The sequence below is a fragment of the Eurytemora carolleeae genome, unplaced genomic scaffold, assembly GCF_000591075.1.
Source record: "Eurytemora carolleeae unplaced genomic scaffold, Eaff_2.0 scaffold150, whole genome shotgun sequence".
Classification (NCBI taxonomy): domain Eukaryota; kingdom Metazoa; phylum Arthropoda; class Copepoda; order Calanoida; family Temoridae; genus Eurytemora; species Eurytemora carolleeae.
In genome coordinates, this window is record NW_019396434.1 from 221,495 (window position 1) to 293,583 (window position 72,089).

A 72,089-nucleotide genomic window follows, 5' to 3' on the forward strand; every position below is an offset into this window, starting at 1 on the left:
AGAATTGATTTGATCAGGTCCACTCAAAACTTGTTTACTGACGAAATATTTAATAAATTTGTTCACGTTTATATCTCCTGTCAGTCATTTTGACGTTTACTGGACACAGACATCCTAACAGACCAACAAGCAAAATATATCAAAAACTTGAAGACATAAAAATAGCAATCCAAAAAAGAAAGATCATTATCAGATTTTTGGATACATTTTAGGGTCTTCGACAAAATGACAAAAGAGATACCATAGAAACCATCTTTGGTCAGCTCTTACAATTAGTTTATGACAAGATCAAAAAAGTAGCATGATCTACAAGCAGTTTAGGAAAAACAATGCAGTCGGCCGGGAAAGCTTATAAGCCGTTTATATACATGTTTGTAAATCAATCAAAATAATATGAACTCGAAATGGGCGGCGGAAATGGAGCTAAGGAAAATGCAACTCGAGATAGCGGAAACTTCGGTCGGAGCCGGGTTAGGTTAGGTGGTTTACAATGGTATGTACATTTCTCATAAGATACCCTTGACAGATTCTTTCTTTAGATTATCATTGTGTTGTGGGAAACCCATTTTCCGTATCTTATCCGCACAAGCAAATATGCTAATATTTGCAAATATATGCAAATATTTTACTGTAAGCGTAATGTAGTTCAAATTACTTTCAGGCAATTGCAACTTGCAAATATTTGCAAACGACTAATTGACAACGACTAATATTAGTTCTATCTGATGTCCATGTCTCCAGAAAATGATTTAATACTGTGTCGAAAACTCATAAATATGTAATTAATATAATCACTTAATTTTGTTAACATTTTCATTTAATTTTGTTAACATTGACATTTAATTTTGTTAACATTTTCATTTAATTTTGTTAACATTGTCATTTAATTTTATTAACATTGTCATTTAATTTTGTTAACATTGTCAATTAATTTAACATTTTCATTTAATTTTGTTAACATTGTCATTTAATTTATTATATCTACATTCTATTGTAGGTCTGAAATGTACGAATTTTCATGTATGTTTGCATCTATCTTTGTCCTGATTTGAGGAGTTTAGTCAACAAGGCAACAAGCCTACCTATCAGTTAATCAACCAGGCTATCAGTCTATTATTACTGACGCATGACTATTTTTTTTACGATATTACGGTTTAACTTTATCTGTACCCTAACTACATTCATTAATTTCTTAACAGACCCATTGGTCCAAATTGTTAACATGTAATATTAAACCCAAAATATAGTTCAATTGAATATGAACTGCTGCTTCATGACAGTCAGAGTTATATTGCTTGGTACAGACTAGAGTTCTATAGCTTTGTGTGTCGATAAATACTTACTTAAGATTTTGAGAGCGAGTTGTATCTGTTTGGATACATACTCAAGAATACAAAGAAAGTTGTATCTAGATTGATACAGACTAAAGTATTATTGGAGAGTAAAGAGTTCGAGAGCGAGCTAGTTGTATCAGGATTGATACCAACTTGAGAATGCAGAGAGTGTTGCATCTGGATTGATACTTACTTGAGCATAAAGAGAGTTGTATCAGGATTGATGCCAACTTGAGAATACAGAGAGTGCTGTATCTGGATTGATACTTACTTGAGCATAAAGAGAGTTGTATCAGGATTGATACCAACTTGAGAATACAGAGAGTGCTGTATCTGGATTGATACTTACTTGAGCATAAAGAGAGTTGTATCAGGATTGATATCAACTTGAGAATACAGAAAGTGCTGTATCTAGATTGTTTCTTACTTGAGCATAAAGAGGGTTGTATCAGGATTAATACATACTTGAGAATACAGAAGGTTATACCAGGATTCTTATACTACAAGCTTAAAAGAACTATTAGAGTACATAACATGTCTGACCGAGCTGCGTGGCCAGATACTGAACGGCCATTGGTGGAAATTCTGGTCATGTGATACAGATGGAGCCACCTGGCCAGATACATTCAAATTATTAAAGGAGCTTCACAAGAAAAAAAATTTAAGGCACCTCAGGTTATCATTTTTAGATTTGTTCCATATTTGCTGAATACTATCTGTTTAAAACTTTGCTTCAAATACCATATCACATATTTTTAAGTTATTAATTTCTTGATACAGGGACATCAAATAGAACTAATATTGGTCGCGATCAGCTCCAAAAAATTAAGACTTTAGCCTATACCCCTTTCACTTTACTCTAACAGTTCCTTTAACTAACAATTTTCTTATACAAATTTATTGTGTAATATATCAGGCCAATTTTAGTCCATCATTTGAGAGAGTTTGTCAACATCCATTTCTTTCAGAATAGTTTTTCCCTTAAACCAGGGTTCAATCGAGAACTTTCTTCCATCCTGTAGAGTTATGCTTGCACTGACACCGGTACCAACGGTCAATAGAGCCTCGGCCTCATCTCCTTCATATATGTAACTCTTGTCATTGCCAGGAGTGTTTCCTTTAAAGGGCGGGGTCACGATTCTTGAGTCGATCCAATTTGTTTATTTATAGATCAGTGAAAACCAGAAAAGAATGAAATATGAAGACGACAGTATACAGGATGACCCACAAAGGATGAGAATGTAAAGACGACCCAAAACTCTAAAAATATGACGATTTGAAGTTTGATTTTTGGTTTCTTATTCAATTGATTGTTAATTATATGATTACAGAAATAAGACAGTTTTGGTCTACAAAAAACATTTGACATGAGGCCCAGACGAAAATGATTGACGGGTCAGCTTCGTGAACCTTTCCTTTAAAGTGTAGCTGTATTCCTCCAGGTAAAAGAATCATATCATTTCCAATAATATTTCTGTTTACAGTAATCATGTGACACAATTTGATTAAAGGATCTTCACACGCCTCTTTAGCTTCGTCAGCTTCTGCTACAAACAAAATATGGATTGTTCATAATATTTAATAACGATTTAGATGAATCAGACAAGATGTTATAAATGCATAAATACGTATTTTTAACTGTTCTTTTGATATCCTTTTCTTTGTTACTGCCATGAATTTTTACAAAAGTGAAAAAAATATTTTGACATTTCGCTATATTTGGTTTTTATTCAAGGTTGTATAATAATCTGGGTTACTCTCAATGAGCTCCAATCTACGGAAATTATCGTATCCTAAGATAGACAGATAAAAACATAATATGACGTCACTGATTTTAGATGCAAGAGTGACGTCATATTTATATTTATCTATCTTAGGAGACGACATTTTCCTTACATTGGAGCGCATCGATCAGTAACCCATTGGTTTGATTACAACATGCATGTAGATAATACCTCCTGGATCAATTGTATACAAGAGATTAGCATCTTGTGAAGGATCCTGAACATCTTCTAGTGCTGAGGGATCCTTAGTCTTCACAAGATAGGAGGCAGGTTCACCATCTGAAAGGGACTGTTCAGAAATTGTGAAAAAGATGTTTTGTTTTTAACTATAAAAATAACGTACTATTTATAATAATCACACTTTTCAGAAAAAGATTGAACAGGTGCTGTTATTAATCAGACATGCAGCTCTATAAATGCATTTTTCACTCAAGCTTACGTCTATAATCCCTTTAACAATGCTCTGTGGTAAAAATGAAAGAATAAAACTACCTGTCACTAACAAGTTAATTTCCAAAATGGCCGTCACTAGGATCCACGTTCTCATGCTGAACCTTCAATAACAATTCCATTAAATTCAGAGAAACTTTGAAACATGACACATCATTCATTTAACATTTGTTTTCTACTTTTATTAATTGTTTTAAATAAATTGCATTAGGATTATTTGCAATTCTTGAAGGGAGTGCTTTGGAACAAATATTAATGGGATATGTATTGAATTTGTCGTATACCTAATTCATTAGAAATATATGGGTGCACCATAATTTCACATTTTTGATCATTTTGTGGTGGATTGTTGGAATACTTTGAAGATGAGCTCAAAGCTTCCAGGTCTAAGAAATGTAGATTTATACTGATATTGAAAAAATGGGGTTTATGGTTGTTTTTAGACCAAATTTTTCATTTTTAACACTTTTTAATTTGCGCTGATTTTCTGACAAACTTTTTGTTTGATTATATATTTTATTCTTTTTAATCTTGTTAATCTTGTTAGTCTTTTCTTTACAATATCGTCTTTGCTTTCTTCGATTATTTTGTAAACATAACATGTTTTTAAGTTTAAACATTGGTTATACTTGTATTACTTTTCAATTAAATTCTGATAGAAATAATTGCAATATATTAATCACGGATGTTTAGAAAAATTTAGTTTAGTTTCATATCTATTATAGACTTGAAAAGAATTCAGTATTAAAATGCCAAGATTGAGTGGAATAACAAAGCATAGTTACACACACACTTGTTGACTTTAAAAGTCACTATAGTAAAATAAAGAGATCTAAAAATGGATATTTCTAACATTTATTTAAAAACGAAAGTTTTGAAATATTTGCATTTAAGGCGGAGTTAAAATTGGTTGATTTAGAAATTAACAAAGGAATTAATGATGAACATTTGTGGGTACTTCATGGGAGTGATGTAGAGCTTCATGTACCCCAAAAAAAATTTTTGCGCCCCCCTAAACAAAAGCCCTCGTACGCCCCTGTATATGTGAAATGATCATTGGTCAAATATGAAACCAGCCTATTTCATAATTTGGATTTCTTTTCATATTAATTTTAGATTTTCTATAAAATGATGTTCCAGGGCCCAAAAGGTAGCGCAAATATATGAAATACACCTGCAAAAAGTACAACAAAATAGCGTTTTACACTTTTTTCTAGTAAATTCCATTCTAATATATATTCTATTCTCTTTGTATATACCATTCACGAACTATTTTTAAGATAGGAAAGCCAAATTCAACCTTCAGATCTTCATCCTAGCTGAGCTATATCCTTCTAAAATAGGCTGGGGGTGGAATGTTTCCCCCTCCCCTATGATTTTGCACTTACAAGGGGATAGGGGAGTGTGATACATGTCCTTAGTCCAACTTTTCAAGGCCTACTCGTAAAAAAACAAAACCTCTAACCTTAATGGTTATGGGTGCAAGGGAGGATTTAAATAAGTTCAAGAAGTATGTCATAAAATGTTTTAAAATAATTATTTTTGATTTTTTTTTAAAATATTGAAATATATATTATTACATTTTTCAAGGGTTTTTCAAATATATAAATTTTTGCCCTGCAGCTTAATTAATAAAAAAGTTTATGATTTTTTTGAAACACCGACCCCCCGTTTGACTGTCCTCCCACATGATCTGAGAGTTACTTTTGAAAACATTTATTCCTGTTTCGAGGATTTTTGATTATGAAGGCGACATTTTAATATTCTCCAGGAATGTTCGAAAATCCAACGCAAGCGAAAATTATTTAAAAAAAAACAAAATCAAAAAATTTTATGAAATATTAACTATATACGAATGCGTCGAAAAATAATCGATGAGTACTTTTTGTAATATCTGAATGATTTGTTTGGAATTAAATTGATTTGTGGGGTTTGACATGTGGGTGCTACATGGAGGAAATGGATAAACACGTCTTGAGAAAAGGCTACGGCATTTGAGTCGGTAAAATCGTCTTCCTTATATTTCGAATTTGTGTTAACAACACTTTATTTACATTATAACGATACAAACGATTATTTCTGAGCCAACTAAAGTTGATCGTAACATACACAACATTCGCTTGGGGCAAATATATTTCCATTTGACTCCCCACCTCAGAGGGGGCACGCGTAGGGGGGGGGGACCAGGGGGAGGGTTCTTTTAATATTCCATCTCCCTCAGGCAATCTACATTCTACATTGCATTGCATTGCATTCTTCCAAACTAAAAGATGAAGAAAATAATTCAAATATATTCTGATTCACAACAATACCCTTCAAAGCTTTGTCTGATCAAGTATTACATTAAAAATCCATGTTTCCCATATTGAAAACTGAATTTATTTGTAGTTTCTCTACAAAAGAGACTCGCGCATTTCTTGCTTCAGAAACGATGGAGAAATGAAGGTTTCAAAGGTACATCGGAAAAAAGCTTCAATCAGTAACTGCCTTCAGTGTAAACTGTAAAAATATATTTGATATCATAATTTATTATATAATATGTATCAATCATATGAAAATATAGATATATTTTCAGAAACGTTTCCATCTATATTTTTCATCCCTTGAAGCTTACACCACAGTATTAAGAAGGATTGACTGATTTTGTGCCCCCCCCCCCCCCNATTACATAAATTTAAACTTACAAAGTTAAAAAAGGTAACAATATTTTTTTTTAAAAAGGGGGTTTTTAAGGGGGGCACAATGTTGCCTGGGGGGGGGGCAACCTTTGAAAACATTTTTTACAAGGTTGGAAACTCTAAAAAATCTCTTAACTATCAACTTGATATTCTCATTACAGTGCTCATTACAGTATTTACCATCACGTTCTCTTCTTAAGATGTGGAATAACCTGCCTCTTGACTTAAAAAGAAGCAACTCTCTAAGTATATTTAAAACTAGACTACTAAATTCTCTTTTTGAAAATTACATTACAATGTGTTATAAACCGAATTGCTATTCATGTAAAACTAATTAGATATGATCTAATATGCTTTGATATTTGTTGTGTACATGTCAGAAAATTACTTTAAACTCTAGTTATTCTAATAAATGTATAAACTATTTTGCATAAGATAAAATCGCACCCTGATCTCTAATAGTTCTCCTTAAATCAATTCAATTGAAATGTTTTGTTATCATTATTAAAATTAGATGGAAAAAATAATCAAAACAGCCAAGCGCTATTTTCCACCTAATTGCTTTATACTTGTACTGTTAATATAATCATCAATTTGTAATCGTAAACTCGTTCTGTTCATAGAATACAGATACATGTATTTTAGCAATAAACTTTATCTTATCTTATCTTATCTTATCTATCTATCTATCTATCTATCTATCTATCTATCTATCTATCTATTTATCTGTCTATCTTTCTATCTATCTATCTACCTATCTGGATGGGTCTAAACGTGACGTACACAGTGCACAGTTATATAAGCTAAGAATGTTAAGGCGTTAGCTAGGGATGTCCAAATGTTTATTTAAAAATATGTCTGAGCAAACATTAGACTCAGTGTTTGGTAAAGTTGTACTTTATTACTAGACAGAAGGAGAAGGTCAGATGCATTACTGAAACAACTTTGTGACCTCGTAGCTCCTCTAGTTGTTAAGTGTAAGAAGAGCAAATTTGTTTGGTAACAAATTTTTTTATTCTTTTCAATAGCTCTTCAATAAGTAAATTAAACATATAAGAAATCAATCTTAAGTGAAATATTCTTAAGTTTGACAGAATTTTTTTTATATGGTTGAAGTCTCCTTGGCAATTCATATTTGTTATGATTTATTGTCTACAAAGTTAAAAGGAGGGTTCCGCATAAATAATAATAAAAATAATTTATAATGTAAATATTTTATTTAGTTTCTAAACCGCCTTAGACCCAGGTTAAAGATAGCAGATAGATAGATAGATAGACATCTAAACATTGACTTACGTAAATACCCATACCTGCTACGTGAACATTCATAATTCCTCTGTTGGGGGAAACTTTGAAATTGGAAAATTTTGATTATTGGACTCTTCCATTTTTGCTTTTAGTCTTAGGACGATAATACCTTTCAATTCTCATCCTCACATTAATCTCCCAAAAAGGGAATGATTCGTTTGGTGTACTGTCTCTAATTTATTAAACCGAGTCGAGTTTCGACCCTGTATTTAAATTAAGCATTCATTTTGTAAGTTTCTGACATGAACAAGTCACTTCTGTCATTGTTATATTGAAATAGAATTTTGAGGTTTGTACTTTAAACACTATGAAGCGTTTCTTTTACTGAAGTAATTTCTATGTTTCCATAAAATGATGAGAAAAAAAATGCCATTTTCAACAAGTGACCAAGTCGAAATGCAAAAAAATTTAAAAGGCTAAAAAATATAATAGATAATTGACAAAGGATAATTGTAAATATGAAAATAGGCATCACAATGTGAACCAAAATATGCATATTTTTACACAAAAATTAGTTTGGATTTTGCCGATTGCTCCTTTAAATCAAATCCTATGCAGATTTGAAATGTATGTAATGAAATGTAAAGGGGAAGGTTAAAGGGGATGGTGGATGGCTTATACCTGTGGAGGGGATGGGGGGGAGTTAGATTGTTCACGTAAAAGCAATTGTTTGAATTGTATTGTAGTAAAGAAGTATTTAAGAATGATTTATGTTTCTTAAATAGACTAAAAACACTACAATGTAATAAAAACTCGATGAACACGTTTAAAAATGGTAACACGGTTCCTAAGAATACGTTTTACCAAAACATTTGTTAGTAGTATTTCTTTTTATTTCAAACTATTTAACTCAACCTTTATTGAAAGATCTAAATCTTAATCTACCAAGTCCATTTCTTAAAATAAAACTTGGCTATTTCTAAAATTTAAACTCTAGAAGATCTAAGTAAAAATGAAAAAGGTATATTTCTCCTAATTGGTTTGATGTGAAATTTGCTTCTGTTTGGTCTACGCCATATTGAAACTCACAAATCTTAAAAAAAACTATGAAAGATTCTTGTAATATTTAAATAAAATCTAAAACAACCTTAATATTTGCCAAGAAAAGACTAAAACAAAAAATATTTGAAATAGCTAAATGTACTTTATCATGGAGATTATGGGCAAAATCTAATTTGCTAAAAAATACTCTTTTTTCACTATGAATCTTCTTTGTTCAACAGTTTTAAACTTAAAGTTCTTAATTGATAAATCATAAAAATAACAAAGTTGAAATAGAAATTAAAACTTTAAGAGCTCAAAAATTAATTTTCCGAGAGCTAATGAAATCTGCTCATATTTGAAGGAAGTTCAAACATAAAGATGTACACATGTAAATTTTAAAGTATTTTTAAGATTTGTATTATAAAGTTATTTTTTTACGGAGATTGTTTCTATTTTAAACATATTTGTCAAAATTATCAGAAGCAAAGAATACATATTTTCTTATCTTGAATTAATATCAAACACCATGGGTGATACTGATAGTGCAAATAAGCGCAATAAGAATGCATTTTATTGAGAAAAATGTACCTTTCATCGAATTGATTTTTCTCTATGGGATTACAAGGCGTTCTATAAAACCTACCAAATAATTATATTAAATTATTTTTTTTTCAATTTTTGTACTTTCTATAAAATTATGAAACCGGTTCACTGACCTCAAGCCCCGCCCCCCCCCCTCCGAGCCTGGATGATTGCACTTTATGTGCAGTTCGGCCGCGCCAAGTTAAACACTTTGGGAATGCATTTTACCTCACGTCTAGGAATTTTTCAGGCCGTCTGTTGCCTAGCTGCAATATACTGCCTCTAATCAGAGCGCTGGGCGGTGTCACGTGGAATAACGTCTCCTGTTATGTTTGAATTTTTTATTCTGAAACGTTAAACTGAGGGGGGGGGGGGCTCCAGACATAATTTCAAAACGTTTTCCAACTTCGGAATTGAAAGTCTCAATTTTGTTCAACGGTACATACACCTTAAACTCTCTTAAAGGGAATGATTCAGGGTTTGAAACAATAATGTGGAAGATATCATCATTTTTCTAGCTTCAATTGAAGTTAATCAATTTTTAGCGCTAAAAACAAGGTTTCTGACAATGTTTAATGCAGTTAATTTCCTTCATCAGCTACGAAAAAATGCGTCATTTACTTTTTTGGGGAAAGTTCGTTTGAAAGTAATCAGTTTTCAAAGAGAAGATGTGGAGTTCTCATTAGGGTTTCCAAATTTTTGTTTTTTCTCTTTCGCGAAAATTTCATTCAGGCAACGAAAAAGTAAACGAAAAAGAAAATTTTCGTTCATTTTCGCAAAAATTTTCAACAACCCATTTTCCCGAAATGTTTACCTTATTTTACTAACATTTTTGATAAAATATTAAGAGGATTTAAATTTTCGTTGAAACGTAAAAATAATAATTGTTTAATTGAAAAGTCAAAGTTGACAACTAAATTTGCTGATTTAACATTCCATACATATAGCAGTAGTTGCAGAAATATCGAAATAAGATTTAACTCTCAGAGATTATTTACCAAAGATACACATCAATCATGATATTCAGTCATTTTCAAATCCACATGTTCAGTTGAACACCAGGCTATAATAGATGAATAGTACATGCATTAGATATTTTGTCTGTATATTTAATTAAATTTTATGTTTTAACCATGAACCAGTCAAACTATACTACAGCATTAACCTCAAAGAATTAGACTTAGAATTTGCTGGGTCTTCGTTTATTTTTTAATGTTCCCCGCAGCTTTTAAACTTATTTTTCCTTTGCCAAATCATTATATAGATTAGAGTGAAATTTAGACAATCCCACGGTATGAATTTTGTCAGTCCCTTTCAGCCTTTCAAAGTGTACAAATCATGTAAATGTTCACAAATTATATGCAGTAGAGTACATTAATACAGTATGTTCTCTAGACTATCCAATTCAATTATGAATTTTTTAAACTGTTAAATAAACTTTAGAAAATGAATTAGGTGAATAAAAAACATCATTTGATTTATTGTTATAGCGGAAAATCATCGTTCGTAAAGTGAAAGGCATAGAGTCTATGTGAACAGGGGCGTACGAGGGGGGGCCGCGCCACCCCTGNCTGTCCTCCCACATGATCTGAGAGTTACTTTTGAAAACATTTATTCCTGTTTCGAGGATTTTTGATTATGAAGGCGACATTTTAATATTCTCCAGGAATGTTCGAAAATCCAACGCAAGCGAAAATTATTTAAAAAAAAACAAAATCAAAAAATTTTATGAAATATTAACTATATACGAATGCGTCGAAAAATAATCGATGAGTACTTTTTGTAATATCTGAATGATTTGTTTGGAATTAAATTGATTTGTTTACGATCCGAGTTGAATGTTGCATCTTTCCGAATTTGTATGAACGCTGCGTTCCACGGTGTGAGTCGTGTTTAACAATTTTCTCCTTATAGACGCAACAGATAGAAGTAAGATTAGTAGCATTAAGCCTATACCCCCCTTTCATTTTTCGCGAACACTCCCTTTAACAAAACGACGCTTTGTTCTTACCCTCTAATTAACTCATGGCTACCAGAGATCTTATTTTAGAAACGGTTGGAACAAACCTTCAATGAAACGGCTTGAAAAAGTTGGAACCTGCCTAGCCCTATTCTTGAACAGACAAAGCTTTTATCGGTACAGACACTCCACTCAATAAATTTCGTTTACAGTCTCTTACAATTTCACAAGCTCAATTTCTTGCTACTGGCTACATCATTTATTTGCATTAGAAAAATACGAAATAAATCTAAATTGTGAATTTTAAGAGTGTGTCATAGCTTAAGTAAATTTTATAAATTCAATGGGAACTTATAGTTTGAAAATCCATAAAAAAGACCCCTCCCTGAAATTACTGAAATCCATGCAACATTTCTAATCGATTGACACCATGATATGAGGTATGTGGCACAAAGAACACAAAATAATGACAATTTGAAGTTTGACATGCATTTTCTTGATTGATTTCATAAATTAATTTTGCAAATCTTCTAAGCAAATCTAAAAAATGCGCAGAGTTATTCTAGAAAAATATAAAAACCTCAGTTTACAAAGCAGGAAGGGAATATTCTTGCTTTTGAGTACCGCAAAAGAAAGGACCATAATAACGTTATGCCTGAGGCGTCTTTTTATAGAGTTTGGGCGCAAATTTCAACATGCAAGACAGTCTGCTATAAGTCAATTATAATTATAATTATCATTACAGAATAATCTTATTCATTACTTTGTAATTACTTTGTAATTTGTAATTGTAACCCTTTTTATAACATGTTGAAATAAAATGTGAATCCAATGAGTGAGTGAGTGCTACAATGTCTTAAAGATCCTTTTTTTGTCCTTTTTTGGGATACTCTGCAAAATTGAAGATCTGAAGATGAAATATTTATACCGTGGAATTTGTTTAACTTATTACCAAACCAATGGAACTGTACAGAATGCATAAATGCAGTTTTATGTCTGTGCAAATACAAAAATAGGTCAGAAAACTGCATTATGTTGTATATGTACTTCAATGATGTTTGAATGATTAACACTTGTATTTGATCCTTCCCGGCACAACACCTGTCAAATATATTTAATGTCTGGGTCAATATTAAAAGGACTGTAGATGATATTTCAATAAACCATACATTTAAGGAATTGAATTTAAAACAGTTGCCTTAACGGCCTTGTCAAGCCATGGCTCATCTACCTGCAGAGTATTGGTTGAGTTATTTGGATGACATTCTGGTGTATTTGAGGGATCCATAGGGACACTTGGAGCATCTAAGGAAGGTAGTACAAGCTCATACTAAAGCAGGGATCAAGATACAGACAAAGAAGGCCATGGTTTTTCAGTCGGAAGTAGAGTACTTAGGACATAAAGTGAGATAAGATGGAGTACAAACGTTGAAGGATTACATCAAAAATGTGCAGAACTGGCCAAGCCCAACAAATCGTTAGGAGATGTCCTCATTCTTTGGATTTATGGATATTATCGGAGTTTCAATCCCAGGTACTCAGTTTTGACAAACTGCATAAATTTGAGTGGCCAAGAAGGCCTTGAAATTTGAGTGGTCAGATGACATGGAGAAAGATTTTAAGGATTTAAAGACTGAGTACGGGCCAGGAAAGATTCAGGCATATCCAGACTTTGACTCCAAGTAGCCCTTTATTTTCACTACGGATTGGTATGCTTTGAATATTGCTGGTGTTCTGTCTCAAAAACAGGAAGGAGTGGAGCATTTATCCGTTGCTGTGACAGGAAGTGCAACAAATACGAGAAACATTATGCATCTGTTAAGGGAGAACTATTGGCTTTAGTGAAGAGTGTTGAGAGATGGAAGCATATCCTGAAGTACCAGCCCTCCTTTTTAGTTTATTTAGACGCATCTAGCCTGAGGTACATTGTCATGCGGTTTAAAATCTTAGGAAAGCAATTTTTCATCACTGGTTTGCATTATAGGTTCAGTTTGAGTTCATAGTGATTCACAATATTGGGACAGGTAAGGTGAATGCAGATGCATTATCAAGATCAGATCATTAAGACAAACCAACAAATGAAAGAATGATAAATATCAGATAGACAATGAAGTAGGAGAACTCAAGATAACTTATCCTACAGATCTAGATGGAGATCCAGCAGAAATAGCTAAAGAGAGGCAGACGTTTTCACCTGCAGTGCACAATATGACCAAGAAACAAGGCATGAGATTATAGAAGCTTCAAAAACTACTGGAAGCTAATGAAGTCTTGAAGGAAGTTATACAATGGGTTGTAGCAGGCAAAGCACCACATATGCAAGAATTAGAATTAAGAAGCAAAGTACAAGGAGTTATGACAATGAGACAGATCTGTGTATCTGCAAGCTGGAAGCAAGGTTGAAAGAAGCGTTCCAGATTTCTCATGGGGGAATAATGTTCGGCCACAGAGGAGTAAATGATACATTAGACAAGTTTTAGAGAACTTTCTTTGTTTAATTACAACAGGACAAGATCAAAGGATAGTGGTAGAAGGTTATGACATCTGTATCACCAAAGAAAGAAGCATCAAACCCAAGATGGGACGTCAAGTGCCAAGTACAGTGGGAAAAGTAGGGGAGAAAGTATTCATTGACCTGGTTTCCTTGTCAGAAACAGTGAGAAAGAATTACCATTATTTGTTGACACTGCAAGACGGATTCGCAAGTGCATATCTGATTTGCAATAAGGTTGCTGGCACTGTGGCAAGAGTTTGAATTGGTGATCTGGGTGTAAAAGCTGCCTGTATAACTTACATCACAACCGAGCACACTAGCACAGGCCAGACCCCACTTTTGCCATGTTCAGATGGGAAGCTACACTTCCTGTTAATTTGATATAGCCCAAAAGCAGACAAGGAGATGGGACTATCAGACTGGACAAAAGTGAAGCAAGAAAGGTTCCAAATGGCTTATGCTGGTATGAGATAGAAGCAACAGGCTCAGTACCCCAAAATGCTCAATACTACAAGCCAATCTTGACAAAGTTTGAAATTGGAGAGTGGGTCTGGTTTTTTTATCCAAAGATTATTCCTGGAAGCTGTGACAAGTTAAGATCATATTGGGCTAGACTTTACAAGATCAGGAAAATCTTGCTGGCCTTAGCAGAGGTAATGGAAGTGTACAAGAAAGGAAACCCTTAGCTGGTTGGCATAGATGTATTAAAAGAATTCAGAGAAGATAATAGTGCATATGGGTTTCCTAGTGATCCCTCACACTCTGCAATATAGGAAACAGATGAGATGAGAGAAGTTCCAAATTTAATGCAAATTCAACAGCTGTTAATGGTGATGCAAGAGCTGTAATTTGCACAGGGACTGGAACATTGTCATACAGGGAAGATAATATGCCAAACAACGAAGACAATGGAGATGTTAATCCCCTTCCTGAGAACCAATCAGTTATTGAGAATAATAAATCTAGAGGAGTAGCAGTTTTTGATTACAGTGAGAGAAGTAATTGTTCCTCATTAATTGAACGAGTTGAAGAGATAGTGTCAATGTTGACATTGATAGTTTATGAGATTTTGTCCTTGTTGACATTGATAGTTTATGAAATCGTGTCTGTGTTGGCATTAAAGTTTATCAGATAGTGTTAGAGTTGACACTGATAGTTTACAAGATCATGTCCGTGTTGACATTGATAGTTTATAAGATTGTGTCCTTGTTGACATTGATAGTGAAGCATTGTTTAACTGATAAGCTCTTTTGCCTTGTAGACCAATGAGAGGGATTGAGTTGTACGTGGATTGATACGGGTCTGAGAGACTATTATGGAGTAGGGCATTTACTTCACATAGTCTTTTTGCACGTTAGACCAACCGATCATTAGTCCAATTGATATGACACCCCTATTGTGGTGGATTGAAGAGTATGGGTCGGACAAATTATCTTCCATCCCAGCTCCTGTTCCATGAACCTAACCAGTCACTATAATACGGCCGATAATTAGGCCATATATTGATCAGTTACTTTATATTTTCAATATATCCACAGTCTAGGGAGTCCACGGATGACCAATTTTGGAAAATAGATGCGCGCGATATAGCTTTTCCGTTGCAATGTGTACTGTGAGCAGTAATCTAAATTTTTAGCTCATAATAGTCATGATTTTTAAAACTCTTAAATATAATCGATGCTCCAGCTTAAGTTCTTTACTAACATAGCTCAAAAAACATTATTGAATTTATCATTTTCTTCGTAATAATCCATTGAATTTTGAAAAAAAAACTTTGAAAGCTGTACTTCTCTAAAAAACGAACAAATTTGACAGTTTTTAGGGCCTAACTCATTCATTTGTAAGGTATTTTTTTTTAATTCCAACGGATCTGATTGAAAACGAAGAAATTGATATGTAACAGCATAACTTCATGAATTTTTTTTATACTTTTGCAGTTTTTTAAACAGTGTACACTCTACCATGTTTCCTAACTACAGTTATCTTATAAATCTACTATCTAGCTCTATGTTAATCGTTTTTAGAAGAAAAAAAAATTAACAAAACTTCAAATATATAAAGACTGAATTTTTAAGTTTACTCTTAATAAACTTGGCAATATCTTTAACCTTCGTTTTTACATCTCTTATTGGATCGTTTTTCTACCATTTTTTTTGCATTTAACTTCTGCCAGGGACAATTGCTTTGTCACAATCAAAGAAAACGAAATACTAAGTATAAACCATTTTAAATGCATTTACGTTTCTAACACCATGCTAAATTTTGATTCTGAAAGAAAACATCCTTAGCTCTACACTACATGCATGTAGCTCATCCTCAGTGATTTGGAGGTTGCAAGTTCTGACGAAAAAAATATTAATACCTTCTCAGAAGTGCATTGCTTTTCTAAAATAACCTATTTAGTGCTAAAAAATAGTCAGTTTGTGAGGTGAGTCCCAGGCGTCTGAGCTGTAGTTGAATACATCTGTATATTTACTTATGTTAGTTTGTATCCAATAAACGTCTCAACCGCAGAACCGATTCGGCCAAAATTTTGTGTGATTACCTGACCTCAGGAAGATTCATTAATTATCGAAATTTCAAAAATTAGCCTTCAATAAAATTGCCTGGTCTTAAAATAATCTTGATGGCTATCACATTCAAAAGTTTCGACCTTAAGTCACAGTATTCAAAAATAAAATTCCCTTATTTCTCTTATTTCGTAAATTTCCTAGTTTGTATAATTTATTAAGATTTTAAGGTTTGAGTTTACATACAGAATATGTATATATATAGATATACATAAACAAAATATATGTATGTATATACAGGTGTGTATATATAAATATAAAAATTTATATATATATACAGGTGTCCGTGTATATAAATATATATATATAAATAAACATTTACACGCCATTAGCCATTCGTATCCACACGAGAAAGACAAATAATCTAAATTATAATTACGCGGCTTTTGATCAGATTTTTCATATGAGAAGATATTTTTGGTTTTCATTTTGTTAGAACTGGGGAGGGGGGATGGAAAAATCTGATACTTGCACAGTTGATCACAGTTGGGTGAAAGGCCGCTCCGGAAAAGGAAGGGCCATTCACCTGTTTCAGTCAGTCTAGGACCAAAGGGCCATCCATCCAGAAGGAAAAACTTAAAACCAATCTTTAAACAATTTAAAATAATACAATTTTGAAATATCAGTCATAAGGTAAATAGAAGGAGTCCTCGTATTCACAGCCAGTAAATAATAACAAACAAATTCAGATTTTTTTTAGCTTTTTTCAGGCTTTCTTTGGTCCTAGGGACCATCCTCGACGAAGAAAAAAAAATTAATGAATTTTTAAAGTTCAATAATTTTCGCATATTTTCCTAATCACAAGTCAAAGGATGGTTGAAGTTTTGAAAGACATTTCTGGGTGAAACAAAATGGCGGTTGGGCCACACATGCACTGCTGCAACAAAAGCCGCGAAATTTAAACTTGAGAGAGTATTCCTGGAAATGAATACTTTGTCAAGTTTTGAACGAAAAACTAGACCAAAGAGATTAGTTTGGTAATATTTAAACAGTGTTGTTCTGCTAGAATCAATATTTGAATTGTTTACAATCTTATTTAAGATTTTCCAATAAAAGTTTGAGCTTTATTGAATGTTGAATTGGGTTCAAAAAAAATGAGTGGTGTGAAGTTTAAAATGGGGTTGAAGGGGGGGGGGGCGTAAAGTGTCAATATAAATCTACTATTATGCGTTGATAAGACTGGTTTGGATTGTTGCTAGGGGTGGAAAAACTAATAAATAAACTCGTGAAAAATCAGTAATAATTGTTTAAAGACAATAATATTAATATTTTCAATCTCTATGAGATAATTACAATTAATTTTCAGGCTTTTATACAATTTTAATGTTACTTTTGACAATTGCGCTCTAAATAAATTTTAAATTAGGATGACTAAGTTTAAAACACTGGTTTTTACACATAAAAGAAACAATAAGTACGAATTAAAAATTAAAATAAAAAACTGAGTGAAAGCTACGCCGGGATCATCTGTGGGAGAAATACTAGTTTCATCAACACTTTCAGTCATTTACACGCATTCTAGATTTTCATTTTCAGGGATTTGACACGAGTTATCAAATCCATCCTCGTGGGAGTTTATAATTGCGGCATTATAATCTGGTCGAACTGTAGAGTTTAAAAAAGATAAATCTAGAAAAAAAGATAAATCCAGTAACTTGAATTCTAGATAACTTCTAAATATATCTAGTTATGTATAACTGAATCTGGATTTTTACAGTTAGTTCCTGAAATATCTTGCTTAATCTAGATCTATTCTGGATATATCTAGTTATTACTGGTTAAAACTGAATTAATCTAGTTCAATAAAATCTATGTAGAAAGGAAATGACAATACTAGCTGCTTAAGTCATAATTTAAAAATTGTTGGAATTCATGAAGATTTTTTCTTGGATTTAAATCCGATTGCATTTTGGTATTTTTGACAATTTTGTTAACATATATACTTCACTTGTTCTCAGTTCACATTTATCAGTTACTCTTAATTCATTGGTTTAGTTCATTTAACACTTTTCTCTCGCTAATCCAGGCAAACTTTTTCTTCCTTGTTTCAATGGATTAAGTTGTAAGGGACTGGGACGTTTCGTTTCCATGTCAATTATACCGAATTCATTGTAATTTTCTCTTCACAAGCTAACAAGTCATCTGAAAATAAAAATTGTAAAAAAATGAAAAATATGTTGCATGTTTAAATTCAATTTTTCTACGTTATGAAAGTAAAATAGGAGCAAAGCCTCTTTATTACATTGGTCGGAATAAAAATAGTTGTTCTTAGAGAAAAAAAAAATCAGTTCTCTGTTTTTTTGCCACAACATATTTCTGGTAAATTCATGCCCATGAATTTTATTGATGTAATACACAGCATTCAACAGCCTAGCTTACAGGTTATCAAAGTACAAATTCAAACCAGGTTTGCCATTAAAATAAATGCATATCCACTCGATTGCAATAAAAATGATATTTTCACAACAATTATGCAAAAACTTCCAGATTTTTAAATTTCTTTGTTCTGAGCCCGCGATTTAAAAGCTTCGGCTCGAGTCTTAATTCCTTAAACGCAGCTTTAAGACCCAATCTTAGACCCAACTCTGACGACAGCTTGTGTCACGTGATTGACAGCTGCGAGATCTTAGGCTCGACTTAAGGAGTTAGGCCCAATGAAAATAAAACCGACCTTGGTTGGTTTTAGAGGAGAATAAGGCTCAATGTTGGGTCTTATTATCATCAAAACCCGGAATGCGCCAATTCCAACCATGAAAATCCGCCAAATACAACATTAAACCGGTTTTATGAACTAAACTATTGAAAATAAGATGCAACTTAAATCTGAAAGCCCGAGCCGTAAATAAGGCTCAACAACAGCTTAGACCTGAGTCGTATTTTCTTGAATTTTTTAAATCGCCGGCTCTGGTTTGAATAAAAAAGACAAATCTGTTATTGAACTAAATAAGAATTATGTATATACAAAGGTTGAAAAAATAACCAAGGGCCCATTTTGAAAAAAAATCGTTCATTAAAAAAAATATTTTGCTCTTGAAAAAGTTCTTAATTAAGCTAAATATTTCAATAAGGGTATTTGAAAGAACATTCTTTTAATACCTTAAACATTGGTATCCACAATAGTCAGCTGATTCCACGTGTTAACGCTCATACCACCATCACTTCCGGTGCTACGCACACTGGATATGTCGTCGTCACTCACACCACCGTAGCCCAGCACATCAACCTCGTGGTCGTCTGAAGAAATAAATAAATATAACATCTGAATGGATAAATAAGATAGTAAGTAATTGTTACTATAATTAAATAAGGTAAAAAGCAAAGGACCATGAATAAATAAGATAATAAATATTTGTCAATATAAATAAATAAGATCAAAAGCAAAGGATATATGAATAAATAAGATAATAAATAATTGTCACTATGAATAAATAAGATCAAAAGCAAAGGATATATGAATAAATAAGATAATAAATAATTGTCTCTATAAATAAATAAGATCGAAAGCAAAGATAAATAAGATAAGAAATAATCTTTATCAAAATAAAAGTTTATAATAAATAATTAAGATTTTATAAGACATGTCATTGTCATGTATAGATGGAAAATTAGTCCGGATGATCATGAATTAGTCAGGTTGACCATACCTGACTCTGAAGTGGATGACTGTATAGATGACACTGTAGAAGTAGAAGACTCGGATATGGATCGACGTTTATGGATAGCGTCGACCTGGGAGGACAACAGCTCTAAGCGTCTCCGTAAATACCTGGAAATTAGTTTCAAATAAGGTCCGATTTTACCAAATAATATTTAATAAAAAAACTTTCTAGTACTTGGTTTGAATATGAGATTTTTGAAACATTTTTAGGCTATTGATTCAATGTAAATAATAGTTAGTTATAATTTTTAAATAAGAAATCCCTGTAGCCAATTTTTTTCATTTTCAACGTTGCCTGTATTGGTTGAAATGCCTGTATCTGGGGCATATTAACTATGTCGGATTTGGACAGTTGCGTTCTAAGTTTGGAATATAAAATTTCGAGGTTCGGAAAAAGTGTGCTCACTTCATATACCATGGACTCGGAAGAACCTCAAATAAATGCCCGAGGTCTTAACTTTTGAGCTTGATCTCGAGTTTAACAAGATAAAAGGTCTGACCTCTTGTTTCACATTAAAAAAATACCTTTGCTCTCGGAAAAGATTTTCTTTTTGTGCTACACTTTTCCGGTCCCGGTCCTCCAGGTTCTAAAAGAAAGTTCTCTTTAAATTATATATATTTTAATGTTTTTTATAATTTTGGTTATATTTTTATCTGAGCTCAATAGACTATTTGGAAATGTTTTGGCAAATTGGCTAAAATGGTGAGAAAAATTTTGGAAATTCACTTGTGTTAAAGAAAAATCTAACAAAAAATTTATACGCTGGATTGGAACCCATTTGCTTTCAGGTCTTTCAAAAAACAAATCAGTTTTTCAATTAAAAAAAATATTCTTTAACACTAATAAGTTCATCAGATTTGGTTTATTTTGTGAACAGAAAACTCTAAAACTAAGAAAAAATTGACATGTTTCATATTCCCCATATTCCATGTTCCCCAATGCCCAGGCATGCGAAATATTTAACATTTTCTACGATGAACTATTTCTATTCAAATTTTAATTGAAAATTATCAATGGAAAATTTTTAAAATTGGGAATATTATCAGAATTACTTTGTGTAATTTTTAATAATTTTTAAACTTTATATTCCATATTCTTTTTAATCAATTTTAAACTCTTCCTATCTCTTATGCTCTCTTCTCACGCGTATTTTTTCTTCTAATAAATTAGCTTAAAGGGACTGTAAAGGAAAAATTAAAGGGCGTACCTAAGCATTTTATGAGTTGATCGAGACCCATAAGATATTTCTGTCATTGATATAAAACGGTGTCAACTTTATACGAAAATCTACATATATATATAAAAGTTGTCTAAAAATAGTAGATTTGACGGATCATTTTCAGCAAATACACAACCAATCTGAAAAACATCGATATCCCAGAGTAGACAGAGAAGTAGGTTTGCTCCTATTATTATTTAAATTTAATAATTTTTCATTATTATCACATGACTACGTCTGTATCACGTGACCAGTATACTGGTTGTGTATTTGCTGAATATGATCCGCTTAAACGTACTATTTTAATACAAAATATTATATATTTAAGTTTTCGAATACATTTGACACAGTTTTATATCAATTTCACGAGACAGGAACATCAGATAGAACTCTCATGGGTTTCGATCTACTCCTAAAATGCTTGGGTTTCAGCCTATATCCCCTTTCATTTTTCCTTTACATTCCCTTTGATTGTTTCTTTTTCGGTGTGGAAGGGTGGGGGAATTTACCCGTATAAAATGTTTGGCTTTGTTTAGTAGACCCAGTGTTGTATGTCTCGAGCTGTCAGTGCCCAAGGGAACCAAATCCTGATTAAAATAACTATATATTTTCTTTATCCAAATAAACAATAAAAATGCCGATTGACAGACCGCATTAAATATCGTCTTCCATATTTGATAATATCCGATGACAGTGTTGAAAATAAGCTTGCACGAATAAAAAGCTTTTTTAGAAATGACCATCTTTAATGTAAGTATTAACATATTTTTAGATTTTTAGTATTTTAATGTATTTTTAGATTTTTAGTAAAAAAATCAAATCTGAAAAAATATATTATTATGTCCGGTTGTTCTCAAAGCACAAAATTGTCAGACCACGTTTTGAAAATATCAATATGAATGTTTTTCTTAAATTTTTGCTTCATTTATATTAAGAAGATTGAATTGAATGCATGTTGATAAAAAAGTTATTATACGAGTTTTTAAACAAATAGTATTGTATAAATTGCAAAATATTTTTTTTCAAAAGTTTTCACATTTTTTTCACGGGCAACGCCGGACCCTTCAGCTAGTTTATAATAAAAATAAAGAAGGTCACTTTAAAATTGCAAACTAAAAAGTATTCATTTTGTAAGAATACTGTACAAAAGAAAACGAGATCATGTTATTTATATTTTAATTTAAAAAATGGGAATGTTCCCAAAACTTCACCTTGAGACCTTCCAGACAATTTCGAAGGTGAGCTCTCCGATTCTTTTCCAGCTCGTTATGGCTCGACCTTAAAGTATTATTTTAATTTTCTTTTATAATAGTTCTCTATCACAATTAACTTAATGTTATACATTTGTTTCGATTATTCAACGCGGATACGAGAATTGGTCTAGGTATAGGAGCATAAACCCCCTTGAGAGAGGAATTGGTCTAGGGTTAGGGGCATAAACCCCCTTGAGAGAGGAATTGGTCTAGGGTTAGGGGCTTAAACCCCCTTGAGAGAGGAATTGGTCTAAGGTTAGGGGCATAAACCCCCTTGAGAGAGGAATTGGTCTAGGGTTAGGGGCTTAAACCCCCTTGAGAGAGGAATTGGTCTAGGGTTAGGGGCATTAACCGCCTTGAGAGAGGAATTGGTCTAGGGCTAGGGGCATAAACCCCCTTGAGAGAGGAACTTTTTCTGAACACCAGTTTTATCGCATTGCTGTTAACAACCCTGACATTGAATAACCATTATACTTTGGTCAATTTCTGAATATATTCATGTTTATGTTTATACAAACTTGATCTGAATTTAATCATGTTATTTATGTTCAGTTATCTTTATGTCCTTTCATCTATCTTATGTTTGTTGACAATCGGTAAATATATTGGTAAATAATGAGTGCTGCTCAATGCAGGGTAAATATCCCGGCCAATTGTTCAAAACAACATCCTATATGTTCGAAAGTTTTTCCCCATACATTTTAACAATTTTAAACCCCCACACTTACTTAAATTTTCCCTAAAAATCATTTAATTTCCCAATTTTTCGAGAAAACATACACCCCTGGCTGGAAAATAGAAACATTCATTGACTGCATATTGTACAGGGTTACCAACAAAGAATAAGACTGTAAAGACGACTTGAAACTCTTCAATTAATGCCGATCCCAATATTAGTTCTGTTATGGTCTTTATATGTGTATTAGATAAATTGGCAACAAAAAAATTTTTGTTGTCTCAAAAAATTGTAAATCTTTATAATTAACGAAAAAAGGAATCTCTCTATGGAAAAATTGTTTCAATTCTCCTTCTCTTTTTATTTAAGTTAATGCCCAAGATATACCCAAAGTGGAAGAAAGAAAGAGCGAGAAATCGATTATAGCTCTCTCTCTCCCAGCTGCGCCCAGCCACCGATCAGCTGTCTAGGAAACGACAGCTGACAAGAACACGCGCTTTTCATGCTTCACACCAACAGCAGCTTGCTGTCAAATTTATACAATTCAGAAGTTCCGCTGAATGTTAAATTTATTCGCTTACAACCATCAGTCTGTAAAGATCAGCATTTTAAAAGATTAAATTAGCTAAAAAAAAATCCACTAAAACTTTAAGAAAAAAAAACAGCTGAGCGAACTGTCAAAATGCAGCTGTCAAGCAGCGGTAAAACAGCTGGGAGGCGCCTGGCTGGCTAGGCAATTAGAGTGTGCTGAAGCTGGTCGGGGTTTGGGGAGAGATAGGGGCAGGGTAGAGAGGGAGGGGGTTATGAGTTGAATAATCGTCCAGGGAGGGGGGAGGGGAGTTCAGCGTTAGTAGGAATTATTAATCATTCCATGTTTCTGAAGGGTGTACTTTTCGTTCACTGAACTAACGTGGAGAGGGAAAAAAAGAGACATGCAATATATACTGCAATTCTTAGTTTTCTAAAACGCTCTATGTGTTAAAATGATTTGTTTCAGCTGACTACAAAAAAAAACTATTTAATTATCCAGGCTTTTGTCGGAGTAGCAGTAGCAGGGAATGCACAAAAATAAAGGAGAATATTAGATAATATGACCAAAAATTTGGAGGGGTCGAGGGGGCAACACACTAAGGGGAGAGAAGGTGCACACACGAAATGTTATTAGTGTGTGTGTGCGGGGGGAGGGGGAGGTTAAAAGGTGTATGATAAGCTATAAAGATAAGAAAAGAGGAAATTCATTGAGTGTACTCTAATGGAAGACTTTGTATTTGTAGTTCCATGTCCGTAGGGTTAAACCGATATACCTTAAGTTGTAAATATTTACTACTCTAGTATGCATCTAGTAGATATATAGTCCTCTAGTAAACATCTAGTAGGAATATACTCCTCTAGTATACATCTAGTAGGTATATACTCCTCTAGTATAATATCTATGCAGGTATATACTCCTCTAGTAAACATCTAGTAGGTATACACTCCTCTAGTATACATCTAGTAGGTATATACTCCTCTAGTATATCTAGTAGGTATATACTTCTCTAATATACATCTAGTAGGTATATACTCCTATAATATCTATGCAGGTATATACTCCTCTAGTAAACATCTAGTAGGTATACACTCCTCTAGTATACATCTAGTAGGTATATACTCCTCTAGTATACATCTAGTAGGTATATACTCCTCTAGTATACATCTAGTAGGGTATAACTCCTCTAGTAAACATCTAGTAGGCATATACTCCTCTAGTAAACATCTAGTAGGTATATACTCCTCTAGTAAACATCTAGTAGGTATATACTCCTCTAGTATACATCTAGTAGGTATATACTTCTCTAATATACATCTAGTAGGTATATACTCCTCTAGTATACATCTAGTAGGTATATACTTCTCTAATATACATCTAGTAGGTATATACTCCTCTAGTATACATCTAGTAGGTATATACTCCTCTAGTATACATCTAGTAGGTATATACTCCTCTAGTATACACCTAGTAGGTATATACTCCTCTAGTAAACATCTAGTAGGTATACACTTCCTATAGTATATATCTAATAGGTATACACTCCTGTAGTATAGATCTAGTAGGTATACACTCCTATAGTATAGAATTCTCAGTAATATCCTGATCTAGGTCATATATCTGTTTATCCCATCCAATACTGCACACGTACAGTTGATAGAAAGATAAACAGATACAGGGGGATTCGCATCATGTGAGTTGGTCTAGATTGAGGTTGAGAAAAAAGACCACGATCATAAATGTAAAGTTGCATAGCAACACTTAAAAGTTCAAATTGTTCATAGGAAAGGGTCTAGTTTATGGAACAAGTGGATTCAATATGAAAATTTAAAGATTTTTCTCCACCTGACACGTACTATGGAGGACAAGTTATATGTAGGACGTAAATGATGATTTAAAAAAATGACACCAAGTATCATTACAAACTTGTCTAAAATATCAAAACTGATTTGAATGATAATTTAACAGAACATTGTAAATGATAATGGAAAAAAATCACATAAAACTTTTATAGGAATGGGAAGCTTAAAATATGATGAGAAAAAGAAAAAAGATGCATAAACATTTTAATATTTACTTGAATAATATTCAGATAAATTATTAGATCTAGAACATCGAGGAAAGACAAATCTATGAAAGTCTAAGAAATTTGTTCATGGTCCCAAGATATTGATTTTGCACAGTGAGTTGCAAAAATGTCAGATAGGGGGATTGATAGATAGATATATACAAGGATGTAATGCAAGGAAAGTTATTTCAGAGGTGTACGCATCTTTTGTACTGCACTGTACTGTTTCTGGGCGGTAATGTAAACACAAGACGGATGTTGAAGCCTGACATGGGATCCATATTTCACATAAAAAATTAATGAAATATTCTGGTTATAGGAAAATATTATGTGAATTATCAAAATTTAATGCTTTTAACCCCCTCGGATACTAAATGAAAAATGATACATCTATTATTGTTTACAAATTCCGCCCAGAGAGAACTGGTTTCAATATGTACTCAGAGTGTACGCAACCGCAATTAACTTTCCTTGCATAACATCCTTGGATATATAGATGATAGACAGATAGATAGATAGAAAGCCAGACAATAGACAGACAGACTAATGTTTGATTTATCAACAAAGTTTCTGAAACCACAAAAATGTCAAAATCTTTTTTTTTCTTCCAGTTCTGCATACGTGTAACAAAGGTAATAGGGATTTTTTTAAAATAAAAAAGCACTTTTTTCCATGGATATGAATAACCCAGTGCTTAGGATCCAGATCCGCAAGATTTTGGCTTCCTGGATCCGGATCCACAAATATGCGGATCCACGGATTCGGATCCAAGGGGTAAAATATCAACCAAAAACTGCAAAAAAGACCTTTTTTACTCCTAAAATCAAAATCTAAACTTCTGAAAAAAGAGAGATTATAAAAATTTCCTCATTTCTGGATGGTTCATCAAGTTTTAGGATAAAAATATTCGAAAAAAATCTTTAAAAAAATTGAAAATTATTTTTTGTTAAAAAGATTCAGTAAATCTTTTAGAAATGACCTGGATCCAGATCCGCATCAAAATTAAATGGATCCTAAGCACTGGAATCACCTATTGTTAAACTTATACCAAAGACTAGTTTAAAATTAAGATGGGGGGGGGGGGAATTTTAACCCCTAAATTATATGCAGTGGGAAATTATAAATGCACTTGTTAAAGCACTGTACTCTGTCAAACAAAGCAAATTGTATTGTAGGGGGCTTGATAATAATAATTTTGAGGATTTATCATTGTTCTGGAAGGAATTACTAGAAAAACTTTGCACAGCCTGTAACAGGAGGGGGGGGGGGGGGGGCTGTAAGTTTATAATACACCAAGGCCTATATATATACTTTATTTGATAAAGTTGATAGAAATATGATCTAGTATAAAAACAATTATCTATCAGTTTTAATACTGTGTACTACTTTTCACAAAGAAATCTCAGAAGTTCGATTTAATTCATTACCTGTCCGTCTGTCAGTCTGTTTATTTTTTTTCTATCTATCTATAAACATATGTGTCTGCCAGGCTGTTTGTCAGCATATCTGTCTATGTGACAATTCGTCTGTTTATATCATCTGTTAGTATATGTGACAATTCAGTCTATCTGACTATCTATCTGTATGTGTGACAGTTCGTCTATCTGTCTAGCAGTCTGAAATATTTTTTGCCCACTCCATAAGAAAGAGTTAATTTCTTAAAGAACTAGTTCTGGTCGGATAGAAAAGAGTGGGCTGCCGATATATTTTCAAGTTTTTAGAAAATGAATATTTAAATATTGAATTAAAAATATTTTGACAGGGTGTATCTGTATTTTTTTTTCAAATTTAGCAGTTTGTTAAATCGAAACTTTGTGAGAGAGAAAAATCGTGAAATGTCAAATTAAATTAGGTTTAAAGGGAGAGATGTTGGATAAATTACTGGTAATTTTGTCAGTAAACTTTTGCTTTTCTCAATTTCTGTTTCTAACTAAACAAGACATAAATATAAATATATACCCCTTCAAAATATTTATAGGTGTGCGAAACTAGCAACTGTCCAGACAGAAAAGCACCTTGTTAAAAAGAAATAAACTCGTTCAACAAAAGTACATTTATATATTTCGGAAAACTTGGTGTCTATCTTATAAAGAAAAAATCTTAGGACCTCAAAAATAAAATTTTTAATAGTGTTTTGAATTAGGAAAAAGTCATATTAGTGTGTATTGAAAAAGAAATATGAATATTTTTTATCATAAATTGGAAGAAAATTCGTGTTTGTAATTTCTTATTTTATCCCTCTTTCTTTTATTTATTACTATTATGAACACTAAAAACTAGCTCAAACTTAATGATAAACTGAAAATGAAGGGATCAATCTCATAAATTATTTATAATAGTTTGAAGTAATAGTCCTATTTCATAAATTACTGTAATTAAAACATAAATCATTTAGTGGAAATATTTTCAATCCTAAATCTATGCATTAAAGTTTTGATGAGATCAGAGAAACTGCGGACGTGCAGTTGGAGAATTTAGAAAAAAATATGAATACTTGAAATTATTAACTAAGCCTCGTACCATTTTATTTTACAAAAATTATAAAAAATAAATTTTAAAACCTTAAAAAATTTATTTGGATTGGGGGGGGGAGAGGTTTTCCGTAACAATCTTTTGAAAATTATTTAACCTGAATTCTTGTAAAAAAAATATAGAATTTAACGCAAAAAAATGTCTTGCATGAAAAATGAATTGAGCCCCTGGGATAAAACGGAAAAATTTGTTATTTCTTCATCTCTAAATATGTTCAAAGCAAAACATGAAATAAATCTTTTCCTTTCCCTTTAGCATTAACCATAAATCTGACCGAGCTCAGGGGTGACCAAATATATTAAATTCAGGGGGGGGGGAGGACTGACTTCAGGAGGAAGGGGTGTTCCTGAATGCTAGTAGATAATGTTCATAAATTCATAATTCAAAAGATAACAAGTGTTCAAAATTATATATATTTTGATTATATTTATAAATTTCCACTTCAAGTGGGGAGATGTTCATAAATATTCAGATAAGGAGAAAGGTATGTTCATAAATATTCACTGAAAGGAGGAGGGTGTTCATAAATATTCAGAGAAGGACAAATATTATCTAAAGTTTGTTCATGCTTTCTGAAATGTATGTCCTCCATTGTGTTCAATATATATTATATATATATTATATAAACGTAAACATCTATTCTACACATGTGTAAATAAATCCAGTAACAAGGGAAAAATAATTGAAAAATGTCCAATCCATCAAATTTTCTTGGAATTCCAAGTTTGTCTAAAATTTTACATTCTTCTATGAGCTGATCCGAGTCAAGCTGACCAAAACATGGATCCATATATGTACTCTGAGGAAATCCTTTCTCGTTGAAGCAGGAAAAAGATGTTTAATTTATAAGCATGATAATACGCCTTGACATTTTTTATTTTTACAGGGTTATATTTTCAAAATTACACAATTAGAAATTATTTTTGATGCTTTGGAAAAAAATGTAAAAATTGGACATTTTCATTCTAACTCTGAATCCAAAATTCCGATGATTAAACAACGAATATCTATTGTTTCTTATTTTTAACTTTCAAAAAATACTTCTTTTAGTAGATTGCTTAAATATTAAGTTAACTTTTCTAAAAAAAAATACCGATCTCAGCTTTACTTTATCTATATTGAAACAAAGAGCTAAAATTTGTTAAAAAATGAGGACTATTTTTTACAGTTTTTGGTTGCAGGAAGAGGGTCAGGGGAAAAATTGAGATCAGAAGACAGAGACAAGACTAATAAAAACTATGAGAGGGAATTAAGAGAAATTTTGTAGAATGAAGAATGGAAAAAACATTTTAAATTAGAAGAATTAGCAATCTTTCTCTAGGTTTGTTTGTTTGTTTGTTTGTTTGTTTGTTTGTTTGTTTGCTTATTTAATGGTTTAACATGAATTAAAAGCAAACATTGTAAAATCTGTCTGTCTGTCTGGGTGTCTGTCTGTCTGTCTATCTATGTATAAATCTATCTGTATGGCCTGGATACGCTGGGATGCAACTAAAGGTCAATTTTATAGTTGCCAGGCAGTGTGCCAGGCGTAGGACTAGGCCTGGTAAAGGGTGTTTAAAACAGGCAGGCCGGGGAGGGGAGGGGTGGATTATGCAAGAGGATGAGGGGAGAGGGGTAGGCAACAGAAAAAGAAGAGTTAAAAAATATAGATCAAATATATTCTTAGTCGATTTGTGTTAAGGAAAAAGAAACAGCCCGGTGAAAACCTGTTCTTTTATATTAGTTCAGTCAGTTTTCCATGCACTGGGTTAGCCTCAAAATAACAAAAAATAAATTGGTATTAAACCTAACAAAATTAGGCGGATAACAGTTTTAAGAATATCAAGGGATAAGCAGGTCTTTAAAAGGGGGGGGGGGGTTAAAAAGTGAGATTATTTCTAATTAGGGTTTAAACTAAGCTGGATCTTCAAATTGTGTATTTCCGATAATTATGTCACCGACAAAACATTGTGCTTAGTTTAAATTTTAATTATTTAGAATTTGTAATGCAAACACTTTGAAACCCTTTTGTCTTATGAACTTATTGCAAAATTTTTTCAGACATCACCCCCTCTCCCCCCGGCCCATAGGCTACATAGACAGAACATTCCTTTACGTCGCTAAACATATGCTGGTATGTGTTACAATTAAATGCTAGAGGTTAATTAATAATTTTTAAAGAATAATTAGCCTAGTTGTTGAAACAACTAGCCGAATTAACAATTATTAATGTTGGACTAGAAATGTAAAAAGTATTTCCATTTGTTTATCACTTCAAACCAGAGATATATATTATCAAGAATTAGCCNATTTCATTTTTCCCAGAAAAAAACATTTATTTTTCCCGATTCAACGAATGACATTTTTTTGGCGCTCCGCGCAAACAGATTTTCAAAGGAAAAATATACACGCCTCTGATTCAAAATTTTAAAAAATCGATTTATTTAGAGGCACATTTTGACATTAGCACATAGATCAATTTAATGGTTATGTAACGCAAATAAAAAAAACATTGCTACAGCATGACAACAAAAATAAAAAAACTGGTTTCAAAAATTAAAAATGTATCAACTGAAGAAAATGTTACGTAGGTCATAAGATTAGCTTTAAAAGCAAGATCATGTGTTGACTTTGTTTTTATTTCGAACTAAGAATTATTTAAAGGGACTTTATCCCAAATTTTAAGGGACACTTGAGACTTAATTTAGACTTTAATTTAGACACACTTAGCATTTGATTGAGAAAAAATGACTGAGTTTTCCACGTTTTTCTGTCTAAAAATTGATAATTTTAATTATTTTTAAGAGACTTGCGGATTTATACAATGGAGACAAAAGAGGAAATTTAAAGAATTTATCTCTGTCCACGACAGTAAAACAAGGAACGTATTTAGGTTTACAGTCCTTTTCATATCAATAATCTGCGTTACGTTAAAAAACCGCAAACTGAGATTAGAATAGGTCAATAAACTGAGAACAGGAAGACGAAGGGTGGGGGGGGAGAAAAAGATGTAAACTTGTAATTTAGAAGACCTTAAAAGCATCATGAGCGGTCCAAGCAAAATTTGCAAATTTTTCATTTCATCCTATTTGCAATCACCCCCATTTGTTACCTTTGCACTGCTAAAAGTTAAATGGTTGAATTTGCAGAGTTTTTAGCACAAATCTCATCGAGATGTCAATATGAGTAATTTTTGCAATTAAGTTAAGTACCCAACCAAATTTTTAGTATTTTCCTTTTTGAAAGTTTAAATTACAGAATTTTTATAAGAGAATTTTTATAAGAACATAAACTTCACTTTAAAAAACGAAATTAGTAGGCATTGTTCGAATGTGCCAAAATCAGCTGAATTGCAAAAATATTCCGAAAAGATGACCTGCAAAAAAATTGCAATATGAACATTAAAAATGGTCAGAAAAATGTGGAACGGTACTTATCATAAAAACAAGACAGAGGAATTTCATTTTTATGAATTTTTAGAGGCGTAATTTTTATCCTGTTTATCAAATAACTGAATAATTTAATAAATAAATATAAAATCATAAAAATGTCCTCATTTCTCCCTTTAACATGTTGCTACGGTGTCAGTTAATAAATTCTGCATCATAAATTTAATAACTTTTACAGCTTTAAAACGTTTACAGACCTTGTATCTTGAAGCTTTTAACAAACAAAAAATCAAGCAAAAAATATCATTGTAAATGCTTTAATTAAAAAAGGGAAAAAATGGATTGGAAAAAAATGTTAAATCCTGAGCAAGTTTGTCTAGAACATACAGGGTTACCCAAAAAGAATGAGACTTCCGAGACGACTAAGCGGAACTATTACGGTTTGTTTTTATAGATTGATGGTTCGCTGTGGCAGTAAGCTTAATTCTTTCCTTGCTAAATAAACCATCGGAAAACTATTTTTCGAGGCAGAACATAATTTAACCTTGAAATATTTTAAGTTTATTCAAGTTTATTCATTCTTTGTTGGTAACCCTGTACAAGCCTGTTTGTGTATTTACATGAATATCTACTGAAAACCGTCAAAATGTACTTGAATTAACACAAAATTAATACAAAGGCTTTGTTATATGCGTTGATTAAACCAGTGACACGGTAGTCAGTGTTAAAAAACCATAATTCACCCCCTTTCATAACCTGAAATATGCCGTTTACTAGGAATACTAAAGTCGCAGCACTCGGTCCAGAAATAGTTTTACACCTTATCTATCATTTCGCGTATTATTTAAATATAAAATGATTAAATGCGCAAGGGCCGAGTCTCATCATTTATACACGTTTTTATATCAAGTATTAATAAAACATCTTTATAATATTATAAAAACTATAACTATTATTATAAAGTCATTAGGGCTCATCTATGTCATAGGATAAATAAATAAATAGCCCCCCCCCCACGCTTTCCTGACAAGATATTAAAAAGTCGCTTTCTTTCAAGATATCTTTCCTCGCTTTCTCGTTTCCAGAACTTTTTCTTTATTTCAGACATCTGACTATAAGCTTTCTATTTAAAATATTAATTTAAACTATTTTGTTCAGCACGGATATGTTATTGCTCAATGGATTAACTCATTGGGATTTCATCTTTCCCAATCGAAACAAAGCATCGTCCTGTAACTTAACCCTTCCCCCCGAACCCACCCCTCCCCTGCGTACAGTTAATTTGAAGCTGCGTAATCCGTTGTGACGCAGTATAAACTTGAATCCTACCTGGACCCTCCCTGCATCTTTTTCGACACTTTAGACTGTCTCACAGGCTTTGGACTTGGAAATTCATCCTCAGCATCAGGCAATAGAGTAGCATAACCGTGCTCAGCTTCTGAAAATCCGCAATTTTGGAAAGTGTCAGATTTGATATTAAATGTAAACTGAGAAACGGCCATGTTGGATTCACATGCTCGCTGTCAGTGGGTTTACAAATACAATTTGAAATCAACTTTAACTGATAAAAATGTGTCAGAAACGCAGGGAAACTTTTCCTTTACCTCGATCCCTTCTTTCAAGGAATTCTGCAGCTTGTAGGAGAACATCAAGAGACATTTTAGGTAAAACTTGAGTTGTGTTGGGTTTAACCTCTACCCGTCAGATAGTTTTCCTCAACTGGCAATCTCACTCACTCTGCACTAGACTGAAAGAGGCGGCAGCTTTCCAGCTGCGCAAGCTGTCCAACTGTCAAGAATAGACAGCTGTTGTAGCTGCGGGCAAGCTGTCCTGGCTCGGACTGGATAAATATGATGTTAAAACCGCACTCACACTCCTCACACAAGTTCTGCAGATTTACAAGGGAAAAAATAAAAGCTAAATCAGGGGCGTACGAGGGGGGGGCCTAGCCTCCCGTCCCCCCTTACGATTGCCGCCTCTGAGGGGAACTCATGGGGGGGGGGGNTTTTAATATATTAATTATATCTTCCTTATGGCAATCTACATTCTACATTCATTCATTGCACTCACCCAAACAAAAAGATTAGGAAAACAATTATAATATATTGAGATTCACAACAATACCCTTCAACGCTAATTGTCTGATCAATTGTTTTGCATTAAAAATCCATGTTTCCCATCCCATTTTGTAAACTGAATATTTTTTATTTGTGGTTTCTCTACAAAAGTGACTCGCGTATTTCTTGCTTCGAACGATGGAGAAATGATTACAGGGGCGGATACAGAATTTAAGTGAGGGGGGGGCAAGATTTTTTAGGAACAAAAAAATTAATAATTAGGAACAAAAAATCGCGCTGCAGGCAAAAATTTTTTTGACTTAAAAGAAGCTCAAATAAAGTCAAAATTAATGACTAAACCCTAAAAAACTAGATTTTTAACTTTTCACACATTATAGTTTATTAAGACAGATATTATTCCTGTTTTGCACGTGGTTTCTTTCCCTTAAGCATGCTATTGAGAAGCTATTCTGAAAATAGGAACAAAAAATTCCAAATTCAGGGACGCCCCTGGAAATGAAGGTTTCAAATGTACATCGGACATGCCACTCTATAAATGGAGGGTCACTTGAAATTACGCATGTATTCCATTTAGGTATAATTGCATCGTAAAGGAAAAAATACTTTAAAATCTCACTTTTTCCCTTAACTAAAAAAGTTTCATTAAAAAAAGTGTAAATATATCACTGTGATTTAAAGGTCTCACGCTTTCAAACAAAAATTGATGAGAATTTTGCCAATTACTCTTTGAATACCAAAGCTAACAACAAGTGCTTTTTATTGATAAAATGTGCATGTAAAGGGCTACAGAAAAACATTTGTGAGTTAGAGCGGTAAAATCTAAACCAAAGGCGTTGCGACACTTCAAAGTCGACCTTATCTTATAAACTGATATTTTTTTAGAAACGTTTCCATCTATATTTTTCATCCCTTGAAGCTTGCATCACAGTATTAAGAGGGATTGCCTGATTTTGTGCCCCCCCCCAGGCAAAATTGTGTCCCCCCCACCTTAAGAAAATTACATAAATTTAAGTTTACATAGTTTAAAAAAGTATCAATATTTTGCTCTCTTTTGGTATAAATGCTCTCGTACGCCCTTGAGCTAAATGGATATTTTTACAATATTCCACATTCCTCCTGACCACACACATTTTAGTTATTTTCTCATATTTTACTCCTAGATACTTCCATGCAACTTTATGGTTGTATTTTCTAGAATATTTAACTAAAAATAAACATTTTTGGAAAGGAGCATAGCAAATGGTTTAGATTTGCTCGAGGTATTATGAAATAAAAATTTCCATGGACTGTTTTATGCATTTTTATTTTATTTTCTTCTTTAAAAAAAAACAAAATAGTCAAAGCCAATTCAACATGACGTGGCTCAAACTAGCTCAAATGAGCTAATAAATAGTTTGAAAGAGACAAAAAATAATTCAATGAGCAAAAAAATAGTTGAAATGAGCCAATTAAATAATTCGAATGAGTGAGCCAAAAGTTAATACTAAGGAGCCCAAAAAATGCAACTGAGCAAAAAAATAGTGCAAAAGAGCAAAAAATATAGTTCAAATGAGCAAAAAAAGTTCAAATGAGCAAAAAAAATAGTTCAAATGAGCAAAACATTGTTCTAATGAGCAAAAATATAGTTCAAATGAGCCAAGAAATAGTTCATATGAGCCCCCTAGCCTGTCCTAGCCGTAGCGCTTGGACGAGAAAGTGTCTTAACCAAACCTTAACCCATAATATACACTAATTTTGTTGAAAATTGTTGAAATTGTAGACCTTTCCTGGCCGCAGCTATTGTTTCCAGCGCGAAAAAAAATTATGCGAAAATTTCGCGAAAAAATAATGCGAAACTTAAAAAAAATTATATAGAATCTTAAAAAGATAGCTAGTGAAATCAAATTCTCTTCATCAAACATTTATTATAAAGGAAGATAAAATATTTACGTACATGACATCATAAAACTCTTTAAATATTAAGCTAGAGAGCAGAGAATTCCACAAGTTCTTTTGAGCGATTAATTGTTGCAGCTATAAAACTCATGGTTTTCACAAAATTTTCGCATTTGCAATTCGAGTTTCCGTGAAGAACAAATTTTCGCAAATTTTCACTTCATTTATTTTCGCAAAAAAGGTCAAATTTATGCAACATTACAAGTGCGACTTTGTGACCTCACAGGTTCTCAAGTTTTAAGCTCGGGCGTTGAACGATACATACAAGACATCTGATGTTCCTATCTCGAGAAATTGATAGAAAACTGTGTCAAAATTATACGAAAATCTATAATTAATTTATTAATTATTAGTAAATTTATAATCCCTCTATATCAATATTCAGTGGTTCTTTCTGTAAATTTTCATCTTTAAAGTTTATAATCCTTTTATATCAATATTCAGTGGTTCTTTCTGTAAATTTTCATCTATAAAGTTCATAATCTTTTTATATAGATATTTAATGGTTCTTTTTGTAAATTTTCATCTATAAAGTTTATAATCCTTTTACATCAATATTTAATGGTTCTTTCTGTAAATTTTCATCTATAAAGTTTATAATCTTTTTATATAGATATTTAGTGGTTCTTTTTGTAAATTTTCATCTATAAAGTTTATAATCTTTTTATATCAATATTTAGTGGTTCTTTTTGTNTGAAGAGAAGAAACAATAAAAAATGTTTGAAATATGAATGTTTTCAGTTAAATTCATGCCCTAGAAGCTTAATATTTTTGACAGAACTTTTAGCTAATAAATTGAAAACCTACAAATTTGAAAATTGTCAAATGTTTGACGTCAACATCCTCGAATTATCTAATATCCTCATAATGATTGCATTATAAAAATAAATTTTTTAATGTTCAAATTGATGCATATTTTTGAGTCTTTTCGTATATTTTTTTTACACAACTTTCCAGTTGCGGGGTTAATACACCTTACCGGAAGGCCCTGGAAACAGCAAAAATAAAAATCGCAATTTCTCCAACCTGTCATCACCGAAAATTGCATAAATAGAGGGCCTAGAGAGCTTAGATTGTCCCAGAAAAGACTGTACATCCTGTGATTGGTCAGCTGTTCATAAACGTCATTATATGGACCAATGGGAATCCTTCTACCAAACATCATTGGTTTGACAGCTCTCAAAAACAGCTGATTGCTTGAAGCGGGAAACTGTTATTGAGTAGTTGGTTTGATGGGAGATCCGAGTTAAATTTAAAACCGCGGGCAAATGTGGACTTCAAACAGAGGCTGACGGGTTTAGTTATGGAGAAAAAGACATATAATAACTAAAACACACAATTGATATGATAAGATGTTGTTATGCAGCAATTGTTGCCAATGGCGCAACTAGCACTTTTTTGAGGGGGGGGGGGCAAAATTGAATTTTGAGTGGCTGGGTGGGGGGTAATAGGGGGGGCTAACCCCCCTGTCGAAAAAATTGAAAAAAAACTCTGTAATTTTAGGATTTGAAGTAAAAAAAACAGCATTTTTAAAATGTTGAAGGGTTGGCTCTGTGCTCAATATTATACCAAATACTAATAATATCCATGGCTTGTGTTTAAAAAATACACTTCCAACAGCTTTAAAATGAACGACATTAGTAAATTAAACATGTGCACGTTGCGGCAAAAAACTTATGTTCTTTTAGTGCCTGTTAGTCTCTGGCATAGTCATATTCACCATGCATATAAAGTCCCCTATAACATCCGACAGCAAGTTTTTGTAATTTATCCACTATAGTCATATTTGTGCACTATATAGTCCCATAATCGTAGGTCTGTGCAGTCCTAGTAGTTCCTCACAGTACTTGAATATATTTCGTCTGTCCATAGTTTATTATAGTCTTTCTGATCTAAGTCTGCCTCTGTACTTGTTTGCCAGTAAGGGAATTACCCTGTTTTCCTCTTAGTCTGCAAAAGTCCTAATAGTCTGATATAATCCTTTTTATATTTCTTGCTATTTTTCTAAGGTTGTCATGGGTTTTGTACGTCACCTTAAATGGTATATGTATTGTAATACTCATATATACATGCGTTTTAGAGAGAATAAATTAAGAATGACTGACTTTCTCTAAGTCTAAAACGAGAAAAAGTTGGACATTCTATTAGAAATGATGCGCGAAGCGCCAAAGAAAAATTTTGGTATTTTTTTCTTTATTGACAAAATTTTTATAAAAGATGGTCCACAATCATGATCATGCTGGAGTCAAGTGAGGGGGGGGGGGCGAGAGGGGGGCAAAATTTGCTGAGAGAGGGGCGAAACTCTGTTCGCCCCCCCCCCCTAGTTGCGCCACTGATTGGTGCACAATGCACAATGTCTAGACATATAACGGGATAAAAAATTCCATGCATTTTTATTAGATGTCTTAGATTTATTTATGTATACGTCTGAACCTTTGTGTTGTGTAAAAGGGATCCTACAATTTTATTCCATTGTTGCAGATTCATATAACTATAGACAAATATACATATATAAACACAACACCTTATCTTATTGAAAATTATGTATATTAATTTTTCTTTTTCACAATTTGGGAAAATTTCCATATTAAAAAAGATCACTGTACTGGAAATTTACACACACCTATAAATGACATTTGTGTGATACGTCAAACTAAAGTAAAATGCACGTAAATTCCACGTAAACTCCACGTGATTGAAGGGCTATTTAGAAGAATTGATATCTATAATATGTAACCGTCGTGAAACGGAATTAAGTTAATTGAAGAGGTTGCTAAACTACCTAGCACTGGTTCCATAGAGTAATAAAACGAAGAGGTGAAACTTAGCTTAGCTTAGCTATTAATTAATTAAGAGACAGGTCGGTTGTGTACATCACGATATTTTTACGTATCTAACGCTGTATAGAGCGATCGTATTTCTAAGGAGTGGTTTAATGAAGATATTTGAATATTAGTATTGATAATTAGATAGATTAGGTCGAAAAAAATGTAAAAAATATTTTTTTGTTTAAAACAAATATCAAAGTGTGTTTAGGGTTAGGAGCTCCAGGTCGTCATCGTTGTTTCATCTTTGAGGGTAACCCTGCATACACTGTCATGTTTATGATAAAGAGTTGAAGTGAAGAAACAATAAAGAATGTTTGAAATAAGAATATTTTCAGTTAAATTCATGCCCTAGAAGCTTAATATTTTTGACAGAACTTTTAGCTAATAAATTGAAAACCTACAAATTTGAAAATTGTCAAATGTTTGCCGTCAACATCCTCGAATTCTCTTTAAATAAAGAAAGAAAATCTAAAAATTGGTAAATTCCATAAAATCCCCCTTTAGAAATACGATCGCTCTATATACAAGTGTACAGCGTTATATACGTAAACATATCGTGATGTACACAACCGACCTGTCTATTAATTAATTAATAGACAGGTCGGTTGTGTACATCTGAGCTAAGCTTCACCTCTTCGTTTTATTACTGTACTATGACTGGTTCAAATCGGTGATTTAAGATTTGAACCGACGGTAGCCTGTAGGTAATATAGCGCCCTAGCTCAAATTCATGAAATTGGTCCAGGAAAAATTAGCTTTTCCTGCTTGAGCTTATTATCAATAATAGAGGAGCTAAGAGGTCACAAGTGGTTCCAGCAATATCGCATAAATTTGACCTTACCTTTCTGTTTGCAGTGGTCGACTATTAACTTTCTTCCTATGTCTTTTTCACATATATGGGGCAAAAATTTAACTTTTTGAAATCCTTTTAAACATTTTAAAACATTCTCATCCTTGTAAAATAAAAAATTTAAAGCAGTCACGCCACCCTAAACTAAGCTTTCGGTGTGCACTGTACAGTGCTCTGTAGTACAATGACCAAAGAAATAGTGGGATTTAGTGAAGGGAAACAAGGTCGCTAGTTGTACAAGTATATCCTCAAAATTGAAGTTCTTATGCTGAAGTATGCAGAGGTTTGGATTTGCAAAATGATTTTATATATATTAAATATAGCTGCTGATTTTTTAAATGAAGATTGTTAAAAATCAAATCTTTAATTTTATAAATAAGTTTAGAAGATATGTAAACCTTTGAGACCTCGTAGGTAGCTTCTTTATTTTTTTTACGGTTGCACAAGTATGAGATATGCTAATTACATAGAGAATAGAATATATAGAGAGGAATTTACTGAAAAAAGTGTAAAACGGCCATTTTGTTGTACTGTAACCATCTTGCTGGCGGTATAACTTAAATATTTTATATTTTAAACCTCTACCTTCATATACTTGAAAGTACGAATTGCGTGTCCCACCGTTGCTAATCAGATCTACAGAGCCCACAGTTTTAAACTCAAAATAAATTTAAGTTCAGTCGAGTTATAATTTTCAATAGTGAATTTCTCATTGTGCTTAAGTGAAGTTTCGTCTTCTGCAGTTTAAGTTCAGCTAAAAAAATAAGTTTAGTCTCTGGAGTTGAATTCAAATCTCAACTAAAGGTAATATAAGACATAAATTGAGTTCATGATTCCAAACTTAACTTCCGTTTCTTTGTTAAAACTATGTGCTCTGAGCGGATATACTATCTATGGAGAGTGCACAGTGGAAACGTTATCTACAACAATTTTGCCGGAAAACGCGCGGAAACTAGGTGTCATGAAAGTTCATTGTTCTAGATAAATTAAATCCAAAAGAAACAATCTTCTTATTTTTAGTTATGGGCGTTGAATAATTTAAACTGAAATAAATGTTCATGGTAAAGTATAACCGTCAATTTGTCAAATATTCAAATCTGATTTTATGTATACTTTTAAGCTTGGGAACCCAGCCCAGGTTACTTATAGTTACTCCCGCTGTTTACCCGCACTTAGTCGTAAATTACGATTTTAGCTTTTTTCCCCGATAAAATTCGACCCACTCAACTTAGAATCTCAAAACCAAGCTAAGAACGTTCCTGTGGCTCTCTACAGTTCCCCAATCTAAATTTAAGGTTAGTCATGGTTAAGGGGTTCCTGAGTTCTGATCCGACAAACAAACAGAGATTGCAACTTTATATATTATCGTATACAAATATGACTTCTGTAAAACTGCAAATTTAATGTGCAACGAGAACTGGAATTCAATAAATATAAAATATATCTGAAATTACAGTTATTTATTACCAAGAATAATAAACTAAAATTTCTTAAATAGAAACCAAGGTTAAAAATATATATTAGTTACATTATCAACAAAACGTTTAATTGTTAAAGGGAGTGTTCGCGAAAAATGAAAGGGGGTATAGGCTTAATGCGATAAAAAAGCGCTTTTGATCGCAACTAATCTTACTTTTATCTGTTGCGTCTATAAGGAGAAAATTGTTAAAAACGTCTCAAACCAAATAACTTAGCGACCATACAAATTAAGAAAATTGGAACATACGACTTACACCCTAAAAATCAATTTAATTTCAAACAAATCATTCAGATATTACAACCTATAGTCATCGATTATCTTTCGCCACATTTGTATAAAGTTTATATTTTATAATATTTTTGATTTCGTTTTTTAAAGATATTTCTCTGGCGCTGGATTTTCGAACATTCCTGGAAAATATGAAAATGTCGTCTTGATCATTATCAAAAATCCTCGAAATAGGAATAAAAGTAACTATCAGATCATAAAAAATAGAAAATATTATGAAATATCAACTAAATACGAATGCGTCGAAAAATTATCGATGACTATTGTTTGTAATAACTGAATGTTTTTTTTGGAATTAAATTGATTTTTTTACGACCCGAGCTGAATGTTACAACTTTCTGCATTTGTATGGACGCTACGTTCTTTGGTATTAGTCGTTTTTAACAATTTTCTCCTTATAGACGCAACAGATAGAAGTAAGATTAGTAGCGATCAAAAGCGCTTTTTTATCGCATTAAGCCTATACCCCCTTTCATTTTTCGCGAACACTCCCTTTAAAACAATAGGAGTGCATAATTTCTCAGAATAATAAAGACGACCCCCCCACCTCCTCCATGTCTTAAAGTCTATACAAAACGGTGTTAGGTTATTTCCCAACGGACTTTTCCAAAGGGAAACCTCCCAAATGTGCCATTTCCCAAGCGACAACTTCTCAAAGGTTTGGTTAGGCCATCTGAGGATCCGCAGACTGCAACGTGGGGGGAGGGCCGAGCACTGTGGCTAGGATGGGCTAGGGGGCCCAGCACTGCTGTTAGAACAGATTTGGGAAGTTGTCGCTTGGGAAAATGCCTTGGTGAAAGTACTTAACACCTAAAAAACTATCAAATAAAGGTCGAAAATTAATTTTCATTCCNCCCCCCACTTTTGGAAAATATTTGATAACATCTCTATCTGAAATGGACATTGGACAATGTACAATCATTTATAGAGCAGCATGCGGTGCCCGATACACAACAGTACACTGTAAACCTTTATCTGAGTAACAATGAGAAAGATATCGTCGTTTTAAATTCAGACAATTTCCTTCATTGTTGCGCCAACATAAATATTCCCAAGTCACCATGCTTGAAAAAACCAGAATTGAAAATAGTAAATTATCAGCTAGAAACAAAACTACGTTATCTATTCCAGATCAGACAAAGGTTTAAAGGTTGTGTCAAGAACATGCACGCGGTGATTCAAAGGTTTCAAGCTCTCACGCAAATATCTATCAACAATTCGCAAATTACTCTTTTTAAATAACAGCAAGAAACAAGTGCTTTAAAGTTATAAAGTAAACATTTTATGTGGTACAAAAAGTATCAGTAAGTGAAGGGCCACAGCGTTGCGCTGCGACCCAATTTCAAAAACTGATGCAACTTTTTCAAGCAGCAGCCTGCAGATCTATTTTCTAGCAGCAGCCAGCAGATCTATTTTCTAGCAGCAGCCTGCAGATCTATTTTCTAGCAGCAGCCTGCAGATCTATTTTCTAGCAGCAGCCTGCAGATCTATGTTCAATGTTCATGTCACGCTTGAAATAAGGGTCCAGCTTTAACTTTGTTAATTCTCTCCCACTTCCAAATAAGTGCAAGTTCAAAAAGTACAGTTTAAGTCTCAGACTTGAGAAAGCCTGAAATATGCATTTTTGTTTTGAATTATCATTCATCACCCAGTAGACGGGCCTAAATGCACCTAGGGGGTACAGCTATGCATCTACAGGGTGGTCTTACAAAAAGTAAACTAACAAAGCAATAAATATAAACACTCTTTAATAGCTATTGGTCTAGATATTTTGAAATATGAAGATTAAGTGGCAACAGTGATAATCTGCTGTATCATTTATTAATTAATTATACTAAAGAGCCTTTTTTCTCACCGAGTTTCACTGCAGGTATACCACGATAAACGTCAAGTGAGCTAAGCTTCACCTCTTCGTTTTATTACTGTACTATGACTGGTTCAAATCGGTGATTTAAGATTTGAACCGACGGTAGCCTGTAGGTAATATAAGAACATTTAAAAATGAAGAAAACAATATTTAACTAGCAGCTCTATATATATTTTTGGTTCAACAATTCATGTTTCTGAATAAACTACAGGTTTAGTCAATAATTAAAAAGCCATAGAATGAATCTGTATACTATTGTTATATGAATTATCAATCCGACAAAAAATATATCTATATAGTTTACAGGGTGGGCCAGATTAACGTTTTTATGTCCCAACACTATTTAAAAAATGACTCAAAAAAGATCCCCATTCTTTGTTTTTAATTTTAGAAGGGGTCGTTTAATGAACATTAAGTCGTGTCGTTTGATACTTACGTTCGACGTTAAACTACTTCTGTTTACTTTTTAACAATTAATAATTTGTATTATCCTATTAAAATATATTTTGCAGAGTGAAAAAAATATGCTTTAGTTTTTAAAATAATAAATTAATATTTAGATTGCCACAATTTTTAAATTTCAAATTATTTCTTAAAGAAATTTAATGCTCTGCAAAAATAATTGCCTATTTCTGAGGTCCATCAAATTGCTGTTCTTAATCATGGGGCCGACATTGATGCAACCTCTCGAGTTCTGGGTTTAGGACATAAACCTCGGGTTTTAGAGAGCCCAACAGCTAAGGGGTTTCACATATATTCATAAGATTTTGTTCATGACCAATATTGATTAGCTGAGTTAGCTAAAGATAACGGAAAAATGATTGAATATTTGACATAGTTTTACACCGAATGGAACGATTAAAAGACACCATCTTACTTTGATGACCCCTACTAAAATTAAAAACTATATGTCATTGTACATTTCTAAGTCTTTTTTACTATCAAAGGGCTGAAAAAACCTTATGTCTGACATTGCTCAGGAACACCTTGACTAATTTTGATTTTGAAACTCGCTAGAGCCACAGGAATCTTCGTTTTGAAAAAATTGAGTTCGTCAACTTGTTTCGAGACAGTAAAGTTTACAGGCTAGTATTAGATATATACTAATCAAAACAGTGATGAAAAGAAAACAAGATCAAGAAAAATTATTTGGTTCAATCCTCCTTTTTGTGAAACAGTAAAGACAAAAGTAGAGGAAAAGTTCTTAAGTTTGATTGAGAAACATTTTGGAAAAACAGAACTGAGAAAATACCTTAATAGATCAACGATTACAGTATCATATTCTTGTATGACAAATATTGAAGCAGTTCTTTCTGGACATAATAAGAAACTTCTGAGTAAAACCTTTAAATCAAATCAAGATAACAAAGAATTGTGTTCTAAATGGAAAATGTTTGAGTAAAGGCGTAGTTTATAAAGCAGAAGTGATGTCAACAGGGATGACTGCAAGTTATATAGGTATAGCTGCAAATTTGTTCAAGGAGAGATATGCTAATCACACGTTATCCTTTAATAATCTTAAATATGAATATAATACTAGTTTATCCAAGCATATCTGGGGCCTAAACAAGATAAACGAACCATTTACAATATCCTTGTCAATAGCTAGTAAAGCGAAACTATATAATCCTGTCGCAAAAAGGTCCAATCTCTGTCTGATGGAAAAAAACTTGTATATTGTTAGCTGAGGATGCAAACCTATTGAATAAAAGAAGCGAACTAATGAACAAGGCACCGAGAGAAATTCCTTCTTAGAAATGAAGACCTGAGGAGAAGAGAAGAACTTTATGAACTGACATTTCAATAAGATTTTTTTATGTAAAACAATATTTATTACTTTAAATGTAAAACAATTCTTATCATATTCTGTAAAATCCGTGAAATCATTGTAAAAAATGCTCCAGTATCAGTTTTATTCCAACTGATGATTGGGTTAGACCCATGAAACATTTTGTCTTGGAAAAAATATATATTTAAACATCTAAAATGTATATTTAAACTGAAAAAAGTTGAAAATACTATATATATATATATATTTGTAGATGGAACAGAAAGAACAGAAGAACAGTTCGTTACATCTGTAAATCTCAGTTTATGTTCTGGTTTATCATCACCTTAGGTAAACACAGGGATAGATTGTTTCTTTAAAAACTGTAAGACTAATCCCTGAATAGGTATTATATGCAATAAGTGGTGGATAGATGTCAGTCAAAAACCTTGTGTATGCATATAGCATGTCGTGTCGGTACATATTTTGGTAAATATAATATACTAGCTGAAGGGACCGTAGATAAAAAAATGTTTTAAAATTTTTTTGAAAAAAAAATTGAATTTTTTAGCCTGTAACACCGTTTGGGCACCCATGAGTGTCCACAAAAAATTTCAGCCCAAACGGTCCAGCCGTTTGGCCGGCTATACGCAACATATATATATATACGAATGTCTTGTTTTATTATATAGATAGATATATATCCAAGTTCCAACCTGGGCCATCTATCATCTGTATAACCACCTTAATCAGAGACAAAATATTACATTCAGACGAAGCTGCAGCGAGATATAGGATCATCATTTAAGTATGAAACCCCGTTTGTTATTATACGGTGGGAAAAATGAAATTATGGAAACAGTAAACTCATAGAACTAGGATTTCCAACGAAAGTGTATTTTACTTAAGTGCGCAATTGCGAGCCCTATAATTCCGCGCAATGCCACAGTCTAGCCGGTCGTTTTGGTACTTCAAATAATATATGGTGAATATAACATATTAGGCTTTTAGGGCGCTTCGCGCCCATCTTCTATTCAAATTGTGAACATGTTCTTTTTGTTTACATTTTAAAACAAAGAAGAAACAAATTTTGCGGATTTAAAAAAAAGTCGCGGATTTTCAAGAATTAAAATTTTTTTTTTACAAAATTGAAAACCTTTAAAACACATTTTCTTAAAATCATTCATAAACCTTCCCTGTGGTCACGTGATGTCCCACAAAAAAATTGGGCCCGATCGGTTCAGCGGTTTTGACGTTTATAGGATACAGACAAACAAACAGACAGACAGACAAACAGACAGACAAGCCAAATTTATATATAGATAGTGGCCAAGCTTTGTGAATTGAAAAGGATATTTAAAAAGATGAAAATAAAACAAAACAACTTTACCTTGTAACTTAACAATTAGTAATTCATTACAAATTCATAAATTATTGATTCTAGTTTTCTTGTTAAAGGCTGAGAGTTTGTTAAATAGAATGATAAGCCCCCATTTTTATCTTAAATCTCTATCTCTCATTGTCAAGTATAAAAAATAAGAGATCTGGTCAAAATGCTTACGTGGAGCAAATGAGTTCGACTACTTTCTGTCCATCAAAAGTTGTTCAACATCAAATGAGTTAATACTGGATTTGGCTTGCCATGATTCTTCTGTTTATAGTTTATCTTTGATTTGATATTTTGCAAGCATGGTTGATAAGAAGGCATGGGGGGGGGAGGGGAGGGTTAGCTAGAAGGGAAATCGGATTTGTTTTATATATCTTTGACTAANGTGCAAAGCTAAAGCCTCTGGTTATTCCCCCCCCCCCAGAAAATGCAGGTTGAAAACTTACATAAATCTTACAAGAAAGAGATGGTTCATTTGGTGTACTATACTGTCCCGGTGTACGCATTCTTAGCACTGCAGTGTACTGTCTCTGGGATGTCATGTAAACACAAGACGGATGTCACAGCCTGAAATGGCATTCATTCACATAAAAAATCAATAAAATATTCTGGTCAAAGAAAACTAATATGTGAATTATCAAATTTTTCAATATTAAATGACGGATGTACAAATTTACAAATGTAATAAATGTTATAGATTTGTATCAAAATAAGGAAACAGAGGGGAAAACCAGACGTCAGCCTGAATAGGGTTAAGTAGTTCACTTAAAAATATTTTCAAGCAAAACAAGGTCTACGCCAAAGACTTAAATCTAACGATAACATCGAAGAGCATCCTGGTTGTATCTGTTAATCTCTCATTTTAAATCCGACAAAATAAGTAAGATACTTTATATATAAAAAAAAAACATAAAAAGTATAAAACAGCAAATACGAAAAATCTACATTTAATGGGGGGAAATTGGTTCTTAAGGTAAACTATGTGATCTCTGTTTCAGTGCGCAGGGTGCTCCAGTTTGTAAAAGTTAAAATATAGATGCAATTTAATTTGATTACACTTTTATCGGATTTGTCAATTTTGGAAATTCCTTTTTGAAAATTAGATCGGAACTGTAAATAATAAAGATGATAAAGTTTTTAAAAGTTGGGTAATTTTCAAGTATCAAATCATTTCTATTATTATTAGTATCATAATCATTATTTTTATCAACCCGGCAACTTGAAAGTTGTGTAAAAAAAATATACGAAAAGACTCAAAAATCATCAATGTAAAAATAAATTTTATTATGCAATCATTATGAGGATATTTTATTATTATTATTATTATTATTATTATTATTATTATATGTCTATTAATCAGTATAATTTATGATAAAAAGTCTTGTCATCTTTATAATTCTGTAAAATCTATGTCAAAACGTCATGTTATCTCTGTTTATCTGTACATTCTATTAGTACATATATANGTTTTAAGTTTAGGTGAAGAAAGAGATGTACATACATGAAAGGTTGGAATTTTAAAATCTAATTATCTAGTGTTTAAACAACAAGGACACAATAGCCTTTCACAAGAGAACCCCTGTAATTTATCAATAAGATAGGCGTTAGAGGCAGATTTAAAAATATTTTTAGATTCAGATTATATCCAATTTGTTATGCATAAAATCATTAGTATTTTTATTATTTTTATTGTTCATAGTGTTCTAGTGTAAAAAGAACTGAAGAATGAATTCTAACCTTCTTTGCCCGGCTAACTCTTAATTGTGTCACTGAAGCTTTGTCTGATCAAACATGAATTTTAAATCTGTGCTTATAATTTTTAAAACTGTTTCCTAGAAAACGATTTTTGGACCCTCCCCCCACTCCTATCAATAATGTACACGGATCTCTTATGGAATACATAGATTTAGTTGGTTATGCGGCCGCAGCGCTCGACCCCCTAGTCTGTCCTAGCCGCAGCGCTNGGGGGGGGGGGGGGGGTCTAAAAAATCGTTCTTCAGGACAGACCCAACTGTTTATTTTCAAATGTGGTGACTCTACAAAAGTGACCTGCTCATTTCTACCATAACTTAAATACTGAATGAAATGTCCCAAAGGGAAATAAGTTTCAACGGCAGAGATTCCATAAATATAAAAAAAGAACGCATAAAATTCCCTCGGTCGTCTCTTTATTGTCTCACACTTTATGGGTAGCCCTGTATTTTCAGGGGGAAACTGTATTCTGTAACTTTGTAATGTCAAAGAAAAAATCTTTGCCAAGTGAAGCACATGACTGGGAAATCTGCATCTTTTTCAACTTCTGCAGCAACTAATTTCATTTAAATTGCCAAAACCGTAAAACAACTTACTTTGCCTTTTTCAGAATTGTGATATACGAGTATCTTTTAATGGAAGATCATTAGTAAACTCTATACTCTTTACATGTTCCCGCCTTCCTCCTATACCTTACCCATCCCCACTATTATTATATCTCTTCTTCATCCAATTGTTAGCTTTTGCTGATTTTGACAGCATCTTTTTTAGACCATTAAAAATAACAAAAAATGACAAAATGGAACAAATTACAAAAAAAAACGATTGGATTTGGTCAAGTTCGTGTGAATACAAAGAAAACTGCAGTAGCATGATTAATTCTATAAATATATTAAACTCTTCGTGGTCTCAATCAAGTTCTTAATTCAAAAATCCCGTAGTGTTGAGATTGAGATAATGTTTCATATAAATTCAACTCCGGCCCTGGTAAATTAGACGCGATTCAAAACAAAGATATAATACAGGTCATACAGGTCTAGTATACTGTATTTATATATATGGTTTATATTTGTAAACAAAATGTTCAACATTAAGTTTATAATGTAAACATTTTTTACTTACTAAATCAGTTAAATCTCAACCCTATTGACTGATGTATACTTAGACACCTGAGCGCCATCGGTATGCACTGTTTATTATCCAATCAAACCAAATCAAATCATTTATTACACGAAGATTAATATTTTTACAATATAAATATCACATAGAAAAGTATAATCCTCGTGAGGGAAAATTAATCTGGATTTCATAATTTTTCCACTAACAAACAACCTGTTTTATATTCCCAAGGAGTTTTCTTACCAGTGATGTATTTGTGCATGTAACATAAACCTTATAATAGATTTCAATATGCACAAAATATGGTAATAATGTAAATTCTACCTAGATAAATTCCATGCAAAGTACAGGGTTACCCACAATAGTATTAAAATTTAATGACGACCTTAGATATGGTACAATTCAGGGGCGGACTAAACCATTATCTCAAGGGGGAAGGTCATAATTGCACGCGTAAGCGCGAAAATTTTTGTTTGGGCCCCCCCAAAAAAATCTTTCTTCAAAAGGCATTAAATTTTTTTATTTATTAAAAAATATAAGTTTACAAACTCCAGTTCTCCCACTTTCTGTCTGCAAACTCAATTTCTTCTACTTTCTCTCTGTAAACTCCAGTTCTCCTACTTTCGATCTGTAAACTCCAGTTCTCCTACTTTCTATCTGTAAATTCCAGTTCTCCTACTTTCTATCTGTAAAATTTAGTTCTCCTACTTTCTTTCTGTAAACTCTAGTTCTCCTACTTTCTATCTGTAAACTCCAGTTTTCTTACTTTCTATCTGTAAACTCCAGTTCTCCTACTTTCTATCTGTAAACTTTAGTTCTCCTACTTTCTATCTGTAAACTCCAGTTCTCCTTCTTTCTATCTGAAAACTTTAGTTCTCCTACTTTCTTTCTCTAGTTCTCCTACTTTCTATCTGTAAACTTTAGTCATTCTACTTTTTATCTGTAAACTTTAGTTCTCCTACTTTCTATCTGTAAACTTTAGTTCTCCTACTATCGTTTTTAAAACGAACCACTCGTTTTGAACTTTCAAAAAATGAAAAGTTATCTTTTTTGAAAAAAAAGTTTTTTTCTTTAAAAATTACCTTTTTTAAAAATGAAAACGATCGCTTTTGAAAACGACCGCTTTTCAAAAACGATATTTTTTTAAACAATTGTTTTTAAAAACGATATTTTCAATTTCATTTTTCTTTGTCATTTTCAGAACAAAACGATCGTTTTTCAAAAAAGTGGAAACGATCCATCCCTAACTGCACCTCAATGGTGATAATGGACAAAGGAAAAATTCACATGCAATGAACCATAATGTAAAAAAGGGCCAACAAAATCTGTACACCCTTCTCTGAAATCTCATCCTTTGCGGTTAACCTCATAATATGTACACCAAAGATCGGGGATATGGCGTATGTGCAATTTTGAGTGTGACCTATTTTTTTGATCAAAACGAAGGTTGCAAAACACAAAGGCTTCAGAAATAATTCATGCAGAATTTATTTAGACGTTTTAGACGGTCTTGATTCATTGCAACTGTGAAATTTTATCTTTCGTTGCCAAAACGTTTAATTAATTAAAAAATATATATTTGAAAGTCAGAAAACAAATTTCAGTCTACAGATTATTTTAGAGTTTTACTTTGTCAACTTGTCATACAAGCCTCATCCTTTGTTGGTGACCCTGTTGTATATCTCTCAAAGGATGAGATTTTAATGACCACCGAAAACAATTTGAATTCAATCTGAATATTAAAATTCCTTTTCCGTGTTAAACATATACTCCTAATGGCATATTAGATAATTTGTCAAAGAAAAAATTGCATAAAAGCAGCTGCAAAAAATGCCTGAAAAAGAACGAAAACAAAATTACATAAATGTCCTCTCTAAGGTCTCATTTTTGTAGGTAACCCTTCAATAAATTACGAATATGGCGGTAAAAATCATCATACAAATAGAATTCGCTATTTTGCTCCATCTTATTATCTTTTCTAATGGATGTTTCTGTCTTAATTATTGACAAAATAAACAACTTCCCTCTCTCGTCATACTCCAGGAAGCTGATGGTTATTCAGAGTTTAATTCAGTTAAAAACTGAAATATACCAAGCAGCACCGGTTCAGAATATTTAAAGTGTCACACATGCATAAAAATTAAGAAAAAAGGGAGATTTGACATTTAAAGTTAAAATGAAAGAAATTTTTTTTCTTTAACAATTAACCTTTTTGAGATTTAAATATTTTTTTGTTGTGACAATTTGAATGATTCATTTCCTTTGAATTCAGGGAAGAATTTTTGTTTCTAAATGTTATTCGCAACATAATCTCAGCTATGTTTTGAATGCATTATTCACAACATAGTCTCAGCTATGTTGTAAATACATAAAAAAAATGGTAGACCACATTTTCGCAATCCCGAGACTGCTAGATATCGGTGTTAAATGTTTTAACTGTGATACTACGAAATAATTTACGAAATAATCATGCTTGGAACAAAGATAATATAGATGTCGTCATTTAATTCTCATGTTTATTGGGACACCAATTGTTCATGTTATAATGAAATTGGTAAATTTTTCAAAAATACGTCAACATGTCCTTTAAGTTAGAGTGTTTTTATTTTCCGCCAGATATTTTTTTCCAGGGGAAATTTTGATTACCGGAAAACGGAGTTCCGGAAATTTTCCATCAAGGAACTTTCCGACGGAAGCCGGAAATTTTAAGTTATATTTAGTTTTTTTTTAAATTCATTGTTTAGCTGAATTCAGTATGTAAAAAATGTCAACAGTTGTATAAATCATCAAATTATTTGCTTTTGGAAAAGTTTTAAAATCATTGTCATAGTATAAAGACTCTTACGTAAAAAATGATAAACTCAAATTGTAAATTTAACTGCATGTTTTAGCCCTTACAAGCTATGGCCATTCTAAGGTACAGACTTGATATCAAAAGAAATAATATATTGTTGATTAAACGATAAAGGAATTGAGTTTTTGTCACAAATTCCAATTTTCTAATCCCTATACTTTTTAACCTGATGGAGTTAACTTTCGATATTTCAAACTTAAATAATTTAATTCAACAAATTTCATAGTTTAAAATATCTAAGGTCTGCGACTTTGGATTGTTAAGATTTTGGGATTAGAAAATCAGAGATTGTGACTAAGACGACAAAGACTCAATTCCTTTGTCATCCATGGATCATTGATAAAAATAGTTTACTCAAAGTGAAAAGTTTTCGCCGCAAAAAAAAAAAGAAATTCCGGCGGAAACGGAATTTCCGGCGAATAATCTACTTCAAGTTGAAATTAATGAAGCTTAATGTAATGCGTGTTGTACAGGCTGTTTTTAGGTCTACAAAATATGCAACTGTTGCATATATATATATATATATATATATATATATATATATTGGGAGATTTATGAGTAGAATGTCCCATTCGGTCCATGCAACTGACAAAGTCATCTATTAACCTAACAAAATGTACAAACTCTACAAAATGTTAAAAGTTTAAGAATAAAGAAAGAATTGTTAACATTATTAGATTTACATTCAAAATCTGACAAAAACTTCATTTCAACGAAGAATTTTTTTTAAATAAAAAAATGTTTAACCTCAAGGGTCTAAGTCAAGACTCAAAAGGCTGCATAAGGTTTAAAATCAGAAATATGTAAAATTACGTTCTTATACTAGTTCTAACTTTCTGTCTTATAAAAAATAATTTCAAATATTTAGTTTTGTTTTGCATGGACAACAATTTTCATATATTTGAAACAATTTTTTTCTGATATTTAATTTAATCTTTGTATTGAACTTATCTTTTAACACTTTTCATTCTTTTTCAAAAAGTTCTCATTCAAATCTTAAAGCGGGGTTCTAATCAAAATTACGACTACTGACTCGAAAATTCCAAATTAAAAAATCTTTAAAAAAAGTTAAAAGAGAAGAATAAAATAAATTAACTAGAAAGAAAAAATTTGAGAGAGTAACATATTTTAGGTTAGAATAGTTTAAAAAGTGGGGAAAGTTAAACTTTTGGATATTTATTGAACTCAAAAAAAATATTAAAAAAATAAACCTTTGAATAAATAACTTTTGTAAACAACAAAGTTACAAGATTAAAAAAACTTGAAATATTTTAGTTACTTAAACGTAACTTCCCCAAATTCAATGATGATAGATTCTGGATATTTTCTTTTAGTTTTAGTTTTAGTATGAGAATGAATATTTGTGTAAGATCTTTCAAAAGTATAACCTCTAGTCTAGTATGATTGTATGGTTAGTATACCTACTTGAAAATATAGACGGGCCTGTCAACTTAGGCTAACAGTGTCAACTCGCCAAATTAAAACATCTGTTTTTAGATTTTTCACTTTATTTCCTCGCTTATGATAAATCTAGCCTGCTAACTGCTCCTCTTTAAATTGGCATTTTTCTATGTAAAACGTAATTCGTGGATTTATTCTGTTTAAATTTTCAAAAATAATGAATGTCGACATTTTTTTCCCCCACAAGGTAATATTTTTCATCTTTAACCATCAGTAAAACAGTTGTCAGCTAGTACTGGGAAGGTTAGGACATAAAAAGCAGTAGCCTGGCCTATATTCGGACAGGGAGCGCTGTGCAAATTCAACATGACGTCACCACACCTCAAAAACAAAGAAAGAAAATAGCTCGCTTGACTCAAGAAAAAATAGAAACCTATAAAGAAGAATCCTGAGAGGTGGGAAACAATGTACTAAGATGCCTTTTTTCAAAACTCTACTGGCTGCGATACTAGGCCGAATAGGACGACTGGACTACTGTCGAAAATACAACATCTTGGAGCAACAAAGCCAACAACTCCCCATTTTGTAATGAGGTGCAACTCTAATGGGAAAAAACCTTAAATTCCGTTTAGTTGGAAACACTAAAATCGGAGGAAAGTAGGGATTTTCTATGCTATGGGAGTCCCTCGATACCCTCCCTTCCTGACCAATCCAAACCTCCATACTCCTACATCTCAACCCTACCTATTAGCCACAAACAGCATTTGGAATTGAATTCTTAGTGGACAAATGTTGTCGGCTACATTTTTAACACCACTAGGCGTAATCAGGATTTAGACATGCAACTCAAAATAAAATTGCAGACACCTACAAACAAGAAACAAGAAAAAAAAGAGAATTGAACATGACAAATGGTAGGGAGCTCCATGATAAGCTTTACACCATCAATTATCAATTTTCCATGATAAGCTTTACACCATCAATTATCAATTTTCCCGTTGGCGAATGGAGAAATCATGGGAGATAGGAGGATAGGGCAGGGAGACCCCCCCCCCCTCCATTTAAAAAAGTATGAGTTGAAGCTTAGTAAGCACTGTATTAACCTTCAATCAGCTTGTCAAGTCAGGCATTCTATAGTTAGAAACAAAACTGAAAACTAATACAATATGGAGCAGTGTCCCAATAAATTCTGGTTTCGAGAAATTTATATTTTCTTTCAAAATTATTAGAATCAGGGACAGTCAACAGAAGGAAAAGAAAAAATGAAGGAGAGAAACGATGACAAGAAGAAAAATCAAATCAGAATTTGTCTGGATCAACTGTATCCAATTTATAAGATTAAAAATTCAAAAATAATAAATTGTTAAAAAAACATCAGTAAAACATTTGGGTTCAGCCGCTTTGACGATAATTAGATACAAACAAAGTAGCTTTCAAATCGTTCCATAGACATACTTACTATCTTGAAGATTTCATAGTTAGCCAGACATAATATTGATAATTGATACAATAAAAATTAAAATCATAAGAATTATTTTCTTGAATATTTAAAAAAAATAATGTTCAATTAAAAAGGGTTCTTTGTAGATTGGAGTGACCGAGTACCCAGCCCCTTTAGTTCGACTGATCCAGGAGATCAGACTTTGCATCATTAATCTACTGAACTGAAACACTTGTAAACTGTTTTATAATTAAGAAATAATGCCAGGGAACAGTTGTAAATCATGCATTGCCATCTTGCATGGAGGGTCACTTGAAATTACACTTACAGTCCCTTTTAGGATTAAATTACACTTGTACATGTACATACAGTCCTTTAAAGAATTGAAATTTTAAGGATTTCTAAATCAAAAGACTTTTAATATTTTTGAACATATTTCATTTATTCCATGGTAACTGCCATTAAACAATTCATACTAAATTTACAAAATAGCATCAAAATAAAAATTTTACAAAAAAATCTGGATTTAGCTCAAGACTAGATTTAAAAAGTCATGAATGATTATAATATTACGTTATTTTTTTTAATCTGTACATTTGAGAAAACACGGAACATTTTAAGTGATTTATATAGTTGTGCATTAAAAGCAGTCTTTTTATTTTGACTAGTTCAACTTAAAATATATGGCAAGCATTTTCTGACCTCAAGTACTGTTTTACCAGTAAACAACCCGATATGATTACTAATCAGGCCAAATTTAACTAATTTCTAAACTCTACAAACCATGTTTCTGTCACAATTATATGTTATTTAATTCAAAGTTCAATGCGAACCAGAAATTGTGTAATTTGCAATTGTTGTAACTGACACAACTCTAAAAATGTGCATTGCATTTTTTAAATAGTAGTTCAGTTGCAAATTACTAAATCCTTACACCGACATTGAAGACGACAAATGTTGGAACGTTTTCTGGTTCTCACTGTAGTCTTTGGTCTTTATCTTGGCGTGACGAACTGACCATCGTCTCGTCTTGGTCTTGATCCACTCGTCTTTGCTCTGTAGTCTTCTAGGTTTTTCTCCCCGCAGCTTACCTAGAAAATAGACTTTTGTAATTTTCATAACGTAAACTAAAAAAAATTTTAAAGTTTTGAAAAAAAAATTTAAATCTTTTAAAATTTCTGTCCACAATTTATAGAAATTACCCTTAAAGTATTTCAAAGGGTAATTCTATAGAATATGAAGAGAATTGTAAATCGGACATCTTAACTCTTTAAATGGAGGTTTACTTAAACTTGTCGGTGGTTTTTTTTAACAATCTTTTAACATATTAAAACAATACGCGAAAATAAAAATGATAAAAATGTAGTTTCAAGTGTCCAAAATTCACAGAACAAACCCACGTATTTGACGGATGAGAAAAAATAACAGATTAAATATTTAAATAATTACATCAAATTGCAAATTGTTTTCGCTATGCATTTATTAAGGGGAATATGAACAAAATTTTAGATGATTTCGCCCAGTTCAAGAAAAAATAACAATTTGGAGGCTAATATTCAAAATAAATAAAAAGAGATTTGACTTGTTGGATACAGGGTGTCCTAATAGAGAGAAATTATACTATTTGGATACAGGGTGTACAAATAGATATCGGAATTGAGTGACTACTTTTAAATGATATTTGAAATCTTTCAAATTATTGCAGAAATCAACTAAAAAGAACCAGTTTCGAAAATTTTAATTTCGGGATTTCCAAAATGTATTCTTCCAATTTTGTATTTACAAAACTGACGGGAGAAATCTAGAAAATTGAATAAAATAAAATCTAAATTTTTAAACTGACAACTCAACAAAAAACCTAATTTTTTATCAGAAATTAGAGAAAATTCTTAGATCGTCAAACTGTCTTCGAAATAATCAACCAAATAAAATGACTGCAGGGAAAGCTAGAGACAAACAATCCCTAAATTTATTTTATCTAATATTTGTAGAAGATATGCTGATACTAAATGTTGTCTTTTTTTACAATCGTCTTTGATGGCAGTTTACTTTCTTCTCTTCTTTCCAATGTTTATGGGAACACCCTGTATCAGATTTAATCAATTTAATTCATTATACGGTGGTTCACATATAAACTGTGAAACAGAAAGACGACATCAGACAAAAGCTTGCAAATCAACTTTAAGTAAAATGCAAGTACAGTACACAACTTCGCGGTTTCTGACTAAACGTTGTCTTCCTAAATCCCCAGTGTATGGGTAGCACTGCCTACCTCTTGTAACCAACTGGACAGATCTGAAACACTGGCATCTGTTAGATTATAGCTAATCTCTCCCTGCTGTGTTATTTCCTTCACACTCCTGCACAAACATATTTTTAATACAGAGAGAATCAGAAAACTGTGGATAAAACAGAGGTACTTTTTTAAAAACTCCCCACTGGACCTTAAGGAAGGGGTGGGGGGGGGAAAAAACATTTTAATTGAACTTTAACTGGCAAGATTTTTATACTATTTTTGATACTTTGAACCCAAAAATTAATTTAATTCCTTTAATTAAAATAATTTATTTAAACATTCAGCAAAATATTATTTCAAGAGGGGGGGGGATGAGGTTTTAAGTTATATACCCCTGGATTAGGTTGTCAGCAACATTTTATTTGAAAAAAGACGAATATTTGTTGGTTCTAACTGTAAAGAATTAGAGGAATTTTCAACAATATTCAGCTAAAAAATGTTCAATACATATAAACGTCAAGTGTTGATATTTAGAGTGGCATGTCCGATTGACAATGGAACCATCAAAAGCTTGGTCTGATTCAGAGTAAATCAGATTACCATTATTTCATTTTGAAAATTGACTATTTTTAATTAAGGTTTCTTCCCTATGATATTGCGAGAAAAAATACAGAAAAATTGTAAGAATTTCACACTTGTCAAAACCAACAGTATCTTCCACATCATCGACGTGAACAAAGTACACAATTTTCTCGAGGTATTAAATAATAATATAAAAGGATAACTAATCAAAAACTTGAAAAATCATTTAATTTTAAAACACAAAATACTGGCTAGGTATAATTCTTTGAATGTTTATAGTCTTTATATGTCTACTGTCAACTAATTCCATGAATCCAAACCCATCAAAGCCCGAAGGTCTTCAAATCGGCCTGTAAACAGGGTTGTTTATTCTTCAGAATTTCCGGAGGGGGGGGATGGAATAATTTTTGATGAATTGGGGAAAAATATGAAAAGGGACTTCAAAAAGCAAGTTTTTCCATTCTTAACATTTAATATCCTCAATTGAGCGGAAAACCCCTAATGTTTTTTATATATTACTTTGAGGACAATTTTCTACGAGGGGGGGATGAATGATTTCTTAAGAAAATATACACTCCGGTCGGTCAAACATCAAAATCCTTTTAACCGTTTTATGATGCCCAGATTCCGAACTTAAAAATAAATTCGAAAAACATTTGTATCGCTAACAATATCCAGTTGGAGGAATAATGAAAAGCGTTTTTCATTATTCTAAAATTCGATGAACCCTAATAGTTTACCTTATACAAAGCTGAGCAGCTGATCTACCAGTTAGATAAGCTCCATGTCCAGTACTGTAGAAGGAAGGATGACAATGCTCACCAGCAAAGGCTACAACCGGCTTAAACAAATATCAGTTCTATTTTCATGATATTCGAAAAGATTTCAAAATAACTCCAAAATTATCAAAATAAAATTCCCCAGTTATTATAAAATTTTATCAGTAAACAAATAATCTCCCCGAGGCCCAACTTCCCGTTGATTTAAAAACCCGCATAAAAGACAGTTTCAAAAAATAAACAAAGATAAGAGAAACCATTGAAACAATTAACTTAATAAAAAGATAAAAAAGATAAAAAATAAATCTTACCACTCGTTTCTTTTTGTTTGAGAAGAGTGGTTGTGCAATGGTTTCTATATCCGCCTGTGTACCCCCTGTACCAATAGCAGTGTAGGAACCTCCAGTGTACGGCTGACTTCCCCATGACGTACTGCAAAATAATAACAATGCAAAGAACTCTAATTCTGATCTATATTTTTTCTAATCCTTTTAACTTATCAATCTTCAGAAAGATCTTAAGAAAGATCAATCTTAAGAAAGATCACAACTGATACAACCATGAACTCCAAGAATTATGAGGTTTGGAGCCATTCATTTGCATAAAAACTTTTTAACAACTAATATTATCTATCATTGCATTAAATATATAATTTTTATTTTTATTTACACCATTTAAAAAAATAAATAAGAAATTAAATTCGAAATAATAAAAAACGATTCTATAAACAAATATTTGGCTTTTATATCCACCAAAAACCTTTTTTTTCAAAAATTTTCAACATGATGAAATAATTCAGAATGATACATTAACAATTTAAATTAAAAAGTGCATTTTATTTGAGATTAAAGTCTTGATTTTTGTTTTTCTAAATGTCACAAATTCCTTAAAATGTGAAGAACTATTGCAGTTTTGTATAAAGATAGACAAATTTTATATTATTTTAGAGGGGTCTCATATACAAATCAAACAATATCAGCGGCAATTTACAAGACACGGTAGTTTTTGTGAAATCCTTGTATTTATGCTTTTATTGTATGCTTTAGAAAATATTGAAGAACTATTTTTTAAAAATCGAAACAAAGAATTAAGATAATCTAAATATCTATTACATCCTATACTAATAGGATAGGACAGCTTCGTGTCCTATCCTATCGTTTTAATAAGTTTGTACCTATAAATATAAATATATATTGAAAATTAGAGGAACTAGTCATATAAATAAAAATTGATACACAGAGGGGGGGGGGGCGCAAAAACTCGTTTACATAGGACAGATCCTCGTTAATTTGCATCTTTATGATAAAATGTAATGCTAAGGAATTGATAGTTAATATAATCTTTAATTCATGATGTCTTCAAAGATATTAGATAAGTCGTTTATAAAGGTCGTCTTTTACACATTCAATCTTAATGTAAAATTTTACAGAAAAACAACTTCATATCAATTGAATTAATTAATATGTCAAATTTGTTGATTAGACGATTCTTTAAACTCTGACTGAGTCTACTACAGTGAAACCCTTAATAACGAATACATCGGAAGAATTTCTCAAATGTCGTCTTGACAATTTTTCAATGAGTTTTATACTTTATTACGTAAATAAGTCACATTTTATAAGGATGAACAACTTTTATGAAGATTTATTTGTATGCGCATTATGTATTTCCCTGAAAAAATTCAAATAATTCGTAAATTCTTAGACAAATATGCATGAAATATCATATTGACAAAAAATACGAAATCAATATAGGATTTTAGGATAAATAAACCAAAATATTTAAAATCTTAATACTTACAAAATACAGCTCTTTGGTCTCGGTATGTAAGGGTCAGCAAGGAATTTCCTGCAAGAAATTGATAGTTTAAATAACAATTTAATCAATGCTTTTTATCCAATATTTTCTATGATTACTTTTTGGGATTCATATAAGTTTTATTTCATTTTTTCTAAAATAANGGGGGGAATATCAAAACACCGATTGAAGGTTCAGATCTCTTTTGCACCTGAAAGGGTTTCTCAAAAAAAAATTATTTCAAATTATCTCCGACACCATTGTTTTTGGCATATTACTTAATAAACCCAGAAAAAAAGGGTAATTATCGCATGAAAACATATTAGTCAGTGACCTCAATTTTTGGTCCGTGCAGATGATCAACAATTGAGACTGCTATTTTTTTTCAGAGACTCCCTACCGAATTTTGGGGTGCAATAATCCAGACTAACCTAAGTATGGAGGTGCAGGCGTCTGCTACAACATTCATCTTCAAGTTTTCCATATACTTAGCTTCCTCCCCGCAAATCCAGGCTAGTAGCACTGTATCTGATACTAAACAATCAACCAATCAATTAATAAACTCTTTACCCAGGCCGCATGTAAAATCTATGCTAAGATGACCCATAATGTAATGGTTGGCTACTAGCGCGCCGGTCAGAATGCTCCAATGTCTATTTTGACCTCGGAAATGTAATCCTTGTCCCAATTTTGGTAAAGTTTGATGTATCTCGTGCTAGTTTATAATAACCTAGCAAAACCTAGCAAATAAGCATTCGAAGAGATTTTCTTTTATTGCGCGCGCGCGCTGACATTTAAGCCTTTGGAGGTGAATTTTTTGAGCGCGCCGGCACTTTTGCTCAGATCCGTTCAAAACCAAAAAATGCATGTAATATACATAATTTTAAGCTCGCATGCAAAATATCAGCCTCCTAGGACAATGCTATACACTGTTTATACACTGTTTAAATTTCCCGGAGAGTAATACGTTTCGTGCCCCCCCCCCCCTTTAATGTTAAGTGTCTCTGCTCCGCAAAATCTCCAACCTGTTTTATAGAGAATCCACTAAAGAAATAGAAATATTTAGATAGAAAATGAACATATTTTAATTCCTTTAATGGTTCTCTCAAATGATGCAATATGCTCAAGCTCAACATAATCCAGGATTCTGTTACATGTTCAGGAGTACATTTTTACCTTTACAAAATGAGTAGATCTTTCTATACCAGCGTTCTGCCATTGGGACTTCCTTCTCATTTATACGGTTCCATAGAACTATCACCTAGGTTGGTTGATAGGTGGGTAGGTAGGTAGGTAGATAAGTAGCTAGCTAGGTAGGTAGGTAGGTAGGTAGGTAGGTAGGTAGGTAGGTAGTTAGGTAGGTAGGTAGGTAGGTAGGTAGGTCGGTAGTTAGGTATGTAGGTAGGTAGGTAGGTAGGTAGGTAGGTAGGTAGGTAGGTAGGTAGGTAGGTAGGTAGGTAGGTAGGTAGGTAGGTAGGTAGGTAGGTAGGTAGGTAGGTAGGTAGGTAGGTAGGTAGGTAGGTAGGTAGGTAGGTAGGTAGGTAGGTAGGTAGGTAGGTAGGTAGGTAGGTAGGTAGGTAGGTAGGTAGGTAGGTAGGTAGGTAGGTAGGTAGGTAGGTAGGTAGGTAGGTAGGTAGGTAGGTAGGTAGGTAGGTAGGTAGGTAGGTAGGTAGGTAGGTAGGTAGGTAGGTAGGTAGGTAGGTAGGTAGGTAGGTAGGTAGGTNGTATTGAGGTATGTATGTAGGGTAGGTAAGTATTTAGGTATGTATGTATGGTAGGTAGGTATTTAGGTATGTATGTAGGGTAGGTAAGTATTGAGGTATGTATTCAGGGTAGGTAAGTATTTATGTATGTATGTATGGTAGGTAAGTATTTAGGTATGTATGTAGGGTAGGTAAGTATTTAGGTATGTAGTAAGGTACCTCTGATATATCTGGGTTGAGGAAAGGAGCATCATAAGCTAGAAAGATCTTGTTAACCACACCGAAAACAAGTTTAGACATTGAGCTGACCCTTTTCTCTGGTAGCGGGGGGTCAAACAGGCTTTTAGAGGACAGTAGACCTTAACATTCAATATTATATTTAAACAGTCATTTAGAATAAATTTTCTTGTTATAAAGTACAGATTTTGTATCGCATTGCACTGTTATGGTATCGCATTGCACTGTTATGGTATATGTAGCAACTGTTAAAACTGATATATCTGAACATGTTCACTCTTCAAGGCACTTCAGAAAGAAATATTTTAGTTACAAATTACAAAATCATTAAGAGGCATTTCATTTTAAAAATAAAAAAAACAACGAGAGTTCCACTAATTTTTGTACTCACTGTACCCTAATAATGTTAGTCTTACCTAGTGGTACAGTGCAGATCACGTGATCCGCTAGAAAAATGCTTCCATTCTCACATTCAACCTTTACCCTTGGTTTACCCTTTCGTTTATATAAATTCTCAGTACTCCCTCGTCTAAACAAAGTAGAAAAATCATTTAAAGATAAATAAGCTGCCTGGGCCGGCGAAAGTATTGAATTTCACCCTAAGTTTAAACTCGACATAAAAAACTTATTTTGTTGCTTATTTTGCCTGCTTTATTATTCAAACACTGATGTTTTTCTTAAATAGTCTACAGGACATCACGTGCCTCGTTTTCTAGGACACCATTGTCCTGTTAAGTGTTAACTCAAGTTGTTACATATTTTTATGAAAATTGTTTTTCACATATTTTTAAATATTTAAGGGGAAAATTTAATGAAAAATGGGACTTTTTATTTTTATTTAAAATCATTTATTTTCCCAAATTCTGTTATAAATCCCCTAAAAATTCCTAGTGCCGAAATAAAAAGATTGTTGAAGATTTTATTCAATAAATGTGGAACTAACATCTACTTTTTTTTACTCTGCAGAGGTTTGGTCCGTCACCGAATTTTAGATTTCATATAAATTAAGAGGTATCCAAAATCTAAAGCTAAAATAAGGTCCCCCCTCCCTATTTTTTAAAAACCTGAAACCTGAAATATACCTTGATGTACGGCAACTAGCTGGCAGTGAAACAGCTGAAATATACCTTGATGTACGGCAACTAGCTGGCAGTGAAACAGCTGAAATATACCTTGATGTACGGCAACTAGCTGGCAGTGAAACAGCTGAAATATACCTTGATGTACGGCAACTAGCTGGCAGTGAAACAGCTGATATTCCATTTATTTGTCCAGTATCTAATCCAACATCATCTAAATAAACCAGTATTTTCAGTATATTTAGATATAACACCCACACCCTGAAGCTTGGGGGAGAATGGGGGGGGGGGATAGGACAAAAACTGAAATTTTTACCTCTTTTTAATGACACAATAAAAAACTATCAATTAAAAAGGATATCTTCATCTTTTCGTGCTCAGACGAAGGGTATCTTAGTGAATCTGACAGCCCTTCTTTAAATGAAGGGTTGAAGTAAAAAATACGCGAACAGTCCCTTTAAACTTACCGTCACCTCCCACAGATTTGACAGTGTTAACTGATGAATCTGATCCATCTGAATCGTATCCAGTCTCGGATTCGACATGCCTGAGCAAAATGTCAAAAGGATTATAAAAATTGCAAAAAAAAAATTGGAGAAAAATATTTTTTTTATATTCCTGTAAAATTTTTATTTCTAACTAATTTTAAATGAATGATTATATTTCTGTATTCAAACCAAAAGGGTCGAGCAAATTAATTTTAATTTGATGCGAATCCGCCCTGAAAAAAAATGGTCCCGGATCCCAGTTTTGACGATTTCTTCGAAATTTAAAGATATTTTTTTCTCTTCTTTTAAGCTGCCTCTTTCATAGATTATGAAGTTTTTATTAATTTCCTATTAACTTAACAATTAAGTGCTTTGAGAAAACTTTTCTTTGGCATGCTTTGGTTGATATTTATCTTGCCCCTTGGATCCGGATCCGTGGATCCTTTTATTTTTGTGGATTGGTTTATTTTTGCGGATCAGAATCCAGTCTAGTCCAGTCAAAATGTTGTGGATCCAACAAATCCAAAAAATTTACTTAATGGTTACTCTATTATTTTATTAAATGCATTTAAATTCTAGTTAATTTTTAAATAAATAAAAAATAAAAATACAATATGTAAGAAAGTCTACTTACTGCCAGTGTATGGTTTTGATGGGATGTTGTTTAAGTATATTATCAGCAGGTATATTCTATACAAAATATTATTTTTATAAACTTGGTCAACAAAATTTACGACATCAATTTAAATTGATGACCAATAATAATGCAAATTTGAATATTTTTAAAATTTTTATTTTCAATTTTAATTCTTGTTTTTGTTTGAATTTTCTGTCATATCCATCCCGCCAGGTGGTAGCTTCGACAGCGGCAGTCTGGGCACCACGAAATGGTGAGGAGCTTAATTTTTTTTATTTGGTGGGGGGGGGGGGTCGACAATATATCCCTCTTACAAGTCGTCATTAGTAAGCTTTCATAGTGTAATAATTTTAGCGTTTATTTTATTTTTACTACAATATTTTTTCTTCTTAAAATATAAAGAAAACACAACAATGAATTATTTTATTTTAATTCCAACCACCATATGCAAAACCTAGAGTATCCTGTAAGTAGAACAATACATAGATAGTACCTTGAGTATAGGAGCTAGGACACTAGAGTATCCTGTAGGTAGAACAATATATAGATAGTACCTTAAGTATAGGAGCTAGGACACTAGAGTATTCTGTAGGTAGAACAATATATAGATAGTACCTTGAGTATAGGAGCTAGAACACTAGAGTATCCTGTAGGAAGAGCAATGTTACCACCAGGAAGCTCTGTATAGCTTCCAATGCTTAGCAGATCAATTTCATGCATAGTTCCACACCCTACAGTACAGAATTAATTAGTTTAGTGTTAACACCCTTTTTTACAGTACTAGACCCTGCAGTACATAATTAGTTTAGTGTTTACACCCGTATGTACAGTACTAGACCATGCAGTACATAATTAGTTTAGTGTTTACACTCTTATGTATAGTATTACACCCTGCAGTTCACAATAAGTTATTTCAGTGTTACAGGGTTTTGCAAAAAGGATGATACTTCAGAGACGACTGTTCGAAATTGAGTACACTTAGTGCTGAGGATCCGAAGGTTCCGAGTACCGCAATATGTTAACTCCCAGATCAAGATTGAAAAAAGAATGCTGATCCAAGTGGCAGAATAAGAACCAATTTCGGAATTTTCTTTGGTAGTAAAATAAATTAGACAAACTTTAAGTAAATATTCATGAGCTAGTTCCAAGGGGGATGTACATTTACATTGTACATGAATTTATTGGGGAAAACATTCTAAATGCATGCAAACCACGTCATACAAATGATGTTCTATCCTAAATTTAACTATGCTCCCCCCTAGAGAGGAACATAGAAGAACACCAGGGAGTAACTTTCAGGGTTTTAATTAAATAATTGTTGATTTGCTTATATATTATAAGGAATATTATTATCTATTGTTTACAAAGTTTACAAATTTCAGATAATAAATATAAAAGATTAATATTGAACCCAAGCGTTAAGCATTTGTCTTAATGCTCCCCCTGTCTCTCCCCCCCCTTTCATCCACCCTTTCATTCCCTCCCTTTCATTCACCCTTACATTCCCTCCCTTTCATCCACCCTTACATTCCCTCCCTTTCATCCACCCTTACATTCCGTTAAAGTAATCAATGGATGGAAAATTTTTAATTTTCATATAGGGAGCCCCTCTTGACAATTCGCTTAAAGCTTTACAGAAGCATTTCATTGTTAATGATTGTTTCATCCACCCTTACATTCCCTCCCTTTCATCCACCCTTTCATTCCCTCCCTTTCATTCCCTCCCTTTCATCCACCCTTACATTCCCTCCCTTTCATCCACCCTTTCATTCCCTCCCTTTCATCCACCCTTACATTCCCTCCATTTCATCCACCCTTTCATTCCCTCCCTTTCATTCACCCTTTCATTCACCCTTTCATTCTCTCCCTTTCATCCACCCTTTCATTCCCTCCCATTCATTCACCCTTTCATTCCCTGCAAAGAAATTGAACCTGTAATACAACTCTCTCTCTTCATTAAGTAATCAAATATCAGTCGTCTTAGATATCGTTGCTGAGGGGGGTATCTAGATAATAAAACCATCAATTTATTTATCAATCAATCAATCAATTAATCAATCAATTTGTTAATCTTTTTTATCAATTAGTCAGAACATCAACAATTAATCAATCAATCAGAGCAAGAGAAATTTAGCGATCCATAAATTAATAATTCAATTGTATATATATAATCGATCTTAGAACTATCAATTGATCAATAAAATAAACTGAAGGGAAAAAAACCATTCATCATTATCAATCAATCTATTATTCGCTTCATTTGCTACTCGATTGAATCACTTAACTTATACAGAAAAGATGGATCTTAATCATTAAAAAATCAATAAAAATTTTTTCGTAAAATTAGATAATAATAAAATATAATATTTTCATTAAACATAAAACAATTAATCAAAAATTTCCGCCATAAATATTTCTAACCTTTGTAAATATATATTAATTTCTAGCTCCACGTGTTCTCCAACAGTTCTAAAAAAATATCATCAAGGGTTTCCTTTAAAAGTAAAAATACTTCCATAACAAGCTGGAAATTAAAGCCTAAACTTGAACTTTCGTTTCATTGTTTAATTGTTCGTGGCTAACTAAAGCCCGTGAGCCCCTTTACATGGCCACGCATGTGGCTCTCCTAGCGTGCACAAACCAAGTAAGTAAGTAACCAAGTAAGCAATTTTTTCAACCTTGCACATTTTATCAACATATTGTGGGCTCAATTAAGAAATAAAATGAAAAGTTGAAAAAAATATGTAGACCTGGATTTTATTCCCTTGTCTTTACATATGTTTAGCTTGTCTGTTTTTAGGTCTGTTAGTTTGTTTGTTTATTTGTATCTTGAAAAAAACGTAGAAAAGGGCTAAATTTTTTGTTTTGAGGAAATTCTCATGAATTCAATAATTTAGGCTAAAAAATCGATTAAAAAAGTTGGAAATCAACACTGATCAAAATAAAAAAATCCACAGCAAAAGCTAAAATTATTACCAGAAGATGGGTACAATGTAGTTCAATATTAATAAATAATAATTACTTACTTTACCCCATCCGGAGGTTGATATTTACACAGGAAATACTCCTCACATCTAAACCAAAAAGTAATTAGTTATCTCATTTTATTTTTTTTTCCTTTAAAAAAATGTTCTGAATTGATATAATCTTTCTTAGAAAACTTAGGAGCAAATTAATATTGAAAGAAAAATTTGAAATAAAATGTTTTAGTTCTTTGCCTTCCTTTTATTCCCGGAAAAATAACTTTATTGAATGATCAAAATGGTTTTTATATAAAAAATGTGCGTTTTTTTAAAAATCAACTGCCTTGTGTTATCATACGGAATAAAATGTTATTTAGTTTTACTTTTTATTATTTAATTGCAGTTTAAAGTGTTAATCTTAAACAAAGTGAGAGATAACATTTCTTAAATTTAAAGCAAAACAAATTGTACCTATTAATCTGGGAGGGTGGGGGGAGGGGGATTAAGTCAAAATCATTATACAGCGAGGCAGTGCTTACGATCCATTTAATTTTCATGCACTTTACCTTTCCTGATTTTTTTAGAAGATGAAATTTTGAATTCTTTTCTTTCTTTTGTTTCTCATCTTTATGCAAAATCTAGAAAAATCATTTAGAAATAAGGACATTTCTCTTTTTTCAGCACATTTTTTTGTAGTTTTTAGTTGATATTTTGTCCTTTGAACCGGATCCAGGAATCCAAAATGTTGCGGATCCAACGTATATACGGATCCTAAGCACTGCAGTGGGGGAAACAAAAGAAGACAAAATGAAAATTACACCATTGATAAAATCGCATAAAAATATTCAGCTTTGTGCTACCGTTTAAAGAACCAGAAGTAGGCTTCATATATCTCTTGTAGAACCGGAAACGGAAGTCTTCTGCCCTCCTCTGTAGTGGCGACCACGTTGTGTGGTGTACTGCTCTGCATAACGTCCACAAGATTGTTACTACAGGTTAACAAATAGTTCATACCACACTGATCAAAGAACACAAGGGGTTGGATTTTTCTTAAAAATACCCAAGATATGTTCTAAAAAATATATTAGTGATATACAGTCAATTTTTGGGAAAAGTTTAAAACATTTATATTTCTAACTTGCAAAAGAGAACATTTTTTTTAAATTTACAAGGGGGTCCAAAAATCGTATACTAGGACAGACCCTTAATATAAATAAGCGAAAATTCGACAATTCTGTTTGGCGTAAAATATTTGCCTAACAGCCAGCTCATACAAGGGATTCCCTAGAATTCCGTGGATCCAGTGTGCTCCCAGCTCAACCTTACTTCCATCTAATCAATATCAGTACACTAGTAAATATAGGAAACTTTAAAAGTAATTTTAAATGACCCTGCATATCAAGAATTATTTGTTCGATTTACATCGATATTCTTAAAGCACTTGTGTATGATCAAGAATAGAGCAATTGTGTATGATCAAGAATTGCGCACATGAGCATGATCAAGAATATAAGCACTTGTGTATAATCAAGAATATAAGCACTTGTGCATGATCAAGAATTAAGCACTTGTGTATGATCAAGAATTTAAGCACTTGTGTATAATCAAGAATATAAGCACTTGTGCATGATCAAGAATTAAGCACCTGTGTATGGTCAAGAATTGAGCACTTGTGTATGATCAAGAATTGAGCATTTGCGTATAATCAAGAATTGAGTACTTGAGTATGATCAAGAATTGAATACTTGTGTATGATTAAGAATTGTGTACTTGAGTATGATCAAGAATTGAGTACTTGTGTATGATCAAGAATTGAGCACTTGTGTATGATCAAGAATTGAGCACTTTTCTGTAGGCAAATTGTCAAAAATTGTATTAATTTTTATCATGAAACTAACCTATTTGCATTGTTGCTACACGGCCTCCTAATCTATTTCTAGCCTCCAGAACTTTAAAATCTTTAAAACCATTTTTGGCAAGATGACTGGCCGCCGATAAACCAGCGATTCCAGCGCCAATGACGATAAACTGATGGTAGTTTTCGTCATTTTTGTCCGGCGTCGCCCATCCCTCGGCCATTTTTCGCCGAATATAAACAGCTGATTTTTCAGTGAGAGGTTTAGTGATTGAATAAAAATGTAAACAAGCAGACAAACTAAGATAATCGATCAGCTGATCACGACATGTTGAAATGTCGTCTTTCTAGTTCTTCAATTCCGATTTTTTAAGATTAAAAATTTTCAATAATTTCAGGTTATCCCACAAAATGTGAAAGTGGCAAAACGACTTAAAAATCGTCTGTAATTTTCAAAAAATATGCTACATTTTTTTTTCAAATTTTAGAAGCAATTAATTCTAGTGATATTAATTACAAAATGCCCATTTTTGGTGGCTCATGGGGCCGGGTGTAGGAATTAAAGGAAAATACCAGAAGCCGCCCTTAAAAACTGTAGCACTGCGCATTTCCAAAATGAGGTCTGCCTTCTTTTGGCCTTTCAACATTACCCGCGATATGAATATTTTCATTTAGACTTCGACAATTTTGGTTTTATTTAATGAAATATGAACTAAATTCTTAATATCTCTATAATTTTGACAGCACAAAAAAGCAGACCACATTAGGAAAATTTTGAGTTCATTGCTTCAAAATTAATGCATATTAAAGTAGAGTAGGTTGACGACTGAATTTCACAAATATATTCCAAGATCAAAGACGACCGTCTTGCCACTGTCATGTTTCGTAGGACACCCTGTAAATTATACACCATGTGGCCGTATTTAGTAATATTCCCGGGGGAGGGGGGTTTAGATTTTTTCATTTCTTAGAGGGGCTCATCGCCCATTAGGACCCCCCCCCCCTAGGAATCATAGATATCACTGCATGATCAAGTTTTACAGGCATTATTTTGCATCATTTTTGATGCTAAATCTGATCAATCTTAAGCTTTTTTTCAAGCTTGAAAAGGGTTTAATATAATAAATCCTGAAAGGTTTTCCTGCAGCAGTATGCGTAAGTAACTTTTGTAAAGAATCCACATTTGAAAATAATCAGTTTTAAAATTATTAAATTGGATATTTAATCTAAACTTGATCGGACAAAGCTTTTAGTTGTGAATCGGACATGCCAATCTTTGTAAAAGTAGGGTCCATTAAAATTATGTCTTCAGATAATTATAAGCTTGATTGTATATATATCGTTCATTTCTTTTAGTTTAATTATTTAATTATTTAATTATTAGTTTTCCTCTACATTAGCATTCTTGTTAGTAAATCTGATAAAGATTTACAGTTTCAATTTCAATTAATTTGAGGTCTTGAATGTTTTCTTATCTAAGCATCTGGCATTCTAATTAGAACTGGGCATGTTCTTTATTTATATAGGACTGGGCAAGTTCTTAAAATTATTAGGACTAGAACGTTCTTTATTATTATGGTTTGGACATGTTCTTAATGTTGTTAGGCCTACAGACAGGTTCATAATATAATTAGGACAGGACATGTTCGTAATACTATTAGGTCTGGGCATGGTCTTCATATAATTAGGACAGGACATGTTCTTAATATTATAAGGACTGGGCATGTTCTTAACATAATTAGAACTGGGCACGTTCTTAATATTATTAGAACTGGGCACGTTCTTAATATTACTAGAACTGGGCACGTTTATAACATAATTAGGACTTTGAGCGTTCTTAACACTACTAGGACTGGACACACTCGTAAGATTATTTGAATTGGGCACTTTTCTGAATATTATTATGACTGGACACTTTCTTAATATGTTTAGGACTGGGCAAGTTCTTAATATTATTAGGATGGGCAAGTTCTTAATATTATTAGGACTGGGCAAGTTCTTAATATTATTAGGACTGGTCACGTTCTTAATATTATTAGGACTGGTTACGTTCTTAATATTATTAGGACTGGTCACGTTCTTAATATTATTAGGACTGGTCACGTTCTTATTATTATTAGGACTGGTCACGTTCTTAATATTAGTAGGACTGGTCATGTTCTTAATATTATTAGGACTGGTCACATTCTTATTATTATTAGGACTGGTAACGTTCTTAATATTACTAGGACTGGGCACAATATTAATATTATTAGGACTGGTAACGTTCTTAATTTTACTAGGAATGGGCACAATATTAATATTATTAGGACAGGTAATGTTCTTAATATTACTAGGACTGGACACAATATTAATATTATTAGGACTGGTAACGTTCTTCACAATATTAATATTATTAGGACTGGTAACGTTCTTAATATTACTAGGACTGGGCACAATATTAATATTATTAGGACTGCAGGCTGGTTCAATTGATATTTTAAAAACGTACTTTGATTTTGGATTTGATTGGTGTAAAAAGAAATCCGAGAGATTGTTTTGTTCTACCCATATCAACATGAATTGATTACTTGACACAAACTCTACTTTTCTAATCCTTTTAGTTTTGCAACCTTGTCCAATTGATATTTAATATTTTAAACTCAAAGTTCTTCAAATAAATAAGTTTAACAATAATCACAAAACCTTCACTTAACAATAATAATTAAACCTCCACTAAACAATAATAATTAAACCTCCACTAAACAAAAATCACAAAACCTCAACTTAACAATAATCACAATACCTCCACTAAACAATAATAACTAAACCTCCACTAAACAAAAATCACAAAACCTCCACAAAACAATAATCATAAACCTTTACATGAATAATCACAAAAGAAACAAAACCTCAACTAAACAATAATCACGGAATCTAAGCTTAATAATGATATCAAAACTTCAACCAAACAATAATCACATAACCTCCACTAAACTGAAGCAATAATCGCAAAACTTCAACAAAACAATAATCACAAAACCTCCACTAAACAATATTCACAAACCTTCACTAAACAATAATCACAAAAACTCCACTTATCAATTATCACAAAACCTCCACTAAACAATTATCTCAAAACCTTCACTAAACAATAATCACAAAACCTCTACTAAAGAATAATCACAAAACTTTAACTAATTATTAATCACAAAACTAAACAATAATCACAAACCTTCAATGTACAAGTAATTACAA

The 72,089-nt window shown here is 32.4% G+C and overlaps 3 protein-coding genes across 6 annotated transcripts; all 3 read right to left on the minus strand.

Annotated features, from left to right (window-relative positions):
• Positions 1-2,216: 2,216 nt before the first annotated feature.
• On the minus strand, positions 2,217-3,720 carry LOC111703251 (uncharacterized). 2 transcript variants are annotated; one of them, XM_023475142.1, is made up of 4 exons: positions 3,611-3,720; positions 3,290-3,397; positions 2,750-2,878; positions 2,217-2,451 (listed from the first exon to the last, which is right to left on the minus strand). In XM_023475142.1, exons 1-4 carry the CDS (start codon positions 3,663-3,665, stop codon positions 2,258-2,260), a joined length of 486 nt encoding a protein of 161 aa, XP_023330910.1. In that variant the 5' UTR covers positions 3,666-3,720; the 3' UTR covers positions 2,217-2,257. The 2 variants fall into 2 exon arrangements, with proteins under 2 accessions (XP_023330910.1, XP_023330909.1); XM_023475141.1 differs by having other exon boundaries at positions 2,750-2,881.
• Positions 3,721-17,541: 13,821 nt separating this feature from the next.
• Positions 17,542-33,189, minus strand: LOC111703246 (max-interacting protein 1). 3 transcript variants are annotated; one of them, XR_002765584.1, is made up of 9 exons: positions 33,053-33,189; positions 32,778-32,886; positions 22,234-22,300; positions 21,532-21,609; positions 20,328-20,389; positions 19,789-19,910; positions 19,241-19,378; positions 17,920-18,286; positions 17,542-17,749 (listed from the first exon to the last, which is right to left on the minus strand). XR_002765584.1 is itself a non-coding variant. In XM_023475134.1 (8 exons), exons 1-7 carry the CDS (start codon positions 33,105-33,107, stop codon positions 19,242-19,244), a joined length of 630 nt encoding a protein of 209 aa, XP_023330902.1. In that variant the 5' UTR covers positions 33,108-33,189; the 3' UTR covers positions 17,542-18,286; position 19,241. The 3 variants fall into 3 exon arrangements, 1 of the variants encoding a protein (XP_023330902.1); XR_002765583.1 differs by having other exon boundaries at positions 17,542-17,773; XM_023475134.1 differs by having other exon boundaries at positions 17,542-18,286.
• A 21,747-nt stretch (positions 33,190-54,936) lies between these two features.
• On the minus strand, positions 54,937-69,120 carry LOC111703252 (spermine oxidase). Its single transcript, XM_023475143.1, has 19 exons — positions 68,896-69,120; positions 68,254-68,329; positions 67,858-67,986; positions 67,061-67,108; positions 66,456-66,503; positions 65,967-66,040; positions 64,650-64,765; positions 64,032-64,087; positions 63,377-63,456; positions 63,048-63,123; positions 62,247-62,359; positions 61,813-61,952; positions 61,067-61,151; positions 60,322-60,424; positions 59,894-59,941; positions 58,405-58,525; positions 58,055-58,155; positions 56,769-56,856; positions 54,937-55,587 (listed from the first exon to the last, which is right to left on the minus strand). Exons 1-19 carry the CDS (start codon positions 69,074-69,076, stop codon positions 55,492-55,494), a joined length of 1,779 nt encoding a protein of 592 aa, XP_023330911.1. The 5' UTR covers positions 69,077-69,120; the 3' UTR covers positions 54,937-55,491.
• Positions 69,121-72,089: the final 2,969 nt, after the last annotated feature.

Bases quoted from the DNA above. Each gene is read 5' to 3' on its own strand.
- LOC111703251 (XM_023475141.1), bottom strand. From the start codon at position 3,665: ATGAGAACGTGGATCCTAGTGACGGCCATTTTGGAAATTAACTTGTTA. The intron at 3,398-3,610 runs GTAGTTTTATTC...AGTCCCTTTCAG, and splicing joins AATTAACTTGTTAGTGACAG to ATGGTGAACCTGCCTCCTAT. The intron at 2,882-3,289 runs GTATTATCTACA...TTTTGTTTGTAG, and splicing joins GTATACAATTGATCCAGGAG to CAGAAGCTGACGAAGCTAAA.
- LOC111703246 (XM_023475134.1), bottom strand. From the start codon at position 33,107: ATGTCTCTTGATGTTCTCCTACAAGCTGCAGAATTCCTTGAAAGAAGG. The intron at 19,911-20,327 runs GTATTTTTTTAA...ACTAATTTCCAG, and splicing joins AATCTTTTCCGAGAGCAAAG to GTATTTACGGAGACGCTTAG. The intron at 19,379-19,788 runs GTATGGTCAACC...TTATTTCTTCAG, and splicing joins GTCATCCACTTCAGAGTCAG to ACGACCACGAGGTTGATGTG.
- LOC111703252 (XM_023475143.1), bottom strand. From the start codon at position 69,076: ATGGCCGAGGGATGGGCGACGCCGGACAAAAATGACGAAAACTACCAT. The intron at 67,987-68,253 runs GCAAATATTTTA...GTTAACCTGTAG, and splicing joins TTGTATGAGCTGGCTGTTAG to TAACAATCTTGTGGACGTTA. The intron at 59,942-60,321 runs GTTAGTCTGGAT...AATTTCTTGCAG, and splicing joins GCCTGCACCTCCATACTTAG to GAAATTCCTTGCTGACCCTT.